Genomic DNA, 66888 nt, shown 5'->3' on the forward strand with positions numbered 1-66888 from the left:
GATCTGGTCACATGACTCAGTTTTCTGATTTGACTTATCTCAATTGTATAACTCAGATTTTTGGAGTCAGTTGACCCAATCTTTTCTCCCAGTCTAGGAGTGCGCAAATGGCCTCCCGAGCGTCAATGGCCATTTACTGTGACCACGAAGGCCTCAACGAACGCTGGGAGTGTGGAGTCTGCTAATTCTTTGCCCCATTGAGGTCGAGGTTGAATCAACCCATGTCAATCTGTTCAAATGACAATCGAAACATCATATATTAACCAGAATATGCTGGTTTTTAAACAATCTTTTACTGTTATTTTACCATCTTTTTATATTATACCACCTCAGAGGTTTTATTCCTGCTAGTTCACTTGATTACTTTAGTTTATCTGGTGAATAGATAAAGTGAAGGCTTGACCATGTGATGAATAAGACAAAGAAACACAGCGTAAACTAAAAAGTAGTTAGTAATATACATATATGTAATATAAGGTAATAACTCTTTGAGCACCGATTTGAAATAACAAAAGGAAATAACCAGTTACTTGTAAGTCAGTACGTCACAGTAACGTGACATTCACCTTTCCAGCTATTTACATGCATATATGCATGGTAACCAGACCATTCGGATATACTGTCAGGCTGTACTTATATATACTAGGTTTCACAATTCTCACATTCGCGCTTGCATAACAAATAATATTTAACAAATTAACCTGATTTAACTGTCAAATCCATGAGACCTTTATATCGCTAGAAATGCACGGAATATGTCTGTACAATTTTGCATCGGCGTTAAGGGTGACTGAGATCTGAATAACATGATATTTCCACACCGATATACAAAAAGCGGAACACATATATGGTTAGAAATACTTCATATGTAGCGTAATTTCTAAAGTTGCTCAAAGGTTACCTGTGAATTCTGGTAACAGTGTGGGATTTCTGGGAAGTCAAAGTCATATTGATAGTCATTAGCCTGGCAAAAGGCGTGAGAGAGGACGAAATTGGACAACTCTTGTGGTAGGTCCTCGGCTGCCAATATCTGGTCGGCTTGCTGGATGCCATAATTGTGGCCAGACCAGGCATCACATTCAGGGGTCACGTGATTAGCCTGATCACACCACGTGTCATATCTGTCATCAACGCGACAAGCCTGGCCCAGTTGGGGAACTGTGTCGTGATTGGTTGGTCTGAAAATGTTTTTTGTTGGGGAAGGGGATGAAGTAGTTAGGACATGATTGGGGGTACTGGGAGCACGGGGTGGTGTGGCGGGGGTACGGGATGGTGTACAAGGGGCGCGGGATGGGTTTGGACTCTCTCTCAAAGCACTGTAAGCCCTTACTTGTGCGAAGAATGCAAAAGGGTCAACGGCATCCGAGTTTCCACCTCTCAAGGCCCTCAGAATGGCTTTGAAATTGAACCGGTAGGTGTAGCGTTTCCCTTGTACCTTAGTCAGTATCAGTTTATCGTAATAGTACCGTAAAGCACGACTCAATTTGTCGTAGTTCATTTTTGGTTTATTTTTGCGAATCCCCCATTTCTTGGCCACTCCTTCTGGGTCGAGCATCTTGAATTCGCCAGCGCTGTCCTCCCAGCGGATGCATGAGGTGTGGATTCCTTCATCAAGTAGTTCCAGGAGAAACTGCCACAGCTGAATCTGTCCTGTGCCGCCTGTAGGAGGACCAAAAACAAGGAATAAATTGACTGGACATATCTTGGTATAATGTGAAACAACCATGTCCCGTTTCACTCAGTGACAATTTATTTCCTCCTGGAATATCAACTATATAGGTGTATGGTATAACATTTATTTAATCGATTGGTGTTTTACGCCATACCCAAGAATATTTCACTTACACGACGATGGTCAACATTATGATGGGAGGAAACTGGGCAGAGTCCAGGGGAAACCCACGATCATCTATAGGCTGCACACGTATAGCCAGAGAGGAAGCCAGCATGAGCTAGACTTGAGCCCACAGCGACCGCTTTGTCATTATGCCGCACTGGCAGGCTACGCAAATCACCACGCAAAGCAAGTTCGAATGGATAAAAAACTGCCGGTTAAAATGGGTATATTAAATGAGGTCCAAGTTACACATATAATAATTTTTATAAGTTGGCCGACCAGTAAACCTCATTCACGTTCATGGTAAATTGGTCGGACTCTGACCAGTGAGGCTAAGGCTAGGTTCCAGCTCACGCATGTTTCTGTGCGGCTTTATTTAAGGAGATTTGTCATGTAGGTTAAATGGAAATGTCCTGAACATTGCGTTAAATACAGATTAGACAAATAAACAAATACGGCATGAATAATTATTGGAGTGAATGGCTTTATGACTGATTACCGCGAAGTCTTACCGGAAAGGGCCTCGGCCAGGGCTTTGCGAACCTCTTCTGGAGACAGAGAATCGATGTAATCCGGCCCGTCATCTGCTCAACAAACATCAAACAAACAAACAACATTAAGAACAGTGCACGTAATGCCTGCAGGCCCCCGTCTTGTGACATCGTCTCTGCAAACTTATATCAAAGAAATCTAAAATAGTCTGCCATGTGTTGCAATCATCCAGAAAAGAGTGCGTGTGTGGATGCTCATCACGTCTACCCGAGTTACCGTTCGGGATTGATGGGAGCGCGTGTATACCACGTGGGTGATCCTCATTCATGCAGGACTAGGGGAGACACAGTGCCTTGCCTAATAAATAATTCATTCTCTTATAAGGTGTAAGATTTTACTGCTATTTATCCAATCATAGTTTTTGCTGACAAAATACGGTAATTAATTTTACGTTCGCTCATAAATAACGGAGATGAAAGTATACCACCATCGTTTGAAAACCGGAAAAGGTATGGCGTTTCTTGGGGGAAAAAATTTCTTATAATTGGTATGACCTGTAAAAAGTGCACCGCAGACCCATGTCATCTTTAAGTGGCACATAAACCGTAAGAGAACGTAGAAGACGAAGAAGACAATTTCCTATGGATAACAACTTCTCTTTTATTTATTTTTACACGTTTGGATGCCGCTACTACTTTTGGCACTTGATAACGATGCCAATATCAAAATCGAAACGTCGTGTAAAAAATAATTAATGACTAAAGAAGTTGTTAATCTCATACTTTTTCGTTGTTCAATTTTCATATCCGTATGTGAGGTCTTGTTCAGTGAAGTGTAGTCTGTTAGCCACGAAAACTATATGTGACAACAGATATAAAGACCTGAAAATTGTGTGTAAATACCTGAAGTGATACATGCTGATGTAAGGACAGGAGAACGTTGTTGCAGGGTCCGCCCTAACAAATAATGTCATAAGAGTAGAGACGCGTTTATAAAGGCCAGGATGATTTTCAGTGCCAATAAACCAATTACAGAGATTTCCTTCTAAGATTTATTCCGGCTCTTTAATTCATACAACAAGCTGACTGGGTGGTAATTGTTCGGTGTGTGAGTGCAGATGAAGTGTGCGGGACAGTTAGACTGTTCCGCTTGGGCACTCTTCTAAGCAGGTAGGTCTGGGTTCAAAGACAGACCCAATTGGCCAGGTAATCGGGTAATACAGTGGCGGTTCGTTTGAACCTGGAATCCGCTCTTACTGATAACAATGACCCTGTCGCCGAAACGCGTGTGTCTTACAAAGTACGCGTTGTTCAGGAAAGTTCAGTACAACATAAGCACTGGTGGTATGTCAGAATAATGACGCTAAAGTTGTCTTATCTGCAATCGCGTCTTTGAAGGTCGACTATTATGTAGACTCTAATTTTTGTGGTTTTGGTGTTTGTGTGAACAAATCTAAATATTCCAATTGACATTATTCTGATTAGGAAATGGTCAACAAGTTTGCACCGAACAACACCGCAGATCTTTGAAAAACGTATTGTTAATGATGCTGTTGGATATGTCGGAGGTAGACGTTTGATGTCTTGGAAAACCATCGGATTATCTTAAGAAGTCCTAAACCGTTTCACACTGTTAGTTGTTGCCGTCATTCCAGGTGTGTCATGGAATGTAAATATTTTAGGTGATGCCATTATCATACGATTACAATTCTTTAATAGCCCAAGACGGTGACAATTCCATTTTTCTTTGGGAAGAAACAAAAGAAGTATTCGTTGTCAAAATTGTAAATCTTTCAATATGAAGAAGTTTTTAAAATTTATTTACACTACTTATGATATGATTTATTGCTGTTTTCTTTTCAAAGCCACGATAACTCATTTACTGATTCAATTGTGATTATTCGCGACGGTTTAATTTTCAATCATTTAGATTACATCTGTAATATGGGATTTTTGAGGAAAGGGACAGGAATATCTTGCGCACAGAAAATATGCACGGATAAAATTAGTACGTATACAATTTTGAGGATTGCTAATGGATAAGAAGGCCACATCGTCTGAGCCATGCTTAAGGACACAAACTTACCTATTTTAGAACAGCAAGATGACTCCCAAAATGTAAGACATTTCGTTTCTTCAAGAGATCCCCAGTCCGCTAGCTGCTGTGGAGAACTGGTGGAATAGTTAGCCGACGAATGGTTGGACCAACTGCCAATCTGCGACTCTGGACTCCCACAAACCGACCTGTCTTCTGGTGGACTGTATTGGGTTTTCTTCAGCTTTAGATGCTCCTCGTACGAGGGTGGGGGTTTATAGGAACAAGGTGGACAGGAGCTGGACGGAGTTCTCCACCTTTGGGGGTTTTGCTGACACGCGGCATTCGGGCAGAGTTGATCGTAGAAAGACTCATCAGTGCTGCAGTCGAAGTCCAGGAGCCGGAGATTGGCATAGTCGGTAACGGATGATGCTCCGTCATCCGAGTCCTGGACCGTGTTGGTTGGAGAGGTGTTGTTGGAGGAGTAAGGATCCAGCGGCGAATACGGGCTCCCGTTAGAGAACAGCATCTTAATATCTCAACCCAGCTTGGAAGAAAATGATCACCACAATCTCAGCACAGAGACGAATGCCTGCAATAATAAATCAAACAACTGAACAATTAATAAGAACCAGAAAAAAGCAATTCGTCAGAAAATAAGCAATTAGAAAATTTATGAGAACCAGAGAAATGCAAATTCATCAGAAAAAAATAAATTCTCAAAATAATAGAGCTAAATTGAGCTCTTTGGGGAAGAACAACTTAACAGAATAATCCATATACTTTGATCATAAGTACTTAACAATGGTAACATTTATGAATTAACGCTGGAAGCTTCGTTCAGACAAAACCGTAGTACCTCGCAATGAAGTAAGCGGGTTGTGGTGGTACTGTTTCTGATCACGGCCCTGCCTAATATCACGACCTGCTGATTAGGTTACGCCGAGCCTGAGCAGGCTAAGTCTTTAGTCACACTGTGGGTCTATATTAGTGCGTGGCCCTTACTTCCTTGTGTGACTTGTAACATTAGCCCTAGGCCTGCGCAATGATTATGGACAATTACTTCACCGATTCATAACAATTCTCATCCGTTTTGCCTGTCACTATGTTCTTTTATAGAATGGAGTGATACATGCGGTCTCGCAGCCAATCAGTGATGAGCTAATAGAATCTCGCCACACCGACAGCCGTTCAGTTCGAGTCCCGGGAGGAACTGCTTTAGAGCCCCGGCTTATTACTGATATATAAGTAAAGACAGCTAGGGTTAACCGTGAGAAAAACACAATGGTCGTAGCCTTTGGCCATGAAAGCATTGTTATCCTGTGTAGGTTGTACCGAGGAGTCGTGACTCACTTGACTTCGCGAGTTAAGGAAGGCTTGAACGCACCGGAAACCGTGCTCGGCCACTAGAACTGACGTGGACGACTTAATTCAACTCGTCTATAGCCGAGATCTAAATCCGCACCACTCTCCCGCTATTCACAGCGGCTCGGATATACTTGGTATCTGATTCAGCTATAAAATCAAATCAAAGTGACTGTCTGACTGAGCAGAGCATGTGGGAGCCATGATGTCTCTGCGGTTAGCGTTGTTTGTTCCCAGCGTATACACTGAAGCATATGACTAATCATAATGCCACGATTGATACAGGTTTGGAAACTTTCCACACAAACACTAAATTTAAATCTGTCACTTTGTTATATGATACAATCAATCTGGACAGTACACGAGTCTGTCTTCCGCAATGGCCGTCTAGTCGCAATAAATGCAATTCAATGTGAACAGTTTCAATAAAGGTTCATGTAAATTTCAACACCAAAACTCCCTATTACAAGCGACCTAGTAAACATGTTTTAACAACGCCGAGAGGAAGCTAGTACAGCGATAAAAGGGTGCAAACTTAACAAAGGGGAGATAGATGTATAGCTAGATAGTTATATGGTAAAAGAATAATGGTATTGTTCAGAAGAGACATTTGTGGTTTATGAATGCATTAACGGAGATCTGAGTGTGGAGCCTTGGGTCTTGGCAGACTCCTATGCTTGAATGGATCAGACATCGAGGCATATATCAGGAGTTTTTGTTCTGTGGCTATAAAGGCGAAGAAAGAAAAATGAAAACGTGTGTCAAGCAACCCCACCTGCCGTGAGTCGCTGACGACAGAAAGCTATTCTGTGTCACCAAACACAGTCCCTCGTGTTTCAACCGTGTGCGGTCTCCACTGACATTGAAGAATAACTTATACATTATCACACGGCTTTCTGTCGGTGTCTATCACCGCTTTGCTCGCTGTGAGGTGCTGAAGAGTTTGGTGTCAATCTCCAGCGATCATCCAGACAGTTTATCGGAAGTCAAAGACTTGTACCTTTGTGCTGCATTTTAATGCCATCATTTTAATAATCTTCTCAGTAGTTTGAGCACAAACTTGCAGGTGGCCATCTAGCCTATAATTATCTACTTCGTTTAAGTTTTGTTCACCCAAAATGAAACTTATGATAAGGCTTCCTATCGGGCTTGTTTATTTTCCGGATTACGTTAGTAGGTGTAGTTAATACAAATATTTTTATTCAACCCTGACTCGCATGGTTCTCATACATGTATGTGATGTATCGCATAGAGAAAACCAAGTGCAATGTGCTAAACTTACGACTGCACCCTAAATACATGCGAAGGCTTTGGGAAAGAGCAGTTTCGTTGTAAATTGACCGAGCTACCTTCGATAAATAAAGATGGCAAAAATCCTTATTATCGTTAATAGAGATTACACTTTCTTTAAATAATAAAGATGCTGGTGCTGAAATTTGGAGGAAACCTCTGCGGGTTTCGAACCAGCACCAAAATCGAACATCAAGATCTCATCGAACAGTCAAGATCTCATAATTGTTTCTAAGTCCGCTATATAAGGGGTGTATAAATAGATAACAATCGCAGCCTTGGGCATACATAGGGCCGGCATGTAGAGATTATACCCTTCCATTTTAACTTGCATGCCAGTGTTTTTAATTTGCCTGGATAGTATATAAGGACTTCTAGCTGGAACCTCGTTTGAACGTCGGGTTTGCAACATTCTGATAACTTGGAAAACTGATGTTTTGAAGCAGCAAAGTAAACCCTTAGAATATGGCACGTTTCATGAACTCAAATGTTCAGTCTTTGTTTTTGAAATGTTTCCAAGTATTATAAATTATTTGGAACTTCCGTTTCCGGTTTACGGTTGGTCCGCAAATGTTGGCTTTCACACTGACAACGTGACGATACAACTTGGGTACAAATAAGTGTCACAATTATATATATATATATATATATATATATATATATATATATATATATATATATATATATATATATATATATGTATGTATGTATCGATGGGTGATAAGATCGTATGAGACCTGAGTTCAGGAAAATCCTGATCACGACTCAATGACCAACGACCAGGTCATGGAGGCGAAAGAACACCAAGAAATGCAAGTCATCCACACGCGACAGCGCCCTGCAGGCTTTGGTTTATTACCGCAAAAACGTTAGGAACTATCGAGGAGGAATTATCATTCTTTTTTATTGTTTGTTTATTTAATGTAAGTTTGTTTTGAGAGAAATATAACTCGGAAGATCTCGCAATCCGGTTCCCTAAATCTTTTGTGTTGCCGAAACGAGTGTGACTTTTTTATTGTTTTTTCGCCCTTCCTAGCTCTTAATATTGACGCGGCTAGCTCAGTCATCGCTGAATGCACTTGACCTAATGTACGAATTATGTTTTGGGGAAAACATAAACAACATAGTTCATCAGAAGAGTCAACAAACTATAGCCTGTTGATTAAAAACATTCGATAGAACCTCTGTGAACTCTAGGGTTAAAAGCAGTGCTTACACTCGCAGCCGTACCAGACGTATCATTCGACGGCGCCTGCTTCCCGACCAATCACAATCCACCTTTCAGTTCCTGGTCCAATGATAGCGCCGTCCAGAGGGACCAGTTCGTACTAGCCATCCGCCGGCATGTGACTGTCGTGGGTTTGTGTACGAGTGTGTGCAAATGTTGCTGCCGGCGATGAGAGGGTCAGTGAGCTGCATCGTTGAGGAAGTGTCGTATAAGATGGTTACTGAGGAACCTCTCAGTGTCTACCCTGAGGGAATCATGTCTTCATTAGCTTTTGATATGCATTTTATCCTTGAAGCAACCGACATGGGTGAACATTACTACAACGTGCTTAAAAACAGGACTGTGGGCATGGGGTAAATCAAATTAAAAAGATGATCACCTTTGATAACTTCGCTGATGATTAAACCTCTTGGCCCGCTTTTGCGAAGCCCTCCTAACATCATACGTAACTGCCATGTCAATCGGCGCTGTAGACATTACGTTGTCATGCTATTTCCGTGCTTACAGTATTAAGACAGCTGTCCACAAGTTGTTTTTGCTCGACTAGAACACACAGAACTATGGCAAGCACGCTGTGTTACAGTTACAAAATCTCTCAACTGATCGCTGAAAAAGTTACACAATTTCATACTTGGTCACTGTAAAAATAGCAAAATTTCATATCTGGTCATTGTAAAAGATGCAAAATCTTACATTTGGTCACTGTAAAACTGACAAAATCTCATATTTGGTCACTGTAAAATTTACAAAATCATATATTTAATCACTGTAAACCTACAGAATCTCATATATGGTCACTGTAAAACCTACAAAATCTCATATTTTGTCACTGTAAAACTTACAAAATCTCTTATTAAGTCACTATAAGTTACAAAATCTCATATTTAGTCACTAAACTTACAGAATCTCTTATTAAGTCACTGTAAAAGTTACAAAATCTCTAACTTAATCTCTGCAAAAGTTAAAAAATGTCATCACGGTAATATACACTCCGGTGAAACAATTCTGTTTGTCTACTCATAACGTAAGTCGACATTAGTAAACGCATGTAGTACTGTATAGGCTGCTATGTGTAATTTAAAGTAAAATAATTTAGCAGAATTGTTTCTTTTTATTAACAGCTGACTGTATAAAAGAATAAGTCTAACGATCAAGACAAGCTTATTCACTTCAAACGTCTCAGTGTCATTATCACATTACCATTCAAGCAGAATTGACAGACCTGAAACTAACACTAAAGATGATTGGGACATTGCGCACTACTGCAAGGAGGTTAACACAGATCGCTGGTGACATTTACCTATTAGCCTTCAGAAGCATCTACAATTTGACAGCACTTTAGTCGCTTCTTTTTTTAACTAGAAGCTTGAGGGATATTAGATTTTTTGAAATAAGTTAACAAGTTCAACTTCTGACCTTATTAGTTAAGCGTGACCACGACAGAAAAGAAGGTGTTACAACTGCATCTTTATATAAAGTAAATGAAGCAAGTAATTGGTGGCGCCATATACATTCCACTGATACTGGGTTAGAAAGTGTACATCATTACTTCACTGCAGCAAGGGCAGGCCCACAGGTGCGAAAAAAATGTAAAAAAAAAAGATATTCCTTTGAACTTTTCTTTAATCTTTGAAATTCAGGTGTCAGCGGAATTAACGTTATTTTCTTCAGTTTCTAATATGAGGAGAAAAGTGCAATAAATTATAAGATGTAATAAATGCCTGAAGCAATAGTTTTTAAATCCTTTCAAAACTTTGCTGTCACTTTTGAAAAACTTATCCTGCAAGGAAAAGCGGAGTCATGGTGCAATTACTAAATGTTGGGGGAAAGAACCAGCTTAATGAACCTGGGATAGCGTAAGATTGTGGTCGACAGGTCGCTGAGGGCAGGCTGCATACGGTGAGGCTGACCCCACACCGTGGTGTCTACCCTCCTTCATGCATGTTACACCTGTTTGGTTGGGTGGTCTGCAGTCTTAGTCACACTTAGGTACTTATCGGATTCAGCAGGTGGTGAGGTGTTAAGATCATGTTACACAGACAATATTACAGCATTCGTTTATTTTCTATGAAGCCGTTAAAACTTTGAAAAGAATTTTATTCTTGGGTCAAGCAATGCAGAACATCCCTGCGACAATACGCTTCTTGCGTCGTCAACGTAAAAGTTCGAGAATTCTGGATAAAGAGACACTAGTAGAGCTTTGGGCCATTTCAAATTTGGATAGACTGTGAGGAATTACGATGTAGTTCTTACCTTTATCTGAAAAACAAGAACTTCTAAACAAAGAAGAACGAAAATGTTTAATTTTATTTCTCACGATGCGTGTTCCTAATCACACGAAATGGCTGATAGTAATTCAGCACCGAATGAAATGTGGAATCAAAACGTTATGATCCTTAACTGACATACATTGCCTGTACACCAGACTATCCCATACTCGACAGTTAAATCCATGATAAAACAGATTTTAGCTTAACGTGTATTTTACCCTCCGACACTCTGCGTTCCTCATCGACAGTACAGTAGCAGTAGTGGATTGAATGCGTGTTCTGCATTCCACATAATCCACACAGAACCCTCTTTCTTCGATTTTAACAATTTTTTTGCACATAAGTAGTATAAATCCATTGATGACTACTTATACATTCCGGAAGCGAGGACCACACAAGCGCAGGCTCGCACTTAAAACTAACACTTATAGACTCCAAAAGTTCGAAGGTGAAGCGTCTCAAAGGTCATGATGGTCAGCCTAATGGCGTAAACAGAACAGAAAAAAAAACATGCGGAGTGCCTGCTATTGTTTACATTACATAATCTTTGATACTGGGAATTGACTGTTTCGAATAAAGCGTTTTCTTGCTGCAGCCTTTGGAATGTGGCTAGCTAAATTGCGGCAGAATGTCGGTGCTATAATCTATGTACGTACCTCATTGCGGCCGTATAAGTGAAACATTTATCAGCATGGCGTTAAATACGAATGAAATAAATAAGTAAATAAATATTAAATGCCTAGTGCTAGCCTTTATCATATCGAAGCTGCGCTCTGATGTACCTCCGTTATAAGCCCTAAGTAACGGCTATTAGATAAGTTATTTTGCCTGTGGTAGGCGGTCTTTCGCTGTCCAGATGGCCTTTATAAACAATGTCCCTGTTGTCTTTTTATAACTTTGAGGATTTGCCTGCGTGGGGAAATCATATTACCTGATACTACACAAAAGGTTCGTAAAAGAGTGGAGACAAGTGACAACAGAAATAAAAATTAAAAATGCAACATCAAGGGGGCGAACTCCGACTCCTCGCAGTGTCCAAGGCAGACAAATCAAACATGTCTGGGTGAGCATACTCCCCGGCATATATTCGCTGTGAACACAGTAAACTTGAGCATGAACTCGTGGAGAAAATGATATGAGCGATAATAAAGAACAAAGTGGTTAAAAATGCACAATGGGGTGATTATTTTTCAAGGTTGAGATATTATAATCGACGCATTGTTGATAACTTCCGCTTAATTCCCCGAGCTGTTAGCTCGAGCGGCGCGGGACGAACATCCGGTTGACACGTCACAAAATCAACATTCGGATGGTGGCACCTCGTCTACTCAACCAGTGAGAAAGTTTTGAAAAAATGTTGAAAACAAAGACATCGTTGTTGCAATTCCATTGTCTTTCTGTTTTGTTTACTGAAAAGGGTTCACGACCAGGGGAGACTTCTTCTTATCTGATCTCGACAATGGCGCTGTTCATCTTACCCCTCATCGAGAACATTGTGTCAACTAGCTCCCAGTCATGCTAATTTATAACTGTCTAATTAAAATTTATCGGCGCGATTAGAAACTCATTCATATTTACTGTTCCCCGAGGTAAGCATCGCACTACAGTCGCGTGTCGAGTACACACTATAGATATCTAGCAATTAACCCCCCCTACAAACAAAACACAATCCGCATGTGTTTTTTTTATAAGCACGACAATATTACCTAAATATGTAGTGATTTGTGGCAAAAAGAAAATAAATGACATTTCCATTATTAATGTAAAATAAATTCGTGACATTAGTCTATTAACTATGACCCGTTATTTTCATAATTCAGAACAGAATATTTCCGGGTTACACTCTTTGTTTCTAACAGGGGTCGGGCATTATTAGCACGTTTAGAGGGTTTTTGAAGAAGATACCGATAGGGCTAAGTCTTTAATAACGGCAGTCGAAGCGAATTCAGCTATGAAATACCCCATAAAAATAGTCCTTCGCTAGCTAGTTGAAAATTTACCCTAATGTACTTTGTTTAGTTTTGACTGATATGAAGGTCAATAAGTCATCATCTGCGAGTGGTTGTCCATAAGAGGAGCTCTTAGTATTTGGTGACATTCAACTAACTTTCTCATTTGAATAAATCTCGTCCTATACCTCTGTTAAAAATTAATTTAGTACAACATTATATCAGCGCGGTTAAATTTTAACCCGTCCAAGTATTAGTATAGTACCGCTTTGCTATTTCTACCTGTATAAAATGTAAAAAATGATACCAACACGTACGTAACAATGTAAAACGTGGCATGCCTAGGTATGGTATATAGTCATTGCCATTACACAGAAATACACAGATGTAGGCCTGTCCTTACAGAAATACAACGTTGTTGACATAGGCATATATACTAGAACTTATGATATCAAAAGTGAAATATTCTTAAGTACGGTGTAAAACACCAATCAAATAAATAAATAAATATAGACAGAATATGGAAGGAATATATCCACCTTCACTGGATCAGTTTTAAAGAAACTATACACACTGTTCAAATGGTACATTCTACTTATTGGTACAGATACCACAACTGCCTTTCCCATAGACGTTAAGACAAGACGAATCATTCAAATTTTGTCATATATAAATATTCTTACTTGGATAGCAAAAATCAATCAAAGACACAAGTTATTATGAGAACAACTATAGTGTGTCAAGGGTATTCCATCAAATTCAATCTTTCAGCCATCATCTGAAACTGTCGAGTGCTTCTCCTTGAACGAATTAACCCTATTTTTTTATTTCAAATACCTTCTTACAGCTGGTGGATTTGTTGAATGTTGTTTTGGAAAATGATCTTGCCATTATTGACCAGGCTGAAACACAAATGACGACTGGTATACGAATGTCTGTGGACGTCCAAATCCAGGGACTTATCAAACATAATACTTCACAGCATACGCATACGCTTCAATTGACGGCGATTAAATAAAAATCTCTTTTTTACGATCGGTATAGGAATATCGGGGTTGATGCGAACATTGCGAACATTCTCTGGTTTAGAAATTGCGGACATCTAGCACACGCCCCGAATTATTGAAGCCAGACGCACCGTATGAATACACGAATCAGGGTTCAAACTGATTGTTGTTTAACGTCATATGCTCAAGAACTGATTCGGATTGCTAATGTTTCGTAAAGGACAAGTGTCATTTTAAATTCGCCCTTCAACATTTGGAGACAATTCAACATTTTCTACATATCTGCACTCCTAATGGCCTGCATGTAATGTTGGCATTGTTTTGAAACTACTAAAACATCACATATTAGGATGTAAATTTGTTTTGAAGAAAATCATGTTTAATTTAATCACGTTCATGGTTACCGATGAGGAATGTTGGTTATTTACCATGCTACGTTATAATGTATATATCAATCTTAAAAATCTCAACAGTCATTCCCAAACAATGGTGAAATAAAGCACTGGGCGAAACAGTCAAATCGCGTCTTGTATTACAGAAAACCTTAATGCATTGCACTATTCGACTTATTTTACCAATACAACAGTATAGGTGTCGTGTGAAAACCTAATACATGGCGTTATTTGACTGATTTTGCCAATACAACAGTATAAGTGTCGTGTGAAAACCTTAACACATGGGGCTATTTGATTGATTTTGCCAATACAACAGTATAGGTGTCGTGTGAAAACCTTAAATACATGGCGTTATTTGACTGATTTTGCCAACACAACAGATATTTGTCGTGTGAAAACCTTAATACATGGCGCTATTTGACTGATTTTGCCAACACAACAGTATAGGTGTCGTGTGAAAACTTAATACATGGCGCTATTTGACTGATTTTGCCAACACAACAGAATATTTGTCGTGTGAAAACCTTTGCACATGGGGCTATTTGACTGATTTTGCCAATACAACAGTATAGGTGTCGTGTGAAAACCTTGACACATGGCGCTATTTGACTGATTTTGCCAACACAACAGTATAGGTGTCGTGTGAAAACCTTAATACATGGCGCTATTTGACTGATTTTGCCAACACAACAGTAATAGGTGTCGTGTGAAAACCTTAAACTTCATGTGGCTTCATGTATGTATAATTTCAATAAAACGTCTATTCACAAGCAGTGAACCTATTTTGCTCAGCTATACATAAGGTGACAAACTTTAGGTCGCAAGTGTGCCATTTACCGGCTATATACTGGAGTATAATCATCATCTTACTTGTTTAATACCCGCGGGTGGATGTACATTTGGATATCAGAATTCAGACTGACTACGCACTCTTGCGCAAAACTAATGTCACAATTAAACACACTGATAACAAAGTTCAGGGTATGTTAGACTAAGCTGTTTATCTCATGCTCTTGGTCACGCATAAAGGTCAATTGCAGCATGGTGCGCATGTCCACAAAATCTTCCTTCTTTTGACACCTGGGGTATGTGTTTTACGGTGAATATAACGAACTACAGATAGCTAGGTATACAACGTAATGGAGCAGTTGTGTTGATTCTAAATGAGGTATCTGGAAAAGGTAAGCAGGTAAAACTAGTATTAAAAGTTACCTGGGGCAGATCCACTATTGTGCAATACGCCATATATACTTATTGTCCACGACTCTAAAAACAGATGAATTTTGAATGATACGACGAAGATACTTTTGTGTATGTACTGTAAAGGGTAACGGGGTAGAATTGACGAGAAAGCTACATCAGAGTTTTACTATAAATAACGGGCAGATGCACCAGAGATGGCATAATAAAACTGTTCCACAATCGCTCCTAAAACCCCATTCATATTCTATGGCGTGAATATCAAGTATTTTTCTATTACATAACAATTAGCCGTGTAACTCGACACTGTACTCAAACAACCTCGAAAGCAGTAGGTACCCACAAACTTTACAAACACGTCTTTTTTTGTCAGTGTATATTTTCAGGACACTGTTAAACTATATAAGGTCATTAGGTGCATATACGGCACAGAAAGACACGGTCTAGTTATCTTGTGCCGTGTATGCTACGCTGATGATTTTAAGTAAAGGCACTGTGTGTTTTTGTGTAGCGCGAGTACAAGTCAACCCATAGGTGAGGAAACACACACCCATTATCTACATTAAGGCAGGGCTTTTATTTATATGTTATATTGTAACATTTCTGAGAAGATCAACTTGTTATATCTTCATCACAAAAAGTATCTCCGTTTACATGCTAACTGAAAACATTCTGTAAACAGCAATAACATGTTTTAATTACGCCGTATATGAAAATAAAAGCATTAAAACAGCGTATCCCAAAGTTCACATTATATTACACTGAAATGAAAATGTTTCTTTCATAAATCCAAGCAAAAAGGAAAACTTAGCTGACAATATAAGGTTGTTGTTTTTTTTCTCTTTCACAACTTTTCTTATGATAGGCTACTCCCAGTATGTAACTACACCAATACAGAGCCAGAAAACGTTATATGCCTTATGTGGGACATAGGTCTAAACATCACGCACTTAAACCATACTGACAGAAATCTGTTTGACTGGTCTTTTACTCTCTCCTCAAGAATGTTCCACTTACACGTCGGCGGCCAGCATTATGGTGGGAGGAAACCGGGAAGAGCCCGGGGAAAAACAATGACAGAAATTAAATGTTCAGGGCTGTACACTCTTGTTTAATTAATTTCTTCGCAATTATTTCATTCTTGTGTGCATGGTTCATGTCGATTTAAACTAATACGTACCATGTGCCGCAATGATTTGCGCATGCACTCTTTTAAAAGAGTTTAGTATAATTAAAAAGTGCTTAACAGAGTGAATTGAGTAGACCTATGTACACGACAGCATTTCAATTTAGACCCAATATACCTATTATGTGCCGCCATGATTTGCGCATGTAGTAAAAGAGTTAAGTATTGAGTATAAGAGCTTATTTGACAGAAACTCAAGCATCATCTGTCGTTAAATGGCACCAGGACTTAATTTATCGGTATAGTATAGGTTTAGATCACAGTGACAAATCAGGAACGTTTTGGAAATAATCTTTCTAAAAGGAAGTTATTCCTCTTTCCAAAACATTAGATATCCTTCGAAAAATAACACAAATGCTAACACAAGTATTTTTGTGTTATTCAATTCACCACGTATATATGAGAATAACAAATTGATTCTGAATTTTTAAATGTGTCGTTTTAAGCCGTATTATTTATTTCGGCCGATTTCCTATCTTCTCCACAATCATTAAAAATATATATCACTAGATTAGGGATTTCACTGGCTTTTCACCTCAAGGACTGCACCCTTGTTTTTCACGTGCAGGCAATCGCTCGACGCTACCATGCACCTTATATTGGATATATCTTGAATTTTACCTTCCTGTAACTAGTATGATGTCGTTACATTATGTCAGTATACATAATTTTTCCAGAAAAATAATTTTTCTGGTCATCACCTTCCAGATCATAAAATAATAAAAGTATTTTTTTTCAATGTCGCGCTTTTATTTACTAGTTCCCGATCAACACCGTTTTCAAATATTCGATATGGGTGTAAAGATAATATATCTATAATGTTTATACACATAAAACTATCAAATGTTACCATGTGAACTCCTCTGAGGTATTTAAATGACAAAGCCCTTATAAGCCACAATGATGCATCTCTGGGCATTTCAAGGCATCTATATATTAAGGTTAAACAACAACGATGTTTTGGGGATAAAGTTTAAATACATGTGCGTTTCCTCAAAAACAAATGCAAACATTATTCTCTTTGACAGAATACAGTTCTGCTTTAAAACAAATAAGCACGATATCTTACAAGAAGCAAAGTTGTTTTGCAGGTTTAAATACATTTCTTGAAAAATAAATGCAATTTATTATTTTATAAATTCATTTATTTACTTTTTACGTCGTACTCAAGAATATTGCACTTATACGACGGCGGACAGCATTATTGTGGGACGAAACCTGGAAGAGCCAGGGGGAAACCCACGACCATCCGTAGGTTGAATTTTGTTTTAAAACAAGTGGGCACAATCTCATTTGTAATATTCATCATAACTTGCACTAGTTCGTCATTAACGTCATCGTTAATAACTGAAGACAAGATGTATTTTTAAACAAGGTAATGGACAAACTAATGAAATATACATTGCATGCTCTTATTAGTGAATTATTTTACTTTAGCATTTAAATTCATTATACATTTTTATTTACGATGGACCTCAATGTGTGCATTGAGACAAATGTTCTATTTCCTTAATAATAATAGATTAGGTAAGTTGATGTGTTTGCAAGTGACCGGATATTACCTTTTTTGCTATATAAATACGCATAAAATGCAAAAATTGACTAATTGCCTTTTTGTATAAAAAACCTGTTTCTTGAAACTGGAAAAAATACAGTAAATACTTACACATTAAAAGTGTTGTTATGATATACAAAAAGGAATGTAAAGTCATGTAACATATATAGGAAGAAGAAGAAAAAGATTTTATAAAATGGAATCTCTTTTGCAGTATTAAATTCCGTCTTTAGCTTTGCATTGCATCTGATACAAACGTTTATTAACATAGAAAATACGAGTTGCGACATTGACCTGTTTCGATCAGAGTAAATTTCTGCAGCGTGAGAAAATGTCTAGAGAAAACACATGTATTAAATAAGAGAAGATTTTTGTTTGTTTGGAATCAGAAATAATCATGTCACTGAAAAATTGCGATTAGACTTTGCCGATTTTGATTAAAACATAGAAATGTCCACTCATGCTGTCAAATATTTCTACATATTTCTGATCTTGTTTTTGAAAAAATAGAACAATTGTGGACAGCTATAAATGGGTAATAACAGAGTTGTGATCGAAATTCCGAAAGCGACCATAAATAAAACCTACTGTTATTGTTACTTTTCATGCGGGTATAATTTGTCATTATAACGATGCAGAATTATTCTCTGATAAATATGGCTAAAATAGCTGACCAACGCAATAATGGGTGTCGATGGGTGCGAAATGTTCAAAATATGCAAATTTACAATCCATGTTAAATGTAACAAACATGAGAACAGACCAGAGAAATCTTTACACAAGGTGTGCTCAGTATTTTCCAAACCTTTTTGATTAGATGAATGCATGCCACGGAGCAATGCTACTGCTTAGTACATCTTAAAACGCTATGTAGACAAGGACACTCAGCTCCTCCACGCCGCCCCCCTCCCCCACACAAATGCCCTTAATATATATTAAAGATGCGACATGTTCTGGTAAATGGTGCTAGTGTGGATATTCTGAGAATTGTTCTTGAGGGTTGTTTTTTGTTTTAAATTCCCCTCATGGAATCAAATGGTTGCCTTTCTAATATTTAAAATTTAAAATGTTGGGTTAGAATTAACTGTTAAGTACACAATGATTTGTAGGTCAAAAATATTTCACTATCATCGATTTCTGAAAACAGATAAATGTACACAGATGGCACACGATATTTCAAAATACCTACTGTCCGGAATTTGTTTAAAATTCAGAAGAGCGCTTAAACGCATTTACCTTTCTCGTCTGTAATTCTGACTAAATTTGCTTGCTATAATATGCAATATTTAAAATGTTAAATATCATGGAATTTAATTGTTCGTTGTAATGTGCTGAACGAAAATCGTCATCATATCGATACATGGAAAATGTGTAAGGCAACACAGATGACACCAGGAGTTAAGAAGCGTCGACTCTCTGGAATTTGTCCACAGAAAAGTAGAGTTCTTAAACATATTTACGTTGAAGTTTGTAGTTCTGACCAAATCTGTTCAAAATTAATCATTATCTGTTTCTGAAGCTGTAAGTCAGTAGGGTTGTGAGGAACCTGACGAACAACAGATGTAGTTACTCGGAGGGTTGTCAGGTACCTGACGAACAACGGATGTCCCTGCTCGCAATTTCCCGGTTTTCTCCACCCCAAAAACCTAACTGCCATCAGATCTGACGTAAAGCTCAACCAAATAAATAAATAACTTTGTTGCTCATGAACGTTAGTAGACAGCGTGGTGTCATATCAACAAAATTATTCGGCAACTGGTTATATCAGCAAAGGAAATTTACTTCAGAAGCAAACTAATGCTTCTACAAAACACAAACAATAGCCAGACAATTCTGGTGATTGCAACCCTTGTTAGATTGCTTGTGGTTGGCTGTTTCCAGGAGCAAATAAAACCAGACGTACCTTTGACCTTACGCAGGCACGATCGAAAACAAAGCCATGGGAATAGAGTGCATAGACAGACTGGGTCTAGATTGTTGTTTGCACGATTAGATATAGAAACCTATTTTGATACAAGTCATTTCAAGACAATGGCAGGGCAATCAAGGGCAATAGTTAAGTATAAAACTTTGCTTAGGCTGCTTTTAGGATTGTTTTGTACTTACGCCTTGAAGAGAAGTTGAAACGCCTGGTAGAGGGTCAAAACACTGAAGTGGCGCTAACTTTATGTTAATGTCCCAACAAATGTATTCAAAATGGTGGTCGCCGTCTGTCTTTTGATTTGCTGTCCTCTGTCTGCAGCCTCAAACTAACACATGTGGAGATGTCTTAGACCAATTCCTCAAAGGCTCCTGTCACGATGCGGGAGTTGGAGCAGATGTAGCCGGGTACATTCAGATAGACGTTGTTGTATTGTAATCGATTTGCCAGCTCACGGATGTGGTAACATAGCGCGGACTTGTGAGAAGACAAGCCGATATGAGGTGACAGACATATGTACACTTAGCAGTCAATCAAAACAATACGCCTTCAGGCTTCAGGGATCAGTCGGTCTTCGGCTAGAAGAGCTCTATGTGCACCAGCAACTGATGAATTGTGCGGGGGTGGCAGTACAAGTCTAGTGATTATATATTTATAAACAAGGGGCTTTTCTGAACTCTAAGAGTGGCCTGACCAACCTGCCGCGAATACAATTTCGCTAACTAGCACGCATGCGCAGATAGGCCTCCTACTCACTGCAGGAAAACCACAGCTTCCGGTACGCCTGGGAACAGAGAGGCAACGTTTAACTCAGAGTCTATAGATACTAACTTTGTGAGCTATTCAACACCTGCACTTTAGGCCGCCAGGTTTATATTTACACATCCCTGGCAATGTCTGAGTCAGACTGTTTTTTCTAGTTGATAAATAAGAGGGCTAACTCAATAACTACGCTGACTCCCATTGTTCATTAACGCAAGGCATGACAATTTGCTCTGTCCATGAAACGATTGCAGATTCTATCATGCTGACGGAGAGTATTCAATTTTGAATACTTCTGCGATGACATAACTGAAACCAAAATATTTTCTTTAAATGAGCTCCGAGGATTTTTTAGAAAAATTTTCACTATTAAAAAGCAGGCTTCTGAAGAAAACTAAATTTCAAACAGCCGGGTGAATTATGTATAAGTAGGTCTATACGCACAGAGTGCTGTGTGCCAGAAACCGACGTACGTAAAGCTATAGGTCACAAGTAGCATTGTGCACTCAGTGACAGTAGATAATGTACACCACTTCTCTGGCTCGTCTTGTTAATGTGTGGTTAAAGCGGCGAAGTCGTCTCTATTGATAACATGTTATGACCGGTGTATTCCGGGTTCCGGTTTGAAGGCCAAAAGAAATGAAAACCGCTTCGAAGAATAGATAGATATATAGGCAGTGTTATAAATATATATGCATCGCTAACCGCAATCTAGTTCTTCAACATCAACAATCATCTTTCTAAAATTGTCATGCTAAAGGCGAAATAATGTGCCGTGGTGCTATACAGTGTGCATGGACACACGAATAAAGGAACTTTCCGACCTGGCAAGTTGCACTGGCAGTCTAAAACGTTATTCAACATGCTGTTGTAAGTGTTATGTAGGACATGGTGTCCAGGTAATGGTGTCTAAAACTCATCTTACTATATTATTCATAGGCATTCATGAGATATTACATCACGTGGGGTGTCAGATTTGGTGTTTTATCATTGTTTGTGTGTTAGGTACAGGCTGAAATGTATGGCCCACATATATATATGAGGTCAAACTACTTCACTCCGATAAACACATATATTTTTCTTTCTACTGTAAATATACAGGCGAAATCAGAGATGAAGTACACAACACCTCAACACAATTAGATGTCCGCAGGATCTGTAACGGTTAATTGTTCTATTCAAGAAATTTACACGTTTACATCTGACTGCACTGATGCAAACTTATGCAAAATCTGCCAATCTGCAGATAACCACAGGTACACAATAGCGTCCAGAACCTGGACCGATTCCACAAAGCTATTTAAATTTAAAACTTTGTCACTATGCTTAGTTCTCAGAACGGGAAGTTTGGACCTACTTGCAATAGGATAACATTTATGAGGTGGTCAACATTTTAAATCCTTTGCCAAGAAATTTGCCAGCAGGCATTTGATCTCAGTCGGAAATGACTTTAACAAAAGAAGTATCGGTATGAGGTACAGGTATTCTTGCCTCTGTAATCTAGTGAAGTAGGCTTTAGCATGCCCATTGCAAGATCATCTGGTCTATTCATCAAGGTGTGCTTCTGAAAAAAGCGATGTCTAATCATTATGAGTTGGTCGTATCACTTTAATACGTTCTTTATGAATAATAAGTCAAATTTATTCTGCACCATCTTTCGGTCTAAACAAAGAGAAAACACAACAAAAGATGCAAAATTTTTTTTAAAGCGTGGCCGCGTTTTCAAATGTCAAACTTTATTAACCTGATTATGTAATTTTTGGTGTGTTAAATCAGTTGTCATAACCTTTCTGTTATTCTACACAAAGATTAATTTCTGAATCATCATTTGTCATTTATTTGTTTAGGTAAATGGGAGAATGCTCTGTTGGACATTTATACTGCATGGCATTTATGAGCAGTATACAAAGTACATAAGCAAATGATTCATTGTCTTCAAAATTCCAACCATACGATACAAAAAATGTTCAGCATACAGATGACAACACAAAACCTAAAGTATATTACCATCTTAAGCCTTTCTGCCGTATATTCTACTCCAATTTGTCCAGCAGGTATACACTGAACACCCTGTAGATTTATGTTCGAATACACAAAAAGAATGGAGATAGAACATATTCAAATAATGGATTGCATATACAAAACACTGATTTATCATATGATCAAACATGAACGAAACATGCAAAAGATGTTTTACCAAATATAAACTACGCCAGTAATGAGTAACACATAATCACGCCATTAAATTGTAGTTTAGCGTGTATGATATTGCGAATTTTTAGATGTAAGATTCCGGTAATTTGTTTGCTTGTTGTTCTTTTTTTCTCTCCATTCCGGAAGTGGATTGGGACGATCGTGAAGCGATTATTCCGTAATTTTACTTCCTGTATTATTTTTGTCTTTCATCATCACGGTATATCACAGATCATTTAGCATGAATCACTTGGACACAGGGAACTGCCTTCCAAAATAGAGGGACAAGACCACATATAACCATATGTAGATATCAGAAATAGAAATATGTGAGAACTAAGCATGCGTAATGCAGTCTGGTGACGTGTTCGACCTTGGTCGACAAATCTGCTCGCGCAGACTCCATAGGGCGATATAGCTAACTCTGATATGGCCTTATATATCACAAGCCATGAATACTCCTCGATAACACATTCCCAAACATTCCTTCATCGGTGTTCCAAATACCGTTACGCATTCTCATCTTCCATTACTTTACATAAAACGACATATTCTGAAGGAGCTGACATGTATAAAGTGACCATAGGTTGTACAAACGTATGAAAGCACAAAACAGTTAAATTTTGTAGGTCTTAGCCTCCATTCAGTTGGTATTATTTTGTCAGTGATGCATTCTGGGCATCCCGATACATTTGAAGCTGGGATGGCCCGAATCTTTCAAACATTAATCATTTAACTTACATTTTATATCAAATTAACTTACACAGAAACATGAGGTGATTTCATGTGTGTGTAAATAAACTACACGATATCTCAAAGCTGACGTGCACATAAGAGGCAAATGCACGAGTCGTCTTAAAACGTGACAAGAATAAGAGCTGACAAATGAACTTGGAATGAATGAAGGGATTTAAAGCTTTATAATACATGGCAAGCCATGTAGAGTATCAAATCTATCTATAACTGAATATTAGAGAACAGCGTGGTAGAACATAACACCTATGATATGGCTGAACATACATTATCGTGTAAATGGCGTAATGGATTATCAGATTTACATTTCATGTTGATAAAGTATGGAGACCTTAAGTTTGTAAACTGTTTCAAATTTTGAAAAACACAGTAAAATATACTGCCCACTTTGGAACTTAAAATCAGCGATTCTTAATAGCAGTCCTCAACAAGATGAATCTATATGGGAGAAGTGTTATCCAGGAAAGAAGTTTCATTTACCAGTACAATCACGATATAGAAATCAATCCACATGCAGCAGACACCATATTGGATCTAATGTATTAATCTCTACCATTCCTTTTTTTAAAAATTTAAACTAAAAGAGTCCATACTTCCGTCCAAAATGTAGATGAGTTGGGTTGCGAAGAAGACTATTTGTGTTTGTGGATAATAAATATTGTGTGTGCAGTTTATATGTAGAAATAACAGAAAGAAAAAAACAGATTAATGTATATATATATATATATATATATATATATATATATATATATATATATATATATATATATATATATATATATATATATATATATATATATATATATATATATATATTTTAAGAAATAGGTCAAACTGTGCTAATATGTGATGTCAAAAATCCGGGATATTTCCCAAGATGAAAATTAAAATGACAAAACAAAACAGAAAACAAAAAAATAAATAAAAAAAAGTTTTAAAAATAAAAAAGCCTGTATGAAATCGTTAGTTACTACTTTTAATAAATTTTCCATGCACTGGTACCAAGAAAATATAAATTAAAAATCAGTATCGTATAAGCTATGTATCTTCGTAAACCCAAAGGTGGAACTCTTTTAAGGAAATATGTTCATACATTTAGGTAGAACAGGCGTATATACTCTTACACTTGTGTATCACGAAGTTAGCGACTGAAATCATCATAAAATTATCACCTGTGAAATGTGTTGACAAAATTTGTGTGAGTGCACTGATTCATTTGACGTCCTTTATTTCTACACAACCTGCGGATGGTCGTGGGTTTCCCCCCGGCTCTGCCCGGTTTCCACTCACCATAATGCTGACCGCCGTCGTATAAGTGACATATTTTTTAGTACGGCGTAAAACACCAATAAAATAAATAAATAAATAAATAAATAAATAAATTATTTCTACACAATCTCCATTTACGAAAGTTAGCTTTTCGATATTCTCAGTTTTGGCACGAGCTGTATGGGAGCAATGTTTTTGCTGATACTGTATACAGTAATGCGTGTGATAGTAACTGAGACTGTCGTGTGCGATGCTAGTATTATTAGGAAGACATTGAGAGTGAAAGTTTTGATTTCAACAATGCGTTAACAATTTTAAATGTTGTGGAAATGCACAAGAATCAGAAAGTTTAGCAAGTCTGATGTAGATGGAAAACTTATCAAGTTTCTGAAGTCTCTCACTGGAAATAATTGTTGAAATAATTTAATCACGCAACAAAATGGATGTGTGCATGATCTGTGTGTGTTCATACCATCTTACATCCCAACTAAATAAAGTCTATGTCCTATCACAAACAGCAGTACCCACGGACTTCCAGAGTTAGCGTGAAACTAGGTCTCAGAGTTAATGCACCGTTTTATCAGTTAACTTAGTTTTACATTAGAACTGACGAATTAGATTTCCACAATCAATGATATTTTGCATTAATTGATTGATCATTGGCGTTAATTCAAGTGGTGTTAAATGTTAGTGTCAACATCTTAATATGTCCTTGTAACTGATTGGCGGCAGTATGGTTTACAAGACATTTATATCACCTATATTACACATCAGGTAGGCGATGAACGTAACTTTTAAACGATTAATTTGATATTAAGATATAGTATTAGACTACAACATTTTCTTGGAATTATGCAAAGTATTAAAGTAGTGTTAATAATAACAATAAAAATGCTTCCTCTCCTCCATCTGTACCTAAATAATGGATTCGACATAACAGAAATCATATATATGCTGCATTTCACTTTTAAGAGTGTATATGGACGCATCTGTAAATTGGAAAAGTGTGAGCACAATTCATTTAGCTGAGAGCAAAGCATGTATGTTTATATAGGTTTATATACTCACAGTTTGTTCAATCGTGTTGATGGGCCTTGTTCACCATAATAGTACGCAGTTATAACGAATCAGAAACAGGTGCACTCAATTCGAAACATTTATTGTGATCTCTCTGATTGCTAAAGAGCTTTCCTGTAGCGAACCTAAGCCATGTGAGGCGCCCTTAGTTCCACACCATGACAAGCTTATCAACAAGAATGACTGTATACAGGTAATTCTAAGTTGCACGTGCAGTTTACTTGCATAACTGTTTAATATGCATGCAGAGTAATTGTATTCAGCTAAAAAAAATGTCGGTCAAGTTTAATATCATCTTCTTAACCAATTAAATTGTCTAGAAGTGGGTCAGGCATACATTTTATTTCCGGGTAACTACAGATTGTAAAGCAGGACTTGTTACTCAGCTTTCTTTACCAACGCTGCAGTGTAAATGGTAGGTTAAATGACTTCACTTTTATTCATTGACAGCTAATTGTCAACTGCCAGCCTTAGCAAAGAGCTTCAATTCATTTCTGATTTGGAGCCACATGTACGACGTACAAGTAATCAGTCGTTTTCTTGTTGACCTATGTTTGACCTATGACTGCATTTCAAACACTTTCCAATTTTGAAACATTTCGTAAAGTGTACAGTTATATTCACAACAAAAATTTTAATGATCTTGCTGTAATAGGTCTTTATGATTTTAAGAAGTCAAATAATGACAGAATGTGCAAGCCGTTTGAGTTATATATATGCACTTTGAGATATCTTTTCGCTTGGCTAATTTTCTTTTTAGGTCATAATTTGTCCCTCCGAAACAGCCAAACAGTGTTTGGGCGCATGTGATTACTTATAATACATGTACATGTGTACTCCAAACACATGGACGCGAAACCAAGTGGAATGCTAATCTAAGTTGACAGTGATAAGAACCGATTGTTCTGCTTTAGAACGGTAACGCATGTATTAAAGCCCTGGGAAACAGAAAACCAACAAAAAAACCTAATTTACACAAACAACATGTTTGCAAAAAAACAAAAAAAGACATAAAACGAAACAAAACCCTAAGGCTCTGATAACAAAAACAATAGGTAAACAGACGGATAAATACTATAACAAAAAACTAACAAATTCTTATGCAGCGTCCACCACCAGGTGATGCTTGTTATTTGCAGAACTGAGGTGGTATATGCACCTATATACGTGATAAGCACAGTGAAACATGCATAGTTGTCCATACACCCATTACATATACTATCAGTAAAAATGTGGTACTTATATAAGTCAACAAGAGGCACATTATACCGACAGAATAAGAGTATTAGTTTGAAAAAGAAATGCCACACAAACTTTTATTGTCAGATTTTTTCTATCAAGACTATTGTTTGCCAATTATGTACACATAAGGCTTTTAAATACATGTCTTCTCGTGAAATTCACCATGCACGTGTAAGATACCCCCTTCTTAATTCAATGAAAGATATCATATAATGGAACATATCATATAATGACACATATCATAAAATGAAACATATCATATAATGGAACATATCATATAATGAAACATATCATATAATGGAACATATCATATAATGACACATATCATAAAATGAAACATATCATATAATGGAACATATCATATAATGAAACATATCATATAATGGAACATATCATATAATGAAACATATCATATAATGGAACATATCATATAATGAAACATATCATATAATGGAACATATCATATAATGAACAAACGAAAGGCGTAATCATTTTTTTATTCGCTTACTTGCAAATTCCACTGGTATGTTTTTATGCCGTAAAGCGAAAATGTGACGCAATATTTGCAATTCCTTGTCACATTTCGACCTTAAATATACGAGGTACATCATTTCATATATCGTGTATATTACGAGTTTGCAAAAAAAAATTACTTGCTTTTTCTTCTGTCATACTGACTAAAACAAAAATTATTCTGTCCCATCTGACACATGCCTGGCTATGTTTCTTTCATTTTCTCCTCATTGTCCAGAAAAAAACCTGGGAATTTAATATAATTATGTTAGTTACCGACCTAATGTAGTCAGATAATCTGAATGAGTCAGACAATGTGACTCACTATATACCACCGAAAATATCCCGGTATATATAGTGTCCGAGTTTGTCGCCATGCCCTGCTGTAAAAGCATTGTGTTCCTGGTCCTTACTCAACGGTGTTTTGTCAGTGACTGAATGGATACTCCCCTCAAACTATATCACATGAATCTGTCCAGTTAAAACACAAACTTACATGTTATTCTTCGTCATCTAATTTATGAACAAAATAGAGAAGTGATTCATGCAATCTCAACTACCATCAGACGACCTATAACGCTGTATACTCACAACACCATCCACGGTCTCAATGATACATTGTTTGGTTTTAAACCATTAAAGGTAGTCCTATCACCAGATAAGGCGTTATTTTAAAATAATCAGCATATGGACAAAGGCCTATCAACACCGTAAACACCTGCACAAGCATGCATTATACAGCCTTTTCAGATTACCTCATGGAAGACAATCTTACTCGAAATTAAATTTGAGAATATTCTCTAACCTTTTTGGTTAATTTTACCACAAATTGGCGGTTCAATTTCTGTCCATTTCTGAAGATTAAACATTTCATTAATGTGTTCAACTGAAACAGATCTTTGCGGGACACTTTTGACTACAATCTTACACGATCCTAACGTTATCATCAACAGCTCGCAAACTACAGAAGTTATGCATTTGCCATGAGCAGGGCGAGCTTAAATTCCCCAAATCTCTTCAGAATGAGATATTTAGGTATACATGTACTTTAAGAGCTTCCAAAAACTTTGGTTTGGAATTGAAACACTTCGATTAGAAATTTCTAAAAGATTTTAAGCTAACAACACTGTTCATTACTTAGATGTTGGAGAAAGTATTAATATATGAAACCTATAGTGTACACAGGAAGACCTTATCGTGCGATAGCATTGGTGTCGGGTGAGCCATCGCATAGTGGGTCAGGTGCGCGATATTCTGCTGAACCAGATGTACGATAACTTACAATGTTATATTTGTTTAGGTGCGATGGCATGGCGCATCATACTTAAGATAGCATGGTGATTCAGGTGCGCTAACACGGTGAATCAGAGTGGGGCATGGGTGTAATATTTGATTGGACCAAGTATCAGAAAACATCAATCAATCAATTGATTGATTGCGGATCAACCGTAGGATAACATAATGAAATAGACACAGGATATATTAACACAGAGTATCACTGTAGATCAGCTGTGTGATAATGTGGTGGATAATGCTTACATGTGATAATACGGTTGTTCAGATGTACGACCACTGTTGTTAGGCGTGATAATATGGTTGTTCATGTGTACGACAACGGTGGTTAAGGTGAGATAATATATTTGTTCATGTGTGCCACAACGGTGGTTAAGGTGAGATAATATAACTGTGCAACAAAGGTAATTATAGTGTGCGATAATATGCTTGTTCAGTTTCGATAATATGGTTGTCCGGGTGAGCGACATAGTCAGGGTTTGAAAATATAGTTTTTCAGGAGGGCGACAACGGTGGTTAGGTGATAAAATATGGTTGTTCAGGTGTGCGACAACTATGGTTAGAGTGAGATGAATCGGTTGTTCAACTGTGCAAAAAAGGTTGTTAGGGTGTGCGATAATATGGTTATTCAGGTGTGCGACAACTATGGTTAGAGTGAGATTAATTGGTTGTTCAGGTGTGCAACAAAGGTGGATAGGGTGTGCGATAATATGGTTGTTCAGGTGCGCGACCAATATGGTTACGGTGTGACACATGATGGGTCATGTGTATGACAATATGGCAAATCAGGTGTGCGATAACTTGATGAGTTACAATTAAGTATGACAACATGATTGTCCAGGTGCAATAACATGGTGGATCAGGTGTGCGATACTGTGGGTCAGTACTGTGTCACACTAAAAATAACATTTACCTATCCCTTGGCTACAAAACAATAGACACAATGTAGAACAATTGACAAATAAAAAAGAGAAAATACCAATCAGCTTCCATGCTCACACTAATAAACAGAAATCTAGATGAAGGCCAGGATTGCGTCAAACAACTGAAAGGCGAACAAAAATCTGATTCTACGTATACTTGTCGGATGATATGATCTGTGAGCAAATCTTATAGTTTTTGTCTAGCCACCATTTACATAGAAATGAGTTTAAACGTTCAAGCGACTTGAACCTCATTCTTGACATTTTCGCTATGGTTGGAATTATTATTGTTTACTGCATGTTAAATGAGTTCCTAAAAGAAAAAAATGCATTCATGCAGCAATGTATATATGATCTGAGACAGTGTGTCTTATGTTTGCAGCTTGAGTCATTTTGTTATCGGTCTATCAGTAAAGGATCTGCACGCTTAAAGTGTCAAATAACTTAAATGTTTAAGCTTTTGCCTGCATGGTTGTTTGAGTTTGACCCACGGGAAGGTTGTACATTCCAGACAGCTGAACACCAGGCGAGGAATGTCAACTATGCTGAAGCACAACAAGAGCATTTACTCTTGCTTTAATTCATAAAGGATTAAAGCATCGCCTCGTCTCGTTACACTATTGACTATCCGCATGGCCTGCCTAATAAGTCTGGCAAGATAAACAGTTAACAACTTAATCTGCAGACATATCGCGCTAAAGGGGCTGTCAATATATCAGCAGGCAGAACAACACGCCTAACTGGCAAATGTCCAACTTTGAAGTGAGGCGCACATATCCTTGAATGCATTTTTGTAATATTCAATACAAAGAAAGAGATCAGTCCTCTGATATGTTTTAAAACTTAGTGAGAGCAAAAGTATGCCATAAATTTGAGAACCAAGGGAAGAATTCCTTAGGCTATAATTGCATGTCATATTTATTTTCTAAGCAATTGTTAACACAAGCTAGGCCTTGAAGGAAAATAATATAAAGATAATCCACGAGTGAAATAATTTGTTTAAATCTTTGCTGTTATATGAACGTATACTGTTTATAGCAAAAAACATGAACGTATACTGTTTATTACTTCTAACAAACAATGTTAAACCCATATACCTAATCAAATTTAAATTTAAAATTGTTAGCCAAACATTTGCACAATTAACTACAATCATCAGTTCCATTTTATTATAAAACTGTTGAACTGCATCGTAACTGAATTCGATTAAATTCTTGAAATACAAACATTAGTTATTCCTGTTACATTTCTTGAGAAGGTAAATAAGTCTATAAGTGTATAGCTGCAGTGTTAAATCAGAAATTAAAAAGTGTGTACTGATTTCGAAACGTCCACATAGCTTTGTACAAAAATTGTAAGAATGGAAGTCATAGTCCGTCATTTTTTTTTATAAACATACATACTTTTGTGTAAACAAATGTCAAAATACTTGAATTTATTTTTCCAATTGCAAGTTTGAAAATCTGTCATTGAAGAGTACTGTTTCTGCTTGTAGAACGTTTAAATGACGATTTTTGGAGTGAGATTTTATATAACTGAGGTAACCTGACAAGAGGCGGGTTTCACTGTTTATGTGTGACTCTCTTCCGACATCGGAGTAGTTGGACTAGCGGTGAGTGGCAACATTGACTAATGCAACTACTGGCTTTTGAGACATGAGTTAGTAAGAATAGTAGTTGGTTACATCGCTAATTATTGAGATAGAGATTAGAAACACCACTGGCTAGTGACACTCATTAGTTAGACCGATATTAAGTTGTAGTGAGACTTGTGGTTAACACTATTGAGTGATGAGACATAAGCTGGTGAGACCTTCCAGAAATGAGACATTTGTTAGTGCATCGCGATGTTGTTGACACTACTGAAGAGTAAGACACCTTGTGGTTAGTGACACCGTTGTGAAATGGGACGGCGGTTAGAGAGCATGATGAGACACCGGTTAGTGAGACTTGTGGTTGGTGACACCACTGAGTTATGAGAAACCAGTTAGTGAGACAGCCCCTTTAGCAATGGTGACACCATTGAGTAATGCGACGTCAATTAGCGTATGTACGTTTGTATGTATGCTTGGAGTTTTACGTCACACTGAATTTTTTTTCAATCTTATGATGACTAGGAGCATTATTGAGTTCGGTTTGTTGTCGGTTAGTGAAACTTGTGGTTTGTGACACAATTGAGTAATGAGAAACCTGTTAGTGAGACTTGTGGTTGGCGACACCACTGAGTAATGTGACGTCGGTTAGTGAGACTTGTGGTTGGCGACATCATTGAGTAATGAGACGTCAGTTAGTGAGACTTGTGGCTCGTGACACCACTGACACTTGAGATTAATGCGACATCGTTGTCTATTTAGGTAGATAAATGTTACATAGGTATATAATGACATGGGATGAACACAGAAGGAGAACAAGCTCGAGACTTCAGAGCCAGTGGCTTATAGCAGAACTATGACTAAGCAAGTGCTAGTTTTTCAAATTACTTAATCTAATATTGCTGTGAAGTGGACAGGTATTGGGTTTTTTTTTTATTTTGGCTGTCTAATCTTTCAGTCGAAACCATGTGTTTTATTGAAACCATATAAGGTCCTATATGGTTTCAATGAGTGCACCTCATCTGGTATTAACTTAGCAAAACCACATCAATAATGAAAACCATGTCATCGACAGCGAGGCCGTGACAGACGGATTTAACCGTTACGATGCATAATTGACATACTTCAAGCAATCATCCTGGTACGCATGCACCACCGACGTCTTCAGTCAACGTTCGTCTTCAGTGGCTAGATTCACATCATTGTGTTTCACTCATAAATCAAACGTCCTGCTAAAAGCGAATTACTCAGCCATGAAATCAATCTTTCAATAGATTTTTAACAACTTAAAACATACTCGCGGAATTAAAAATGTGCCTAAAAGCCGTGTTCTAAGTCATGACCCACGTTACGTTATGAAGTCACGTCACGTTATGAAGTTGGAATGGACAAAGGGTGCCGGTATTAAGTTTATGCAATATATTGTTGCTGATTCCATTACATTTTGGGGGCTCCATGGCCGAGGCGATTAGCTTACCAGCACGGTGCAATGACCCAGGAGCCTTCCACCAATCCAGTCGTTGTGAGTTCAAGTCCAGCTCATGCTGGCTTCCTCTCCAGCCTTACATGGTAAGTTCTGATAGCAACCGGATGGTTGTGGGTTTGCCCCAGGCTCTGTCCGGTTTCCTCCCACCATAATGCTGGCCGCCGTCGTATAAGTCGTACGAGTACGACGTAAAACAACAATTAGATAAATAAATCAATCAATAACTTGTGTTATCAGTGTTTTACACTGGAGGCTTTATTTCGGGCGTAGTACGTTACATGCCATGTTGACAATAGTGCTTTCCGTCCTATAATTAGTACTTTGTCTTGATTGTTATATGTTACATATTTAGTACTTTGTCCAATATATAGGATATCTACATCTGCCATACTAATTAATATTTTGGCTGTATTGTTTTACATGTCATACTTATTATTTATGATGCAGTGTCTTATGTTCCATATATGGGTGGTGTATTCCATTGGTCCTACTTAGTAGTTTAGCTTGCCACTGGCTTTGCCCGATTTCATCTTCCCATAAAACCCATATATGTGTAAATATTCTGGATTAACGGCTTATTAAGCACCAATCAAATAAATAAATAGTAATCTGACTGTAGTGTTTCTTGTGTTACACTTAGTATTGTATATATCTGGTTTGATCAAAGTTGGATAGTTTCATTTCATTACGCTTTATTTTCTAGCTAAAATACACAATGAAGAAGACAAAATGTCAGTAATCATGACGTAAGCAGCGGAATCTCATGACGAAAGCAGCGGAATCTCATTCAGGCCTGACATCATTTCACAAAGAGACGTTCATTGTGCGCGTATGTGGTAACATCTAACATGTTCTAACTGTGCACTTTTTGGGGACTGTATATTTCGTAGTTTGGCTATAGTGCATGTTTAATATTATTACAATAATAATATAATATGTAATTTTATTACATATTTAATTGTCATGTTTAATATATGATAATTAGTATCTGGTAGATAGTGTATTATACTGTGATCCGTTTCACTGCTGCATAAATGTGGGTTTTAAGTCAGCTTCACTGAGAAGCACCTATAAGATACTGAATATGACTTAACTATCACACCAGCAGGGCTGTCTCGCATCATTTGCGCGATATCGCTCATCAAGTGTTCCATAACATTAGCTTCATGGTTACCCCGATCCAAAAGGTGGCATCACGGATCCAATGTCTGCCACATCGGCTGCATTCGGCTTTACATCCGGAAGTAAGTGAGAATTGACTCGGGATTTGCCTTCGGCTTTTTCCGGTGTGTCAGCAACGACAGTCTCGTTTTGCATGTCAGCCCAGCTTTTTGTGATTAAGTGTGTCATATATTCCATAATCTTTCGGGTTGGTTTTACTCTTTCCCCTTTTTATTCAGCTTGGCTGAATATATACGGATATACTTAACCTAAATGTGCTGCCCAGTTATATATGTACATGTAGCTTTGTCGTGGTTCTTGCCTTGCTTGAATGTGTTCTGTATCACAGTTGTAGCGTAGAAAATGCAAGCGGAGGTATGTATGAATTAGACTTCAATAACAACAATGTTAATATTTATGTATTTATTTGATTTATTTGATTGCTGTTTTACGCTGTGTTCAAGAATATTCCACTTATACGACAGCGGGCAGGTTGATGGCAGACCTTCCACGTATAGCCAGAAATGAGGCAAGCATGAACGGGACTTGAACTCACAGTGAACGCATTGGTGAGAGGCCGCTCTTGGGTCACTGAGCCGCGCTGGCGTGCTACCCCCCTCCCCCTCCCCCCCCCCCCCCCACCCCCTTCCATGCAGGCCTTACCATGTTATTAACATGATGTGTTAACGTTATTTCGGAACAAGTGTTGATGGAATTCTTCAGATATTCAGGAATAAAGCTCTGCCACAACTTAGGGCTCAGATACTCAGTGTTTCCCAGTGTCCCTACACCCTTTGTTCACGTTATATGCTAGCGCCAAACATTTACCTTATTCTTGATGCATGTACCTTGGTATGTCACCAGTGCTGTAATAGCATATGTTTGGAGACTGAATTATAAATCATCTAAAGGAGACAAAGGTAATTTCTAAGGTTAGAAAAATATGGTCGACAATCAGTAGTGATTCCAGTCAGTAGTGTGAAAAATGTCAGTAGTCAACCCACCAAAAGGGCTGGTAACGTGGCTCACGTGCTTGTTAGAGTGGGATGCATGAAGCTCAGTTACAATTATATTTTTCATTTTACTCATTGTTTGCAAAAAAACTCATATAGTAATGCCTTTGTATAAGTATGAGGAATTACTTTGTGTGTAGAATTTAATTTTTTCACGTATGATGTATGTGAAATAGCATACATGTAACACCATTATCCACAGAGGTCCATGACGCTATACTGTTACTAAACTAGGAAGGATTTTGAGGAAACCATTCCGAAAAATGTCCATGCCACGCTAAACAATCATATCTTATATTCCCTTAAGATACAAGGAAACAAAATATGACACCCATAAATCACTTAGCGACTCAGTTGACCTAGGACGGAAAAATGGACGGGTACTTCTTAACGAGAAATCATACACCAATTACTCAGTCTAAGAAGACTGTTTCAGCGACCGGCCTTCCAGATTAGCTTTTCTTTGAGATCTGTAAGTTAAGACAGGGGAATTTGTGTATATTAATAAGTGACAAGGTGCTAAACGTTTTACGTGAGCATATAAAGTGCGTGAGTGCATAAATGTGGGTCACTTTATGTAGCTTTCGTGGCGTGTTGTCCGAGCTGTATGTATACGCACGCACCTGTGTGATCTGGCCTCCTAAGCCGGTGTTACCTCCTACCTATCGCTCGTTGTGTCAAGTGGACGGAAAATTTTCGGAACACAATCCGTTTTAAGTTCGCGTGGTGCTTCTTTCCACGGAAGTCAACGCGTGCTTCTTGACAGCCTTGTCTCGTCCATTTTTTGCTAATTTCGTGGTAATTTATTTCTTACACCAATTTATAATACACGCGGTTTTAATTGCTCAATGAGGAAGTATGAGGAAGAAAGTTTATAATTAACACTTTGGTCTTCGGTATTAACATGTAAAATGTCTCGTCATTTTTTCCCAACATTTACACCTATTTGAACTTCGTCAACACTAGAAACATTACACACTGGTCTAATTTACATTCTAAAATGACACAAGTGATTTGAAGATAAACACAATATACTTGACACATGTGTCTTTGTGTATTACATAGGCGTCGTCTTCAGTTATTCACAGAGACAAATTATGTAATTACAAATGTAAGACGTAGATCCACAGAAAAAATCTCTTATCAGGGATGCATATGCAGTTAAATTTCAAAATAAGTGACTCAGTTCTCATGGAAATTGTCAAATAGTCAAGTCATCTGCCGCAAAAACGTTTACAGTGGAGCAATCTAGATTTTTTCAAATAACGAAACCATTTAGTAACTGTAAGTCAAGAAAGTAAGTGGAGCATCAGTCATGGCATTGCTTCGTACTGATTATAGGCCTACATGTTGAACAGGAACTTCTACAGTTATATAAATCTGTATATATCAAATCATCGTTTAATTTAATATTGTTGTGTGATTTTCAACTTTAATACATGTACCGCGATTAGCGGCACTATTCTATTCGCGCATGCTGTAGCAAGCACTACCATTAAGCGTGACACTTGTGGTTTGATGCATGCTGCAAGTTTTACCGATTAGGCCCATTAAATCTTCTTTCCGTCATTAAATTTATTTATTTATTTGATTAGTGTTTTACGCCGTACTAAAGACTATTTCACTTATACGACGGGGGCCAATATTGTGGTGGGTGAGAACCGGGCAGAGCCGGGTGAAAACCCACGACCATCCGCAGGTTGCTTGCAGACCTTCCCACATACGGCCGGAGAGGAACCCGTCATTAAACGTTTGACATTTAAGGCTGTGTCCATCAGCTTAGTCCATACCACTTTTATGTGATTAATGTCATTTAAGGCTGTGTCATCATAGAACTTTAAATTTTTTTAGCTCCATATGGCCTATTTCATCTATATAGTCGTGTGAATTATATCGTGACAAATGTAATTATTAGACTATTAAACGTGACAGCGTGTCCTCTAGTGTATCCTATCTGTGAAGGTTGTCTGTGCATGTGAAGCTATAGATGTACACGGTTAACTTGACCAATTATATTCACTTAAGTGTACAGATGTATTATCATTATACATGTACGAGCAATTAAATGTTCATTTATCCGACCGTCAATGACTTCACTAAAACGTCAACATGTTTAACATGAATTACAGGCACCACCAATGACGTAATGACGTTCTACAAACAGACAAAAATAAAGGACAATTCAGTTAGACAATTGTGAAAATTTATGTCAAAATACTTAATCATTTTACTCAGTAAACTTTCACAATCTACTAAAACAACAGGAAATTCCTCTTGACTACAGTTTTTGCGCAAACTGAAATCGTTAAAGTTCTGCTTGAAGTATATCAGATCACTGTATGTTTATGCCGTCATCCTAGGTAACGGTTCTGTATGTGTATGCCGTCATGATATACGGTTGTTATGTGCTTGCCGTCATCCTATGTAACGGTTCTGTCTGTGTGTGTGGTCACTGTATGTAACGATTCTGTGTGTGTGTGTGCGGTCACTGTATGTAACGGTCCTGTTTGTATATGCCGTCATCTCAGGTCTCAGTTCTGTATGTGTATGCCGTCATCATATGTAGCGGCTCGATATGTATGCTTTCATCGTATATGGTTTTGTTTGTGTATGCCATCATCATATACGGTTCTGTGTGTGTATGCCGTCATCTCATGTAACGGTTCTGTATGTGTGTGATGTGTGTGCCGTTATCGTGTGTAACGGTTCTGTATGTGTATATCGTCATCCTATGTAGCGGTTGTGTACGTGTATTTCGTCATCGCATGTATCGCTTTTGTATGGGTATGCCTTCATCCCATGTAACAGTTCTGTATGTGTATGCGGTCATCGTATGTAACGGTTCTGTATGTGTGTGATGTGTGTGTCGTTATCGTATGTAACGGTTCTCTGTGTATGCCGTCATCCATTGTAATGGTTCTGTATGTTTTTTCCGTCATCGTATGTAGCTGTTCTGTATGTGTATGCGGTCATCCCATGTAACGGTTCTGTATGTGTATGTCATCATTGTATACGGATCTGCAGGTGTATGTCTTTATAGTGTACAGCTCTGTATGTGCATGTCATCATCATGTACCGTTCTGTATGTGTATGCCGTCATCCTAACGGTTCTGTATTTGTATTCCGTCATCGTATGCAACGGTTCTGTATGTGTATCTTGTCATAGTATGTAAGGGTTCTGCCTCTGTATCCCGTCATCGTATGTAGCGGTTCTGTATGCCTACATGTATGTGTATGGCACTGTTAAACCTAATGGTACTGCGGGTGTATGCCGAAATTATAAGCGTGGCCGTCTCAGCACAGGCGCTTAGCCTGCTTGTTTGTATATGTACGTCAGCGTGACAGGTCATCTTGGTACATGTCATGAATTCTATTGTCTGTAACTGGACAGTGTCAAGTGGTCACTTATGTGGACCAGAAATGTGAGTATAGATCGGGATGCTATAGTTACGGCCAGGCCATCCCAAAATATGTCCATCTTGATAAGTGTGTTTCTCAGTGCTGTTATTGATATGTATCATATATCATTACAAAGAAAACACTGATGACTACAGTTAATTACCCCACCAAGAAAAAAGTTCCGAAAACAAGTCAAGCGAAACGGGCATATTTAATCCGTCACAGTCTGCTGAAAATAAACCCCAGCTGTTCTGCTGTCCCGGGGTTGGGGAGGAGACGGTGAGGACGATAGGACATATTGGGTTGTTTTGTGTTGAGGTTGTGGTCTTGAAGCCGTCGGCTCAGTGTGTAAGAGAACGTTATGATGTGTAGACGATAACAACCATGGACGTGACCACACACTCGCGAGCTGGACTAAAGGTGAACGAGTGCATCTCCACAATTACCCCTGACAGGGTGAGCGCATTAGAGTGGCAGTACTCCGCTAATGTGTACCGTGCCGACCCCTAAAAGAGATACGATCAAATTAATACATCTGTTGAAGGGGAGTTGGACTACTGCAGTACTTTTACTGACAAACCTTACGGTTTACGTCAATTGGTCAAACATATTCGATTATGAGGCCGGTATTTGTTTGACTTCTTTATCAGGGTGGAATACAAAAACAGCACGTGTCCTACTAAACTCGATAAAGGCCCTACACCCAGGTACACAGACCTTCTACAGTTATGTTGTAGCTGGCGTACTCTGCTGTACTTTATCTCAGTACAAACGGCTAGGTCCGAACTTAAGAACAGTATATTTTATCATCCGGGAGTTTGATGGCGACGTTTTTTGTCGATGACAGCCGACTCAAATCTTCATCCAATCAGAATACAGATATTTAGATCATGGCCATGCTGGGGCGGATTTGCTAGCTCTGTTCACAGAGGGCAATGGGGTGTATACATAACTCGTGAGCACACGCCACATTGTCTTGGACAATCTTAGAACACAAAGTAAACGAGCAAAATCTGGGTGCTAAATCCTAACAAGACATTAAATCGACAATATAATTATTCAAGGCAACTTGATTCTAAATACATCCTAAAATACCTCTTTAGATACGATTTGGACTTCTAAAATCTTCTGAAGTTATTTTATTGGAACTTATTGCGATTTTACAGCAATCAAGTGCTGATAAATTGCTTTCAACTGGTATTATGTGTGTATTGGGTCTCTACAGTGTCTCACATATCCTTCGATGTGGGCCCGGCAGTCTGAAATCATTTCCATTTGGAAATAGGCCTATTTAACGAGATAATATGACAGGATTCACATTTGAAAAATGTAGCTCAAGATGATCTGGTATGGTTTTCACGTGGAAACATTTTGCTTGAAAATCTGACAAGATTTCCATTTGAAATCATTCAGCGTGACATTATGAATAATTTCCATTCGGAGACATTTACAATACACTAACCAAATTACTGCATTCTATGGAATTGTGTTGACATGTTACAAGATCAGTATACATGATTCATTTCTGACTGGTGGTTGTTTAAAATCAAGATCAATAAAATCTTCACTTAATTATACAAATATATGACATGGTGACGTTTAAAAATTAACTATTTGATCGATATTTACATGTGACGATTTAATTCAAATTTAGACGTTATGTTATCGTATAAAGGCAGGTGGGTTTAATACTTATTTCGGCTTGTATCACCTGTTACGAATGCGCTTCGGATGATGGTGTATATCTGCCTACACGTTATTGATTCACGGATTAGTAAGGCGAGTATACACCATTGAGGGTCTCTAGGTACTTCACCGTTACAATGCACAAATGTAGCGCTCCCCACCATGCAGCAAATATAGGATAAGACAGCTCAGGATCACTGGCGATAGAAATAATTCGCGATTAGTATAATTCACGACTTCATTCCTTCTCATAGCTTAATTTAAATATACCTCTATACATACATGTATTTCTAAGTTAACATAACATCATCTAACCCACAAGGATTTACGTTCAAAAACAGCTCATTTTACGGGTAATGAAGGTTGATATTGTTTTATTTATTGATTTCAATGTGAATTGAATCAATCAGTTTCCTCTTAGACATTCTACTGAAGAAAAAAAATTGTATATATGTATATAGTTTAATATTTCTGTGACAGTATCATGACTGTCGCAGCTTGTTTTCACACAAATCATATGTCAATCGTATGTTAGCTGCAGAAAGTGTGTGCTTGAGCTTGTTCTTTAAACCTTTGGCATCTTTAAAAATGTATTTTTTAAAAAAACCCCTCCTATTGTAGACACATTTAAACTGGAATATACATCGGCTGAATATATATATATATATATATATATAATATATATATATATATATATATATGTATGTGTGTGTGTGTGTGTTTGTTTCTAAGGAAAAAATAACGATAAAAAACTGACCATGGGTTTTATGGCCGGCAGGTATTCATTATAGTTTACGAATACAAATTCATTCATTCCCCCGGGCTCTCTCCGGTTTCCTCCTACCATAATGCTGGCCGCAGTCGGAGAAGTTAAATATCCTTGAGTACGGCGTAAATTATAAATCAAATAAATAAATTTGTTCATTTTTACATTTTACGAGGTGAGATCAGTTAGAAAAATACCAAGAAAACCACAAATGATGAGTAATGTGAACTTTGTAAACACTCAATGTTGTTAAATAAAACTATCCCATATAAAGTCATGAGAGGCTTTATATAATGAGAGACCTCCAGTCCTTAATTTTGACGTCAAGCCCCACCGCTGGAAAAAATACATCCATCTTACTGAATAGTTCCAAATAAATTTAAATTGTAGTCTTATTTTATGTGCGTATTTTACTATGGATACTAGGTTTTGTAACCAATTTTAATATAGTAATACTTTAATTTAATTAACTATATTTCTTCTCTGCATCAATGAAAACATTCCCTTCTATATATTTTACATATGATACATATTTTGTTTAGCTCTTTGGAAACAAATTTATCCTTTTTAAAACAAATATCCAAATTCTCAACATACAGAAGTGACGAATGAGTGTTAGCACACTCATGTACGTCTGTTGTATGGTCTGATCATGGGGATAACATTTATGCTAAATTATATTTATTAAACGATCTCTTTATTTAATGTAATAGTTGTAAATCTAACATGGGCCATCTAAAACCTAATCACCGTGCTTTCGCAAAAACAATGATTACTTCCTTTTCGGCCGTATATGCTTTCCTATACGGTTTGCACGCATCGAACTTAACTATTGAGCCACGAAATTTCCAGAATTTCGCACTGCAGAGTTGTTAAACGTTTTTACAAATTGTGTTACAATCACGACGTGTTGTCGTGAAATATATAAAAAAAGAGAAGGTGGAGTTTAAATCTCTTTCAAATGAGATTCTGAGAAGGCTTTTCCTGTCCTGCCGTGTAATAACTAGGGAAAAATCGTTGGTAAATGCGGAAAAAAAACATTACTCAAAGGAGCAAACAAAAAACTGTTTAACCATAAACTTGATAACCCGTTCTAAATCTCAAGTTTTACACTGATTTATGTTACCTGACAAATAACATAATTGAAGCAAATGTGTATTTTATTTATAGAAACACAACCAACCCTTTAGCCGCCCATATCCCTGTATCTTTTATATTTATATCTATAATCTCTGTATAAAAAAGCAATTGAAGTAAACGAAATGGTTCTGGTCTGATGTCTCTATATCAGGTATATGATTCTAAAAATAACACTTTAATTTGTTGATCAATTAGACATTCCAAGGTGTTAATTCTTCTTGAACTGCACGTTGTTTGTTAACATTTTAATAACACATACAGCATTTTTTTCATCATAGTTATTGCTTTTTAATGTAAAAACGTTGACGTTCTCCGTGGTCTAAATATATTTTCAATTTATAACAGCTCCATACGATATTCACACATCAGTATCTGATATTTTCTTATTTATATTTTTAAAAAAACCATATATATGGTTATAACCTTTGACCTGGATTGGTCATTGCGTTAATTAGTCATCTTGATAAATATGACAAAGGTATAAATGTACTTCACATTGAAGGATCAATAACGAATGATTACTTTCATCAGTCCATATCATAGATTTGTCAAGAACAATTACTGTAAATTTTAAACACGCAAAAATAAAGAAATTCAAGTCAAAACAACCTATCAGATTTGTTATTTAGCATGCGTAATTATCATGATGTAGACTGTGCACCCATTTAGACAATGTCATGTAGAATATCTTATTACAATATAAACAGTACAGTATAAAATCAAGTGTACACTAAATGCGGCAAATGTGTGCTCTTTCATGTTGTTCACGATATATGTACACAACGCTGTACAACATTCACAAGGGAACATAAAAGATTTTATGCAGATTTCAAACATAGAAATTTATGTTGCAAATATATGTAATAATAAATAGTTGTAAGTTTTTTGCATTTGTCTCCCATTATGAAGACACAGATCTGTAATTAGAGCTGAAACAATTAATATTTTATTTACAATGTATTTCCTGTCCCATATGCGGATGTTCCTTTATTGACAACGCATTCCAAGCGCTTTTAAATTCTGACTATTATTCTAAGTTCCTTAAAATTCGCACGTAGCCCATGCCTCTCTGATGTATATGAGCTAGCCAAACATTATTACAGATGGTGTTCGGGTACATTAAGCTGATGTCTACACCGTAACTACAGCGGTATAAACTTTAATGCATCAGGTCTTCCTTCTTCATGACAATCCAATTTTTCTTTACAGGAGAATTGATTTCAACCATAAACTAATATATAATACTGTATATGTTCATCCAAAAAGTAAAATATGTGTGATTTCATCAGTACATATCAACATTAGATTTAAATGTTAAGCCGCCGTCGAATAAGTGAAATATTCTTCAGTGCGGCGTAAAACACTAATCAAATAAAGAAATGAATGTTAAACCGTGTACTATACTGTTTCGAACACAAACAGAATCTAATAGTGAACATCACGAGAACATATTCATTTGCGAATTGAATTTTATTTAACCGGGTAACTTTTTCTTTAATACATCTTTGACCCTCAGGAATTTTTCTGAAGCCGACTGCATGCAATTTTTCTGAAATTTCTTTCGTGATGCGTAATTTCTTTTTCGCGGTTTTGTGGCTATAGGCGTGTAGGTGAGGAAAACTGCACTTGTCCATCGGACAAAGTAAGAAAATTTCAGAGCGCTTTATTAACTCCTTATAACTATTAATACTGGTCTGGAGTACGACAAGGTCAATCAATTAGCCCCAATCAATTATTATTATCCCATATATATATATATATATATATATATATATATATAGACACACACATATACATTTGCTTATTTCCATATGAATGGATATATCGGTTTAAATTCGTAAAAATATATAACTGAACATTACAAGTTTGTGAAGATTAAAACGATTAGTCCAATAATTCAGTGTTTGCTGAAGTAAGTTTTTATGATGAGATCAAGTAGACTAAATAAAGACGAAAGACGCTGTTATTTTTGCCCAGGGAAAATTAACTTATTAAAATGCCAAATACTTCAGTGTTTAAGAAAACAAAGTGATATATACGAATGCATGAGTCACATAGCGTGTTTAATACCTTTATAAAAATGAATATCAATCTCCAATGAATATCAATCTCCAATGAATATCAATCTCCAATTAACACATAAAAAGCTAGCCATCAATGAGAATCTCTCTCGGGATCGAGACTTCAATGAAACGCTAAGGCGGATTTAGAAGACAATAAGATACTGGTTCCTGTTGTGGACAAGTAAAAACAGTTGGCATTTCCGAAGGTTTAAAGCAAGAATTAGAGAGGCATCAAAACATACAAAATGTGAAAATAATTTCCTCCAAGCCAAATAACCAAATAATTGCCTGCAGGCCCTGAATACCGTTAGTACATGAGTACAAATTCCAATATAGCTACACTGAAAAGCGTTGTTTGGGTTTCAGCGACAATGGACTAATTTCAATACTTGTGAAATTTGTTTTGTACCTGTCAGAGGGCTGATATATAGGCCCTCGAGGTGATTAGGGATGGTTATGGTAAGGTAGCTGAACTATACACAGCTTCAGCAGAAAACTACATGTTGGACTTGCGAATGCTACATAAGCTGAAATGTCGAGTTCAAAGCCATGTTGGATTGTTTATTAAATTAAATACAGCTATACGATTTTTAACGCTCAGACAAAAGACATATACGGGGCCGTTAACCCACTGATCTTCAGCTTTTAAAGCTGACCTGGTTTTCTATCAAGTTACTTGTACACATCGGGAAAAATGAAACTGTTAAGATTTGATGGCAATGTTCAACAAAAGTATACTTCCCAGGAAACAAATAAGACCAGATTAGTGATCAGGAAAACAAACTACGAAAGACAGCATACTTTTTACATTCCAATTCAAATATTTTTTGTCACGCAACATTTCCACATTTTTAAGATATAAATATGGCTTTTGCTTAATGTTCTTAGCGGTACTTGTTCTATCAGTACATTCGGTTTGGGCTAAATGGATTCAGTGGTTCCAAAAAATTCGCATAGGGTTAAACCTAATATAATTCCAATATGGCCACCACACTACGTGACAGATCAGTTTTTTTTAGTTCATATATATAGGCATTAATTGGCCTCAGCATACGCTGAAGAATCTACGACCAAAAGCTCAGTTATACAGTTTTTGGGATTATTAATCTGGTCAGGCACACTGGCCAATATCCGATGAACTAATGGGCTCCAAAGGTCCGAGATATCCATGTATTTTACATGTTTGTAATCATTATCACAAGCACCAAAGAAATATTAGAAACATCCTTATCCAGTACTGGCATTCAATCGAACGAAATAAATTCAATCTAAAGAAATATTTCCTTTTCGTCCTCAAATCGGCTACGACAGAGGCAAAAACCTACGCGAAATCCTGCAAAAATTCACGTTATAGCATATGCTATCTTATTCTTGTCGTAGACTCCTGGTGAGGGTAGACGAGAGCATAACATTTCAAGAGATACCCAAAACACGGTATACACAGTCAAGCATAGATGTAATCTACCTCCTGTTCTATGGCAACCTTTCACTTTTAGCAGGTACACTTAGTTTTATAATTAAATGTTTACACAGCTTGTAAGTATGTGTCGAGTGTCAGCATACCCCAGTTACACTTTGGGTGTGGCTTACTGAATTAGTTTTCTCTGAAGAGGAACAATTTTGTTCCGTTCAAATATGTTAGTTTTTAATTTGACCTCTTTTATCACATGTGCAATTGTGTACGAGGAATCTTGACAGACTTCATTTTCTGGAAGCTTACTGTAATTTGTTTTGAATTTATTGTATCTTAAATTTCGAATTTGTGGTTCTGGAAAAGATAATGTTTTACTTGTATGACATAATCCAAAACGGCTGCCTAGCCATGGGATCCAGATATAAAGCTATTTTAGTCCATTCGCCTTGCAATCATTAAGGCATCAATACCCTGAAAGAATATTACAAATATGCACTGTTTTAAGTTTTAGCCAATACAGGTGTGATTTTGCGGTCAATAGAAGGGCGGCAATCCAGATGACTCAAATATTCTCCTGGTATAGTTTTTTCCTACATATACCATACACGAAATTACAAATAGTCTCATTACTTTTGAGTAAATTTCGAATGCCTGGTATATAAATTTAAAATAATAAGCCTAAATGCAAGTCTTCAAATCTTTCATAATAATATTTCAGAATTATAAACGGCTAGTGACGTGTAAAAGATAGCAACAAAATCACTGCATTTATTTTACCTATTTCCACTTGCTATGTATGTTGGGACTTGTCACATTATTGTATGTTATGTATGTTGGGGCTTGTCACACGATTGTATGTTATGTATGTAGGGGCTTGTCACACGATTTTATGTTATGTATGTAGGGGCTTGTTAGATGGTTGTATGTTATGTATGTAGGGGCTTCTCACACGATTGTATGCTATGTATGTTGAGGCTTGTCACATGGTTGTATGTTATGTATGTTGGGGCTTGTCACACGATTGTATGTTATGTATGTAGGGGCTTGTTACATGGTTGTATGTTAGGCATGTAGGGGCTTGTCACATGACTGTATGTTATGTATGTAGGGACATGTCACATGATTGTTTGTTATGTATGTAGAGGCTTGTCACACGATTGTATGTTATGTATGTTGGGGCTTGTCACATTATTGTATGTTATGTATGTTGGGGCTTGTCACACAATTGTATGTTATGTATGTTGGGGCTTGTCACACGATTGTATGTTATGTATGTTGGGGCTTGTCACATTATTGTATGTTATGCATGTAGGGGCTTGTCACATGACTATGTTATGCATGTAGGGACTTGTCACATGACTGTATGTTATGTATATAGGGGCTTGTCACATGATTGTATGTTATGTATGTAGAGGCTTGTCACATGGTTGTATGTTATGTAAGTAGGGACTCTTACGACATAAGATTAACCACAGAGATTCTGGAATGCCCATGCTCAGACAGAACTGACATTATAGACCAGGAATGTTAACGGTCCTACTGAACTAACGATGTTGACTTGGAATATCTAAACACAAATCGAACTGGCGATATCGATGGAATGTTTATTCTCCAATGGAACTGACGATATCGACATAGTATATAAATGTTCAAACGGAACTGAGTCAGACGATATCAACCTGGAATGTATGTGCTCAGACAGAATTCAATATATCGATCTGGAATGTATGTGCTCAGACAGAACTGACGATATCGGCCTGGAATGCCCATGCTCAGACAGAACTGACGATATCGGCCTGGAATGCCTATGCTCAGACAGAACTGACGATATCGGCCTGGAATGTCTATGCTCAGACAGACCTGACGATATCGGCCTGGGATGCCTATGCTCCGACAGAACTGACGATTATCGGCCTGGAATGTCTATGCTCCGACAGAACTGTCGATATCGCCCTGGAATGTCTCCGGTCCGACAGAACTGACAATATATATGGACCGAGGATGTCTCCGACAGAACTGACGATATCGGCCTGGAATGTCTATCCTCAGACAGAACTGACGATATCGGCCTGGAATGTCTATCCTCAGACAGAACTGACGATATCAACCTGGAATGTTTATCCTCAGACAGAACTGACGACATTAACGTTTTTGACACGAGATTACTAGCGGTCATTTCTGATGATTATTCTGATTGCATATTTTCAAGAAACCCATCACTGGATGTACAAGAGTAGTGATACATCTGTGATAGATTTTATCACGCGACGGTATTTCTACTAATACTACACAACTATCTCAAGACCGCCATGGCCCACCTAAACAACAATTCGTGTGAACTTGTCTAATGTGCACTGCATTTATTCTGTTTTGTACGAGCGCAATATCTGTATGTATGTAAGTTGAAGGACAAAACAACCCGCACGTAGGGCTCATTGATGACATTCGGTACTCAGCATTTTTGCACATTTCCACGTCTTGTCAACATATGATTAATATAATTAAAACTTTACAAATTTCGAGAAGTTTCTGTTAAAAATAAAAAAGTACAAATCCGCTTCCTGTTTATTTATACATGCTTAATTATAGTTTTAAAAAGATGAAGACAACAAAAGTTACATAGAGGAAATTGACGGCTATGATTAATTTGTTGTTATTCAAATGCAAATGATGGCCTTTGAATACGATGGCACGACATATGGGTACTCAACATACCTGGTGAGTGCAAAGGAAACATTCCACGCATGCAGTTTTTCTTAATTTATTTGTTCTTAATTAAGCTTGTCAAATAAAATCTCAGATGCATGTACACCTCACGCGACAAGACATCAGCATATATAATTATAGTGCAAAAAACCAAGATGAGAAAAATAATGATATATACCTCATGCGTATATTTCCTCATGCGTATCATATAAAGCACATATAGGCCTACTACCACCAGAGTATCGAGTGCCCACTGGTCACGGGCCATGCAGGTCATCTGACTTTTATCTCGGTGTGTTCATACAGCTTTGTGTCTTTGCCGACTTAATGGCCTAATGTTCAGAGTGTACACCTCGAAGCCAGTAAATCTCGGATCTGAGGTCATACCAAGGTTTATTTATGTGGCAATGGTACACTTGCTGCTGCCCCGTTTGTCGAATAGGATTGAGAGATTAGAGCAAGGAAACGGGACAGTTTTGTCCGGTGTCAGTCTAATGTGACTGGATGGGCTGTCATGCCCGTTGTCAATGGTGGCAGTACAGGTGGCGGCATGAACTCGCTTTGTCACAAGAAGAGTTTAACGTGTACACACGCCAAATGAATCCTAGTCGTTGTTTGACTGAAAACCTGTTAAGTATTGTCTAAAATCCCAAGCATAGATAGATATATTGACTGCACGGTAGAACATGTTAATAAGAGGCGTTTGAGTGTGTATAAACGTAAAATAACTATGCTTACAATAACTATATATGATCACGTATCCATATTTCAGTCTGTTTTCTCTGGAGGTAATGTCTAAGCTCCAGGAGATTTTCTTTTGTGTTCCTCTTGTTAATTAAGCCTGTGGATCCTGGCATAGACGTCGCAGACTAATGTGAATACTGCCAATTAAGACTGCAATAGACAAACGTCAATCCTGCCAATTAAGACCTCCACAGACGAATGTGGTTAGAATAAAGCAAAGTTAGGTTCCCTTCTCGTGAGTTATCAATTTGATCAATTTAGGCGCTATTAGAACCTACGTAAAGGAAAGTTTGGGTGACACGAGTGGCACCCTATGACGGCCACATTGAATTTTGACAAAATTGGCTATTAGTCAGATAGGTCTACACTGCGATGGTCTACTCAGGGCAAACCTGACAACGCCATAATGCCACTTTCCACAATACCATACTTCTAAGTCCATTGCCTAGAAGTGTACAACTTCCTTGTAGCTAGTATCTACGGCACAGTACACATGTTACGTCATCTGCTGAAGTTCGCGCCACCTGGTGGAGAAAAATGCCAACCTTTTGGGTGGAAATTGTGTACTGAATCTTGGGAAATTTAACTGTAAACGGCTGCTACAAGAACTGAGCAAACCTTGAAACTGTAACTCCGTATTTACAAACTGTAATTTCGCTGATCATTGTTGCTATGCTGTTAAGGACCCATTGCCTATTTTTATATTTCCAAGCAACTTTAAAACAACTTTCCGTTGTCGTAAAGTCTGTTTCGACACAACCGCGTTTGGCACCCATCATGCAACAGCTGTGTCTCAAACGTTTGCTTAGAAAGGATAATAGAGAGAAAGAAAAATGCACGACTGCACAGATACGTCACATAAGGTGTTAGAGATCGAAGAAAAATATATAGTGGCGTGGAGACTAGTTATAGGGAAGTTGGATACTTCTAGGCAATGGACTTCTGATAATACCAACATGTGAGTGCGGTAAGACGTTAAAACCAAACATACATGTACATACATATACAACTGCATGAACAATTCTTTACTACTAATCAAATAAATAGATAAATTTACTTATACCAAGTCACGTCCTTATGGGCTCCTCCAAGCCAAACAAGTGCACAAAGTATGTCAGATCATTTCTAGGTTACTAGGTGTTCTCAGCAAACACAAACACCTCCTCCCTGGGTCGACGCACATTATATCTTTTGCTCTTATCCTGGTTTCCGACAGGGGCGCACAGTGGCACGCGATGTATCCCTGTGTTGTAAGGTTGAATCATATAGGAAATTCTTAGTTCCAGTTACATTCTGACTCCCTCTATCATTATTCTACTAAGCGAACTGTTCACAGATTAACAGAAAAAAGGGTGTTTCCTTATACGTTTTCAATGAATGATTAAGCTCTCTACACCTTGTTTCCCAAAGTTTTTCCATTATAGAAAGCGTATGTCAACATTAGTAATTATATGGTCGCATGTACTTATAATAAATGTACACTGTTAGGTACTGAATGTCTGAATGTACTTGGTGTGGAAGGCTGCACGTCGTGACCCAGATAACAATGCCACGGCTTCATGGAACGCTTACATCACCAAACCATACCAAGATCAGCGGGAACGCCATTGGACAGTTTTTGTGTACCACGTGATTGACTTGTTACAACTCGCTCCAGTTTAAGTTATGAATGAAGTGAGTATCAGCACAACTCCCCCGCCAACTACACGTATATGACACCCACCTATCGAGCGTGTGTACGTCATACGTTTGTCACTCAGAGACAGAGTTAAAACCTGTGTTATCATGAGTGTTATGGATACATCATATATATCTGGCTGCTGGAATTTAAGAGGCCGTAAGCTGAGAATGTTACTAGCTTAGTTCCGTATCATGCAATACAGTGACCTATCTCTAACGTTTACCCTGTGCATGTGTACTTTGTTTGTACGCCCATCTAGCATTGCCCTACCCTGAAGTGCGGGGCACGCAGTCGTTGGCGGGAAGGTTAAATATACAATGTATATCCAGTGGTCTACTTGGGTACATATACCATTATGTCAGGGAGAGAACAAATAAGGCTTTTGATAGAGCAACAGAGCAGAAGTTCGCTCTATGAAATGCGGGGGAGCAGTTGTATGGGAAGCCGGAAGGTTGCTTCCACTGCAGGAAGTAGCCAGTTGGTATTCACATGTGGGCCTAAACTTGTAAGCATATGTTCCCAAACTACAGCTGAATGTACAAAGAATGATAGAGCAGAAATTAGATGACATCAAGTGATTATTTCCGCGAGTATGTCTGAAAATAGCTTTTCGAGAAACTACGAAAATGTGGTAGAACTTCGTTCAAGTGAGCGGTTCACGTGCGATAACTAAATATGACATGCATACCGTATAAAGTGTATATTGTTCTCTGCATCTTATGCAGTATAAAGCAATATAGTAGTGTAACGAAAGGCTCATTATGACTCAATATTTCGGCAGTTTACTTTGATAACTTAATTTCACCATGAACATTGCAGATATATATGGCATGGGGACTGATATTGCGTCAAAATGAACTTTGCGTTTTACGCACTTACACTACAATACGTTAAAACTAAGAAGTGGAAAACACTGTTTCAGGATATATAAAAAAGTCCACATCATATGCAAATAGCAACATATAGTGCTAAAATGGTATTAAAGAATATAGACCGTAAAGACATTTCTACAGCTGAAAAAAAATTTGAAACTACTTTTTAAACATTTTTTTAAATATACCACCATCGGGTAACAATACGATAGAAATAACAAATGTGCTTTACTTACCCACACAATAGCTTGTTTGTTACTCCGGCCCACAGATTCCCAGCGGTGGTCTTTTGTTTTTTCTTACATAAGAAATGAGGAGTGGGTGTATAGAAAGCCCTGTGTCACAAGACGAGGGATCTGCATTAACTGGAATGTAAAATTACGGACAGCCGTTTTTATACACTGGTGAAGACATAACCAAGCATTGAAGAGGGAGGATCTTTTATAAAGAAAATTGATGTTCTTCAGATAAATAAATTAATGTGTGAGTCAGTCGGTCACACTGATTTATTGGTTGAACGTGGTGACGGGATCAGGCACCATGGAATAGCCTACGCTTTGTATTCCCCCTCCTTCTAGTCCTCAGACCTAGGTGAACTCTATTTGCCGGACCTTAATATGTGACAAGTTTTAATCATCTGTATTATTCTGTTAAGTTGCTTTCCCGGGAAGATCTTGTTCACTATTCCCCCACACCCTCTCTGGTTTTCTCTCACGTTCACAAAGTCGTCCGGTTTGCGCGTACCGAAAAGTTACCGCGGGAAGATTTGGGTTTACCGACTTGCGGCTTGAGGTTTGTCTTACTCATTGTCGGAGTGGAACTTTTCTTTGCCATACCTGACAGTACTTGTTATTTGTTTATCTTTTATTCACAGAATCAACATTAGAACTGGTGGGAAAACAGTGTTTTTGTTTGTCCCAGATCTTTGACAACCTAGGTATTAGTGGCCTTTCGCGGGCGTCAGGGCAGCTGAACTAGCCATCGCGGGTCGGCTACTACCCCTTCACCCACAGACAAAATTTCTCATCGACAATAAGTGATCAGAGATGTAATCCAAACAAGATACATCCTGATATTAGTAACCTTTGTTGTGCTCCAGAATAGTTAATAACAGTGTGAATAGTGTCCTCCGTGGCGTTCGACAGTACCCAGTAGCCTTAAAAGACGTCACACACCATCCAACCCAAATCGTGCCATAAGTCAGTGCATTAATTCCACTACACTCTGTTGAACTTTACTTACTACATTCCTGTCACATTTATCTTGACGTAAAAGTTGTCCTGTGAAGTAAGTGGAATTCCACACATACAATAATATGTACGATGTTGCTTGTGTAAGAGGATGTTAACAGAATATATTTTGTAATCTCTTAGAACGTCGAATAAACGAACTAACCATGACAAAGTAAAAGACAGCTCCGTTTTAGTGTGAGTGAGGTGTAATTGTTAACGTCTTTAAAAAGACTGAATTCGACGAATTTCAGTGTTAACTGTACCCTTAAAATATATATTAGTGTAACTAAACAGATGTGTATATGGATGGCCTGCATTAAAGCTTTGGAAAGTTTACAGGACAAGGATTTCATTCTGGTTTATAATTCGACTGTGAATAAAGTCTCGATTTCTTTAGTAGTGGGATGTTTTTCTAGGGTTTACGAACAAGACAAATGTATATATGACTTGAGACAAATCTGACAAACCAAATCACACTTATACCGCTTAGTTTAAGGCTGAAGCAGTTAAAACTGTGACAGATTTAAATATTAGCAAAACATTTATTGGTTGCCTTCACTTCTAACCCATTTATCGGGTCGAAACAATAAAACTAAGTGAAATTTCAAATTCTTACATTAGTCGAAAGTGTTTCTCTGAAATAAGATGAGTCGATAATCAATGGTTATATAAGTAAAGACGCTATTCCAGAAATTAAGGTGTTTACCGAGAAAATCTTATTCGCGTGCAGCCTGATAGGTTGTACATTATACTCAAAGTATTGTATTTTGTTTATTCAGCTGTTGGATAGCTTTAGGGCCGAGTGATATACGTCATGTTTTGATAGGTGTCAACATTCGCAATAGGCCTACCAGTTATTAAACGGAGGCTTTGATCATTAAATTGAGTCCTCGGTCATCAAACTGAGCCCCTTGGCTGGCATTTGTCAAGCAACTTAACACTCAAGTCTTAAATTGCAAATGCTTTAGAAAGCCTAAGAAGAGCTAAGAAGAAGGGGCTCAAATTGTTGTTACTACATTGTTCTGTCACAAAGAATCAAGGTACAAATGTGTGCTTCCAAGAACACATTATTTTAACTGTAGTTGTTTTTGATTTTAAAGTCATATTCGACGCCTGATATACATCAGCCCTGCATGGGTCCATATTTATTAAACGAGTTATGAATTAACATATTTATTACACGTGTTAATTCTTGAGACAAAACGTAAGACAAATATCTTCGATGATGTGTGTTTCTGGCTTTTATTATACACCCCTCTGAACATGCTGGGTTTAAGGCTATGTAAGAGTCAAGAAAATCGGATGAGTATTTATTCATTTGTTCTAAGTAAATCCGGCATCCAATGTCCTGTCAACGATGACATAAGTGTTTTACCGCAGGATTGCAGTCAGAAGCCATGTATATGGCATCATTAATGACTCGGTATCGTCTGAAGAAGGTACGGTGTTTGTGACTGCTAGGGCATGGTGTATGGGGAGAAAATTTGTGACTGCCAGGGCATGGTGTATGGGGAGAAAAGAAATTGGGTGTAGCGTCGCCAGAAAGACGACTAAAAACTCTATCTATTTTTACACGTGCGTGTTTCAAGACTTTTTCTCACCAAATCACATGGATTTAAAGCTTTTTCATGGTGCATGGGGTTATTGATCATATGCGCCCACGTATAATGGTGTTTACATGCTTGTAATACTTGTATCATGATTTTCTAGCGGCATCTGTGTATAATATCAGATCGTGGTCGTGTGATATATTAGGTACATATAATATTTTCGATGATAAATGCCTTTATATCATTGCACCAAAACATGGCTGATAAAACCAAATGTATAAAATTTTAAAATTTTCACGGTTTAAAACAAAATCTTTAAAAATCGGCAAATGTAATTTTAGATGGTTTTTCATTGATGTTTGTTGTTTCTTTTCTCTTGCTTAGTAAGTATAGTTAGTTCATATTGTCTGATATGCGACACTGTAATAGTAGGGTTATGTAAAACATAACATCGTGCTATAAAGTTGAATTATAGTTGGATTTATAATTTTATAGCCGGCAGTATTCTACTAAGGCTGCAATGGATTAATCCGCTGTACATTTCTTTATACATGTACCTTCAGTGATATCATGCGCCATATTTAGTTCTAATTAACTGATGACTACTTAGCTTTTTACTTGGAAGATATTCTTTTGTTCTCCGCCCTAAGAAAGACAAATTGTTCCACAATTGATTTTTAAGATCCTGCGTCACCAAATTATTTCACACTAATATATGTACTCACACACACACAACCACCCCCGCCCGCAGAAAGGAAGAAATGTGTGGAGCACATACCAATTAGTGTTTCAGGCAACTTATCTGTAATAAATACAGGGGAGATGCCAGGTAAACAGTAATGTGTCCCGCTTGTTATTGAAACTTACCATATGCCCTCTACAAACTTTCCTCATGAGAAAATGAAGTGAAATGGAGAAGATATCATGCGGGTTACGTGTTTCACGGTGTAACAAGCTCTAAATTTTTTTTATTTGCTCTAAGTTTTGAAGAAGTACTTCCCATGTTCAGGTCTCTTTGTCAGATTACAAATTTTCATCATCAATTTAATTAGAGTTGTTTCCCATAATTATGAGTATTTACTCCGTTTTACTGTATACAACAATAGTATATCAATTTTTAAACTCTTCATATAGTCCTGTGAAAAGCTATTCAAAGAAAAACGGATGAATTGCTCATTTAGTCGCCTCCCACAGAGCATCACATCATCGTGCTGATAGAAAACGCCTGTATATCACGACTGCTCACCTGAATCTTTCTTCACAACTTTTACTAAAGCCTCAGGCGTGCTTACTAATCGTATGTTTCCCTGATCAGTCGTTTGTTTACAAAACTTACTCCCACACATGCGAGGGCGTGAAGCTGGTAGAAGCTTGTCAGCTATTGTTCTACTCATTTGCGGTCATACTTAAGATAAGAAACCGATTCTACCGCTAAATGTGCACGGGTAACTAACAGATTAATCATGTGTGCCAGGGGAATAACTCCGAGGGACATATTAAATCACAAAAAAATGTTTCTCTCCCTTTCTAGGTATGCTAATGAACATCACATATTTTTTACATTTCACAAACAGTTCTACAGTTGTACTTATCGTCTGCTTTATGGATCAGAAATAATGTATACAAACACACGTAAGGGACGCGCTATGCTATTTGGAAATCTTCAGCTAAAAATTTTGAACGATTTGACTACAAAGGATTTGGATCATGTATATATTAGTAACCTGTTAACCAGGGTCCTTTGGCCAAACCCTATTCGTTGAGCTTTGAGTAATACAGATCTTCATTAGGTATGTATCGCAGTGAGATAAATGGTGAGCACCGGGTATAGTGTTCTAGCGAATTAACCAAAGACCTGATCTCAGTCACTTTTTACCAATAGAACCTGAAAATGGTGATCCCATGAATAACTATAATACACTTTCTACATGAGCAACTAATCTGATATGTTTAGCTATGACAGCTATATCACTTCACATGGCCACTGAAGTAATGCAGGTTCGGTGCGGTGTACCTAAAGATCAACTGCCTCCGGAGACCAGCTGACCGAAAAACTTGACATATATTGCTGGCGTATAATTCCGTAACTCTGAGATCGCTGGATCGAAATCCGCATTTGTCACTACCAGTTGTCAACACTAGAGTCTGTGCTGTATCTAGTTTATATACAAATAAACGTTATCCATTCGAATTTGTCCCAGTTCTGCTATGTACAAGATATAAAGTCCAGAATTCAAGTTTTCAATCTGAACCACCCAGGTTCGTGGTAACTGTCCATTGAATTGGATGTCCAAATTCGAGTTTGACGGTGGGACCAGAATCTCTAGCGTAAGATCGCCACGTTGGATACATGAACAGTAGCCTTTAAAGAGCAACTGAAATCCATTTCGCTTAAGGATAGCAGATTGAAGTATCATGCACGATTTAGATGCTGATTTCATTAATTCACCTATAACATTCCTTGGATCTTTCCGTCATTGTTGACAACTGTTGACTACTTTTCCTTGCAAGAATCCACCCAAATTTCTTAACGATTCCTTAACTCTTTGGTAGATTGTGTTGGATGGTGTTTTGGAAATTGATCTCGAGATTTCTGATTGTCCCTTGTGGATATTTATTATCAATGTATGCTGATGATCATTTAATTGAGTGAGTGAGTGCTTGGGGTTTAACGCGGAACTCGACCCAGGACTAACCCTGGATCTACCGCTCCGGACATTCTACCAACTGAGCTGACGGGGCTGCAGATGCCATAATGATGATGTCTTTTTTATACGTGCAAAACTTTGTCGTGATTTTACGGTCATCTGTTTAGATTATCTTTCCGACATAAATTACATGTCAAAGTACAGGAAATCCTCTGATTAGCTGATGACCGCAGGCTTGATACAGGAATGACTCAGTTGTGATAAAGGTACAACACGAAAGCATTCGTGCACGCACATCGTTTAGTTGCTGTCAGTGGATATCAGATGTACGCCTATCAGTTAGCAGAAACATTGAAATCCCCTTTGTACCTCATGTCGGCACAACCTAAGCACACATTAGATAAACAATGTCAATTTTCATCTAGACATGACAGTGACATTTTGAAAAAAAAGAAAACCACTTTCTCCATGATGGTCTTGGATTACACCACATGTTCGACATGTCAGTATAAATGTAAACGGCCACAATCCAAGATTATCGCCGTGTCATATCTAATCTGTATGGTGAGACACTGAGAGGATCTACAATACCAGGTAAAAGATAGACTTCTGTTCTTGTGTATAACGGTTACAATCGGCAGGGTTGTGCCAGGGTAAATAGATAACATATAACATCTAGATGGTCACATTACCCTATTTTAGATCTTATCCATGTAAATCAGCGGGTCAGTTGATGCATCTACACTATCAATGTTCATGGTGTGAACACGCCGTAAAATATGAACGCCTGTGTTAACTACAAAGTGAATTCCCGAATATTTGAGGCAGGATGAAATTGCTTTACATGCAGGCAAACAATTAAACTGCTAATATATCTTTCTTTTCTCCGGTAAGAAATCTGAAGCAAACCATTTATTTACTTATTTATTTATCTACTTATAAGTTTTTACCTTCAGCAAAAAGGAGTGTGAACTAGATACTCCTTTATTGCATTTCTAATACCAGATTAGCAACTTGATTTCCAGAGGTATTTGAACAGTTTGAGAAGATCCATGAAGGCGGAGAGCGGATTCGGTATGATATTCTCCAGAAGGTGACGTCCGATTCTACGCGCCTCGGGGTACACATCGTTTTCTGCCAGACACGCAGCAGCCAGCCTTCTGTAATAAATAACGAAGCTGTAAATAATAAAACATCCCCTCAGTCATTTAAGAACACTTGGAGGACGTGTGTATTATTTGAAGGTGGATGTTGATATCCTACACAAACGTGGAATTCCTGGACAATCCCTAACAGATCACTTTTGCGTAACTGAAAAACATTTAGCCATGGTTTTCCACAGATTTAAAGGGCTGTATAAAGCAATGGTTGGACAATACTACTATGCGGACATTGTTCTATATTGCTATTTTGTTGCCACTTAAAATATATTAGGGCTTTCGAAAGAAATGAAATCTTGTTTTGCCAATGCTTACTACCATTTTTGCTTGAAATAGTTCGTCCCTATCGAGGCGAATGCCTTCATAGATTTTTATGTATTATGCATTTTGAATGATGACGCTTAGCAGTTTGTGTATTTAATGGCAAAAATCTGATGTGACGTCTCTGGCCCCAATATGCTTAAAAAACACTACCATAGAATCCAACGTTTCAAATGCATCTAGCCATTTTGAAGAAATTCTAAAAAAAAAAAAATAAATCTATCTGTTTTCATGGAGAGTGTTTAATGCGTTTTCGTCTGTATACGTCTATATGTTAGTGTTTTCGTTACTTTTAACAGGGTTTGTTAGGGATGAACTAGTAGGCAGCCAACGGCTACACACCTTCACATTAAAACCATGAATGGTAAATGCAATTATAAATTACTTACCAGTGTAATAATTTAATTTATCAAACACTTGGAAGACAATGAGCGCTTTGTTTTGGTCGGATGTCAGCCCAGGAGCTTTCGGTGGTTTGTCGGAATCCCACAACAACCTCTGTGGCAGGTACTTAATCTGTCAACAACAACAACGGAAAATCTAAGTTTCAGGGGCACTGATTAACGACAATAGGTCCTGATAAAATAGGTAGGGGGATAGTTAAAAGTAAATATGAGAGTCCAGATGTTATCGGTCAGTCGAAAAATGAAGACTTCCTACTTACAAATTAATGTGATACTTCCCAGACGCATTCGGAAGTAATACTGGTGATTAATATTCCGACATTTTTGTCAATCCAAAAAACATGCGTAAAGTTGAAGACTTTTCACAACCTGCGAGTCATGCTCGCAGAATCCTGGGCCGAGATTTCTGAGGAACTTGAATATCACCGGTCTCAAACATAATATACAAGTCAAACAAAAATTGTGATATATTTACAAGATTTATTTAAACTTGTAGACAGCTGCAAAGAAACAATGCCCAAGAGACATTTTAATGATTAAGGTACGTGCACGCACATGGTTTTAGTAGCTGTCAGTGGATATTAGTAGTACGCCTATCAGTTAGCAGAAACAGTGAAATACCTCTTGTAGTTCTTGGCACTTCACACGTTAGGAAAATAATGTTATGTTGTCATTTAAACATGACAGTGATATTTTGAGAGAAAAAAGGAATTTCGATGCGGGTCTTCACATCACATTTACATGTACGACATCGTTAATTTCAGTATATGTAAACGGATACAAATCAAGATTATTTGGTGTTATATCTAAGTTACCGGTATGTATATATGGTGTATTGTTGTGTTATATCTGAGCTATACATATTGTGAGATAATGACAGGATATGAGATACCTGAAAAAGGTCAACTCTAGCTTATATAACCGTTACCATCGATAAAGTTGTGCAAGGCTAAAATAGACAACATATAACAACTAGATAGTCATATCAGCCTATTTTAGATCTTATGTATACTGTTAATGTACATAGTTCTGAGTCGCCGTAAACACTCCGTGAACTCTCCATGACGTTGTCAAATGTCAACGCCTGTGTTTAATACGGAGAGAATTCCCGATCATGTCCAACAGTATATTTCAGGCAGGATGAAATTGTCTGACATGCAGGCAAACAAATAAAATGGTCATATCTTTCTTTTAACCTGTAAGAAATGTAAAGCAGACCATCTATTTACTTATTTATTTACTTATCTATTTATTTCATTGCGGTTTTACACCGTACCCAAGAATATTTAATTTATACCACGGCGATGAATTCACTTCTCCATATCTAGAATTGTTTCCAAGGAACCTGAAATACATACTAAAGATGCCCAGAAAAACGTTTGACCAAAAAACAATTCAGGTATGTGAAAATGATTTTGCATATGTCGAAATCAATTGAAGAGATATTAAATAAGCGTTTATTTGACATACCTTGACTTTTCTTTGTAATAGCTTTCCTATACATACGTCAGGAAATGAGTGATCCCTAAAATATCCCTAAGATATTACCCCAACGTTATCTAAAGCTTTGGTAACGACATCGGCAATTACTATTTTCAGTCACTCATGAGTATACATGTACTTCTACTTTTGCACAAGGAGAGATACATGCATGTAATTGCAATTACAGGGCAATCCCTGATGTACCACTTTTACGGATATTTTGACGGAATTACCTTTCGATTTACACTGAGAATAACTTCAGATATCGGGAAAAGATTTTGAACTTTCTGTAGTGGTTCCCATATGATCCAAGGTCGGTTACTGTCTTGGAAATCGGAAAATGTTTTTAGAAATGTTTTCAGTATAGCAGAAAAAGTAAATCATAGATGGGCTAAAATGGCTTTCTTTTTAAATATACCACTTGACCATTTGGTGCACATCATCAGAATAGTTACCTGGTTTATCACCGTATTTTTGTTGTCGGTCGAAAAGTGTGTTGTTGCTATAAAATGAACTAAGTTAGCCCAGTTAGTGCCAAAGGAATTCTCCACATCAGACATCCAGGATTCTTTCCCCTTGAATAGCGGTAAAGCGGTTTCGATAGACTCAACATGGGCCCTCCACATGGCTGTTAGGTACTTGTCCTTTAGTGCAGATGTACTGAGATCTCTTCTCAAGCTCTCATTTTTCAGTAGAGTAAAGAACTCAGACCATCGAGTAACAAGACGAGGCTGGATGTTATTGCAACTGTTAAAGTCGTTGCAGTACAGATGAGCATCGTGACCTGGGGACATTATACGGATTGAAGACGGTGGTACCTGGAAATACTGAGCGTGGATCATTCCTAGAAAAGGTACAATGGACAGGTAATAGTTCATACTGGCCCACCAGCTATTGTAGGATATGCACTGATCGCCAGTTGAGAAGCCACACGAGGTCATGTTTGACAGATCCCTGGTTCTCTCACTAGAGAACTGCCAGCCAAACTGTAACGGCAATCCCCATAAAATGTTCCCACTGTTATCAGAGCCAAAAGACTCCATGGAAAATGCCGTCTGTTCGATCATGATTTTGTAGGCTCCCAAGCGATGTAAGTATAACCAGGGGTTGATCACGTACGTATCCCTAGCCTTAAAGTTCTCTAGGCGGTTGGGTGCCTGATGCCAACCCGGTGGGTAGACCACGGAGCACCCAACACTGGCAAGAAGTGCCGCCATCAACATGTGGATGCGCAAAAACATGTCTGCCTCCAGTACTGTCTGTACAGCCCGTAACTGTTAACAAGTACGTGTAAACTAAGACATAGGTGGTCAAAAATCTGTTTATATTGCCACCTGAATCTTCACCGCCTTGACCTACTAGTATTTATAGTATTTGTGTCCACTTAAACGACTGTTCCTATTACCTCGGGTTAGGTTATACATTTAATTTGAATCAAGATCAGTTTTACGGACTTAGTATATGATTTTAGGTCAAGTTATATGTAGTGACATGTTAATCTAAAAAAAAAAAAACACAACCCTTATGGCCAAAATGGTACGTGGGTAGGTTAAAGACCTTGTAGCGAGAAGAATTTGTTTACAGATTCAGTATCAATACAGATAAGTATTAATATGCTGTAGTCATACGGTCTAGTGTTGATGCCATTAGATTTAAATGCTGTTATTCCAAGTCTTGATTATCAAAACGCTTGCATTGTCCTTGCTAACAGTGAGAAGGTGATAAGTCTAGAAAATATCGTCTGCGCATGGTGAGATGTTCAAGATGGCCTTTTAAATACCCATTTACTTTATAGTATCTGAATCCCAAGCATACTGAATGTCCCTGGGGTAAGAGGTGCCATTATCTACGGCTGTGATGAAACGATTGTCACCTTTCATTTGCCTGTCTGTTTAATTTCACACTCTGATGGCTTTGGCTATTTGCGAGTGGAGATAATTCCACAGGAGATAGCACGCTCTGTGACCATTTTATCCAGGCACGCACCTCTTAGCATTCTCCACACCAGTCCCGCATGGCCATCAGACACATTTATCCACATCACCTGTACCATGCTGTATGTCAGCTCAGCGTCAAGATCACCTGCAGCATTGTTCTATCACAGACCAAGCTTCCCCATACAATTAAGTCTCGCCATGAAACACAATACATACAGCATTAGTCAGTGATACGCCACATGGTACATGTTTTAACCTGTATATATAATCTGCAGATGGTACAAGCAAGTTTATCTTGTAGACAGCATCGGCATGTGTGAAATACCTATACCAGTTGTCATCTGTGCACAGAACTCTCCATGTCTGCAATATATTACAAAATATTACCTGCGGGTGGTCGTGGGTTTCTCCCGGGGTTTGCCCTGTTTCTTCACACCATCATACTGGCCGCCGTGGGATAAATGAAATATTCTTGAGTACGGTGTAAAACAACTAATAAATCAATAAATCTATAAATGAAACACTAGATATTGACATTTTAACTAGGGACAGAGTTTTATCCTAAGTATTTATGGCAATGTTATCATTATATGATTTTCTTCTCTTTTGTGTGGAGTAAAGCAGTTATAAGGAACAATTGTTGGATAATTTCACCACCAGAAAGTGTGTGATAGTAAAACAGACCACGTTGTGTGCGCATGGGCAAAGAGGTTTTGACCTCTCAGTAAAACTGGTCCCTTTGAATTCTTCAGAATGGTAAGTCTGTCAAACGAGTGGTACATTGGCAAACACAGGTATATAGTGCAGTGGACGGTACAATAAAAAGATTTTTGTCAGTTACTTAAAGGTTCAGAGAAGTGAGTTAATCAAGCTACATTCTACCATAAACATGTATACATGGAGCACAGGGAATGGTATGGTTAGGTGAGATAAATCAATGACATTCTGGAATATACACGTACATATATAGTACAGAAAGTTGTAAGGCGGTGAGTCAGATTAGCAACATAGTTCCACATAAAGTACAGAAAGGGGTGCGTAAGAGAGTCAGACCAGAGACGCACACAGTACAAAAAGCTAATGCAAAGTGTATCAAACACGCAGCATCCTAGATTGTTCAGGGCTATACAGACATACACAGAAAGGTAAGTCATACCAACGATCTGATTGTTCAGGGCTATACAGACATACACAGAAAGGTAAGTCATACCAACGATCTGATTGTTCAGGGCTATACAGACATACACAGAAAGGTAAGTCATACCAACGATCTGATTGTTCAGGGCTATACAGACATACACAGAAAGGTAAGTCATACCAGCGATCTGACTGTTCAGGGCTATACAGACATACACAGAAAGGTAAGTCTTACCAACGATCTGCTGGTCCATACAGGAGAAAAAGAGAAGGCCATGTATGTTAAACCACTGGCATCCTGGCATACTCAAGTATGGAGTGGAGAAGTGTGTCAGAGCAAAGGCACCCTGGCATATTCAAATATAGAGTGGAGAAAATGGTGGGGAAGTGAGTCAGATCAAAGGCACCCTGGCATATTCAAATATAGAGTGGAGAAAATGGTGGAGAAGTGAGTCAGATCAAAGGCACCCTGGCATATTCAAATATAGAGTGGAGAAAATGGTGGAGAAGTGAGTCAGATCAAAGGCACCCTGGCATATTCAAATATAGAGTAAAGAAAATGGTGTGGAGAAATGTGTCAAACCAGCGGCATCCTGGCATACTCAAGAATAGTGTAGAGAAGAAAATGGTGCGGAAAAGCGTGTCAGACCAAAGGAACCCTGTTATATACAGGTATCCACTAGAGAAAATAATGTGGGGAAATGTGTCAGGTCAAAGGCAGCCTGTTATATACAGGTTTGCACTAGATAAAATGGTGTGGGGGAAGTGTGTCAGACCAAAGGCAGTCTGGCATATACAGGCATGCACTAGAGAAAATAATGTGGTGAGGTGTGGCAGACCAAAGGCACTCTGTTATATACAGGTATGCACTAGATAAAATGGTGTGGGAAAGTGTGTCAGCCTAAAGCCAATCTGTTATATACAGGTATGCAGTGGAGAAAATGATGTGGCGAGGCGTGACAGACCAAAGGCATCCTGGCATGTACCAGTATACACTACGGAAAGATATTCATGTATAGCAGGCTTTCAAGATCTTATTGCATTGTATTGCCTATAAACCGAAAAAGTTTAAAAGATGCATGGGCCCATGATTGCTCACTGTCAAACATTATGCAAGATTTGTCTCCCTTGATACTGAAATCATCACCTAATTTGCATGAGAGATACACATAACAAGGGCTGTCGACACAATTACGACACCAGGCGAATGATTCTATCGGGAAAAACACCAGATGAAATAATATAGCATAAGCATGTGATATGGACATCAAGTGAAATCTGATATCAAGGCTGCACAATAATTCCACAGTGAACATGTTGTCGGGTCGATTATGATGCATACATGCGATGTCCTCCTTGCTAATTACACAGCCCCTTGACACTTCGTCAGGCAACTGATTATTTGTAAATCTGTCTAGGATATTATTCATGCCGTTGTCAGATGGAATTTCCTTGTTTGAAGGGACTGATGATGTGTTGGCTGTTTTTTATTTGCTAGATTCTACTTTTTATTTCTTGGTTGTCGTAAATGTTTACTTTTCAGCAAATTAGCGTTGTTTAATTCCCTCGGATGGTTTGTACCTAGTATGTTTGGCGTCATGTTTTGCATATGAAAGCTTCGTACACATTTTCAACATAACTTAATCCATTGGTTGTGACATACATTGCTGTTTTCGTTATAAATATTAATTATATAAATGATAAAGACCAAAGACATCCGCGAGAGACAAAGAGAGATCCAATGATGCGTGTCGCCTGTTTGCACCGAGAGAGTCTGGTTGTTACCAATGTATGACCACTGCTTCAGAGCATTTTCTCATGCATTTGCTTTAACGCGCACTTTGTTTTGCTTAATATTTACGTACTTAATTTTTACTGATCAAATCTTGACGGACATGGGTTTTCTGAAAGCTGCAGCTTCTACATTGAAAACATTTATGTTAAAACCATGAGTGACCAAGATACAAAAACACGATCGCGTACTCTCCTGGTTTTGAGTCATCAGATATACTGTACGTATACGTTTTGTATTGGAAGTAAAGAGTTGTAGTATGCGTTTGCTGGAAACAAGTTCGAGAATTTCGGGTTTCTCTGCGAGCATGTGGCGAATACATTCTCTTCCGAATTCATTTTAAATTAAGAATTTCCCCAGTCATAACACAGACTGTTCTGTCTGGTCCTGGGTGATTGTCTTTGTTCCAAGAAGCGTCTAGAAGCTGTCTGCTGTTGTCCATTGTCCAGTGACAACGTTAAATAACTATGGATTGAGTCATCCCGCGTCGCCGGGGACATTAGGGGGACATTTCTTCCCCTGAGTCAGGTCAGGCAATGCACAGGGCCTGCATACAGAGCAAGCAGAATGTGGCATGTCGCATACTCTGCACAAGTCGTAAAATACTGGTTTTAGCTCGACTGAATGCGAACATTTAACATTTATCACATGTAAACAGCAGCTAAATTTTTCTCTCCCAGCGTGCAAAAGACTGATATTTACACCTCCCCTTTATGGTTATGAAAATGATCCCAACAGTAGGGCTGTGGTTCAGAGCCTCTTGTGACGTCATCACTGGCAATAGTAGATAGCAGCACTACAGGCAGATGAACACCCGATTTATATTGTATATCCACAGCTGTATCTGGGTCGACTAAGGATGTAATATATTACAATTGGATCTGCAAACGAGCTAGAAATGGTGTCTTTATATACTAACTCGGTTTCGCTCTTTTGGGAATAGGTGGTTAACAAGCAATATTGGCTTTCGGCATGCCGTGGATTTCGCCAAGTTCCAGCTTTCCGGCTACGGCTTGCGCTTTGCAGGCTACCCTGGTATTGCCGTTCCGTTGGGAAAAATCAATCGGTGGTTGAGTTAGCCCAGTAACCAGAGGCGTTTTCTGTTTGTCAGTGCAGCATTCAGGTCAATCTACCCTGGACAGGACCATTCCGACTTTTAGGTACAGCCGCACCTCAACTCAGCCTCGATTCAGTCCGATACTTCGTTCTACAGTCAGTCTCCAAGGGGTTGACCATTAGCGCACCTTTAGGTCAAGATTCTCTCTTTAGGGACCGACCATCTTCTTAATTTACGTCCTGAAGTGTTCTTAAAACATATCCCATCGGACCTTGGATTGTACAGTCTATCCTTAGAGATTTGAGAAGCCAACCATGTGTCCTAGGGTTTGCATAAATTGTTGGCAACATTTTTCCCCCCACGACAGTATTTATCCCTGAACAGATAACAGTTCTTTGACACGTCGTTCGATATGCAGTTACATTTCAGAAAGCATTAAAACGAAAACATATCTTTCTAGAAACAAACACTTGTATGCATCACTTCTCCTCACACCATTCCTTTTTTGATCCTGTGCCTAGTTATTTCGATAACATTACACTGATATTTGTTTCTCCTTATAACAGTGACCTTAGAGGACTCCCAGCTGTAGAAAGTGGAAAATGGGGTTTGAAATGATTAACTTCTCAGATTCTGAAAATAAAAGGCTATTTTCACAATTTAGTTCATGTCGATTTAGTTCGTCAAACTGC

The 66888-nt window shown here is 38.0% G+C and overlaps 2 protein-coding genes across 4 annotated transcripts; both read right to left on the reverse strand.

Annotated features, from left to right (window-relative positions):
• Positions 1 to 446: 446 nt before the first annotated feature.
• LOC135482297 (DNA-binding protein D-ETS-3-like) lies at positions 447 to 51818 on the reverse strand. Of its 3 annotated transcripts, none has more exons than XM_064762212.1 (4): positions 51713 to 51818; positions 4415 to 4955; positions 2350 to 2421; positions 447 to 1659 (listed from the first exon to the last, which is right to left on the reverse strand). In XM_064762212.1, the coding sequence occupies exons 2-4, from the start codon at positions 4890 to 4892 to the stop codon at positions 881 to 883; spliced, it is 1329 nt and encodes a 442-aa protein (XP_064618282.1). In that variant the 5' UTR covers positions 4893 to 4955; positions 51713 to 51818; the 3' UTR covers positions 447 to 880. The 3 variants fall into 3 exon arrangements, with proteins under 3 accessions (XP_064618282.1, XP_064618281.1, XP_064618283.1); XM_064762211.1 differs by lacking the exon at positions 51713 to 51818 and adding an exon at positions 19915 to 20278; XM_064762213.1 differs by lacking the exon at positions 51713 to 51818 and adding an exon at positions 5223 to 5347.
• Positions 51819 to 57521: 5703 nt separating this feature from the next.
• LOC135464923 (protein LEG1 homolog) lies at positions 57522 to 61490 on the reverse strand. The gene is made up of 3 exons (XM_064742500.1): positions 60729 to 61490; positions 58777 to 58903; positions 57522 to 58066 (listed from the first exon to the last, which is right to left on the reverse strand). Exons 1-3 carry the CDS (start codon positions 61488 to 61490, stop codon positions 57891 to 57893), a joined length of 1065 nt encoding a protein of 354 aa, XP_064598570.1. The 3' UTR covers positions 57522 to 57890.
• Between the last annotated feature and the right edge of the window lie 5398 nt (positions 61491 to 66888).

Source organism: Liolophura sinensis, chromosome 1 (assembly GCF_032854445.1).
Source record: "Liolophura sinensis isolate JHLJ2023 chromosome 1, CUHK_Ljap_v2, whole genome shotgun sequence".
NCBI lineage: Eukaryota > Metazoa > Mollusca > Polyplacophora > Chitonida > Chitonidae > Liolophura > Liolophura sinensis.

Excerpts from the sequence above, each read along its gene's own strand:
- LOC135482297 (XM_064762212.1), bottom strand. The coding sequence starts at position 4,892 with ATGCTGTTCTCTAACGGGAGCCCGTATTCGCCGCTGGATCCTTACTCC. Across the intron at positions 2,422-4,414 it reads ATCTTGCTGTTCTAAAATAG|ATGACGGGCCGGATTACATC; the intron begins GTAAGTTTGTGT and ends TTTGTTGAGCAG. Across the intron at positions 1,660-2,349 it reads CCTGGCCGAGGCCCTTTCCG|GCGGCACAGGACAGATTCAG; the intron begins GTAAGACTTCGC and ends GTCCTCCTACAG.
- LOC135464923 (XM_064742500.1), bottom strand. The coding sequence starts at position 61,490 with ATGGCGGCACTTCTTGCCAGTGTTGGGTGCTCCGTGGTCTACCCACCG. Across the intron at positions 58,904-60,728 it reads AAAATACGGTGATAAACCAG|ATTAAGTACCTGCCACAGAG; the intron begins GTAACTATTCTG and ends TGTTGTTGACAG. Across the intron at positions 58,067-58,776 it reads TAAATTAAATTATTACACTG|AAGGCTGGCTGCTGCGTGTC; the intron begins GTAAGTAATTTA and ends TATTTATTACAG.